This window comes from Pseudopipra pipra, chromosome 3, assembly GCF_036250125.1.
Source record: "Pseudopipra pipra isolate bDixPip1 chromosome 3, bDixPip1.hap1, whole genome shotgun sequence".
Classification (NCBI taxonomy): domain Eukaryota; kingdom Metazoa; phylum Chordata; class Aves; order Passeriformes; family Pipridae; genus Pseudopipra; species Pseudopipra pipra.
This window is the reverse complement of record NC_087551.1, coordinates 7,446,470-7,518,403: the sequence shown is the minus strand read 5'-3', so window position 1 is coordinate 7,518,403 and position 71,934 is coordinate 7,446,470. Positions and strand designations below refer to the sequence as shown.

The window sequence follows — 71,934 nt, the reverse complement described above, 5'->3', positions numbered from 1 at the left end:
TTTTTTTTTCTTCCTTCTCCTCCCTTTTTGGTTTTCCTCTGGGGGTTGAGTTACCGTAGTTCTTTATTTCCCCAGAGTTCCTAAATGCTATTATTATTCCTTGGATACATCTGACTCAGAGCCCTATAACTTGCTTCCTAGCAGGTTTCAGCCTAGTCTATCTGACATAGGACAAATTCTTATAGTCTAACTGACTTTAAGAGTTTTACATGTTGCATGGAAGGCTGATTTTTAGCTATGACCAGTTTTCCTTTATCAGTCTTCTTCCCTCAGATATATTTAGGATGTTACAAGGATTTTAGCAAGCTATTTGCCAGGCTTCTGTTGAATATTCTTTATGGCCATAGGTAGGGGCACGGGTCCTTACATAATAAGGAATAAACGCTCCTTGTGAGGTGGTGAACAAAGAGAATTTATTTCAAATTCGGCGCTGGTTTTATCCCTTAAAGCCATGTGACTTCTTTGAGCAATAAGGTTGTCTATGTCAGCGCATGCTTCCTTGGGCACTCTTGCCCTGGTACATCCCCTGTACCTTAAACACACACCCTACAGCCATAGAAGATTTATCTTCTGCCTATCTGTCTTGTGGTCATGAAACTAGCTCCCAGATAGTGTTTAAGTCAACTCCATCATGCATTTCTGCTGGTAACACAGCTGGATAATAGGACATTGGCATGTAGCAAAATCCAAGGTTAATAGTGCTTTTAACCCATAACATTACTACGCTGCTGCTTTATAGATGCCATTAGAGAGAAGTATTAGTCAGTGACATGGCACATCTGCTCACATTCCCTGTTCCCATCAGAGCCGTGGGCAGCAGAGTTCAAAGTCCTGCTCCTCCTCGGGAGGTTTGACCCCATGTCTCCCATCTCTTTGCAAATGTGCCACTCTGCAAGGCTTTACAGGTGGAGAAGGAAACCACAGGATATTCTCTAGGAGGACTTAGGCTGAGGTCCCTCACTCCCAGAAAAATACCCTGTGTGACCACCTTTCCTCCTCTGGAATACCAATTCAGATCTCTTAGGAACAAATGTCCAGTCCTACCTCTTCACTAACAGAGAATCAGTGCAGCAGTACCAAAATTGTGGCACACAGGTTCATTTACAAGATCAGACCATTCCATGAGTCCTCCTCTCTGCACAACAGGCAAGGGGAGTGACACAAAACACCATGGCCCTTCACTGTGTTCAGCTCATCCTACTCACATGCTCCATTACTGCAATGAAAAACCCATACTCCAGTGTGAAGATAATTGGCAAATACTGTGTTCTGGACTAATATAAGGCTTTAGATCACAGCTTTGAGTTCAGATGATAGGAGTGATTACTTCATCTCTGGGGGAAAAAAAAAAAAAAGAAAAAAAAAAAGAAATCAAAAACCTGACTTGAAAGAAATTCTACCAAAGAGAAAACAATGGCTGAATGCTTTCTTCTGTAAATGGCAGCAAGTCATAGGCTTCTTCATTTCCCATATCATTTACTTGGTCAATCTAGTGACTCTCCATTATGCTCAAGCATTATTTTACTTGTTACATCTCCTCAAAATAGAACAGTGCTAAATCCTCTTTTTCCTTTGGTGAGAGAACAGTGAGAATCTCTGAGGATAGGTATAACCATGCAATCTCTTTGAAAATCTGAGTGATCCAAATGTCCTTACAATTTTTTTGTGTTCACTGAGACTCACTCAATGTCACAGAACAAAGTATTGCCATGGCTTTCTTTTTCCAGACCCCTACTCTAAAGACTTTAAAGTACCAGCTTCAATATTTCTCTTTGTTACATCTAATAGCACAGTATTTTTTTGGCCTGTTGGTTTTCCTCCATGGAAAATTTATCCTGGTGTGGTTTTCTTAGCTATTGCAACTCCCCTTGAACTTACATCATTTGCATTCTTTTTTTTTTTTTCTAGATGATGACAAAACCCACCAAAGGTCTGTGGCAGGGCAAGTGTAACGCCAGACCCCAAGTTTTTTTGTTTGTCTAGATTTTCAATTCATGAAGTTTACTGAGAACTAAGGCACTTCCTCAAAATTATGCATTCTCTGGGATTCTATGGAAAAAGGAAATAACCTGCATATTGCTTCAGAATCTTTTTTTATATGTATTTGCCAATATGCTAAAGTAAACAAGTTGCACTGGGAAGACAGATGTTTGTGCAATGAAAAGGTCTCTCTCAAATCCCTTTCATCAGGAACCCAAGCCCCAAGGACAGCAAATTGTTTCTCCCTTCTCCCTGTTTCTTATGCAGCATTATCCTGGAAGAACACTCATATATTGGCCAGTAACGTCGCCCCTGGAGCTCAGGCACAGCATGTTCCCACTGCAGAGAACACCCTTCTCCTGACCCTGATGAATGATTACAGAGCAGCTCTGATTCAGCACTGACTTTCCTGCACTGCATCATTAAGCTGGAACACAATAAAACATTGTCCACAGCTCTCAGCATCTTCCACCCCAATAAAAACTAGTTTTCTGTTTCCTTATTAAAAACCATCTCTGCAGTTCATAACAGCAGCACATTGGGTGCTTTATTCTCCTCAGCAGATTCACCTTTACATAGTAACTTTATCTATGCCCAGACAAGGAAAGCCTTGGAGTTAAATATCCAGTCTCACAAGCTGTGTGCTTTTCCAGAACAGTTACTAACTTTGTTTCAAGGAGCAATGACTGAAGTTCCCATCGGAATCCCATCACACTCCAGAACAATGAAGTCACAGATGCTAAATACGGTTTTGTACCCTCACTACCATGAACCCATCTAAAACACAAGCTTTCTGAAAAAAATACTACAATGACATAATATACAATGTATAAGGGAGGTTAAACATCCTTTACTACACAGAAACAGTGAGCAATCATTACTCTCTTCCAGAATCTTCCCAAGGGCAGCCCATAAACAGTAGGATGCCTATTAAAGGAATACATGGGTCCTAAACTTCTGCACACGAACTCTCCAAATTTACCCCCAGAGCCCCACTTTTTAATAAAAATTCAACTAGAAGATTTCATAACAGTTTTCATGTAGATCACAGAAGGGTGCCAACAGACTAAATTATCTCACAGTCGTCACACCTCCCTCATTTACACCTACTCCGAGCTGGGAGAACTTCAAGACTTGTGTATTGGGGCTTATTGTAAATGTCACTCACCAAACTGCTCATCTCTGTTCCCAGTGCAATTCAAGTCCTGCAGAATTTATGGATTCTGGTCTCTTGTTTTCCCCATATCCTCCAATGCAACACACTAACTGCAACAGGTAATAAGGAGGCACACAAGGTCACAGAAAACCTACAGGATGGTTCAAAACTATTGCTGCATCATTAGCAATATTTGAAAGCAGCATTAGCATGAAGCAAACAGTAATTAGAAACATCTTTTCCTTATTCTGCCAAGAGGCTGACTGCCTCTAGTGGGATGAAAGAAAGCATGATGTCTCCATTTAATAAACACAGGTAGCAGAGATGAAGAAATACATACCATAAGGAGCCTAGAAGTTTCAAAGATCTGTAGATCCAGTATCAAGAATCAAAGTTTCTCCTGGAATTCCAGCTCATGGAGTCCAGTTCTTCGCTCAGACTCCCAGCTTTAATTTTCTCTACAGAATAAAAGTTTTTAAATGGGGAAGTCAAAGCTCAGTAAACATAGAAAGTAAAGTACAGTCACAACATTTAATCATGTTTTCAGTCCAATTTTTTGGTTAACCTGCGTCAGGTTAAAACAAAGGAGGTGTGTAACGATAGTAGAAAAGTGCAAGTATTATTCCAGCTTTGTATACAGAAACATTGATCTGGCCACTCTGATATTTTCTTTAACAGGAGGAGAAGTAAGAACTGACTTAAATCTCAACAAGAAAAAAAATGATCAATCATTTATAAAAGATCCAAAGATTCAGGAAAGCAAAATAAAAAGATACAACATAATACTGCGTAGGTAAAACTAACAAACCCCACAATAACAGAGACTTTTCTGGTACATTTATGAACAGACATCAGTTCATAAATGTACATCATCACCTTCCAGCACCTAGAAAATTAATAAAACACAAGGTGAAAATCTGACCAAAGAGCATAATATTAATCACTTGCACTTGAGTGTATGTGCCCTGTGTGACACCCAGTGTGAATTCAAGTCATCTCTCTTCCTTGTCACTCTGAGGTGGGGCACAGGTCCTCTCTACCCAACTCTATGCCGCACTGATTTGCTCTGTTGCAAGGCCTGGATATCTCCAAAAGGTATGTTTATGGCTTGCAACCCACCCAGAGGTGTCCAGTGCGTTCTTACACAAGCATACCACATGTTCTGTGTCCCAGAGCTGCAAAAAAAAAAAAAAAAAATCATTAAAACCTTTGCATAGATTTCTTTGACAAAGAAGTTAGCAACTGGATTACAAGTAGAAGTCGTGCCATGCAAACCATCATTGACCGCAGAGACACGGAAGGTGGTACTAAATGCCTCTTCCAGAGCATATGTAGCAACTTCAGGTGTTGTGCCCATTCTTTCATTAACTTAGAGAGGGTTTTATGGAGGATCTCATCATAAGTGTTGCTGACATTATCTTTTTGTACTTGTAAAAAAAAAAATCAAAATATCCATGCCATTTTACAGCTGGATAAATGAAGGCTCAACAAGGAACTCAGGTCCAGAGTTGAGAAAAAGATACAGATTCCTTTTCCCACATGGCTTGGCCATGCTTTCTTCCTCAGCAGGGATCAGAGCAGGTCTGACAAGGCACCACACTTGGTCCCTCTCACAGCAAACCATGAGAGCTTAGGTAGACTTTGATTAGACCACCCAGCTGTGGAGAGGGAAGCAGCCCTATTCAGGCAGTGCTGACTTCCTGCAGGCACAGCCCCAGGGACCTCTGAGGCACTTCTGCATCACAGATTTGAGATATGAGCTTGACTTCACAAGAGGTGAGCGTCCAACATAGCTCTGCACGCACACAGAGGGAAGGCGGTGGTTTCCATGGCAATGTTCATCTTAAAAGAGCTTTCAATTCACCCACCCTGCTCCTCTCTGCCCTGTATCCCAGGCACGCATCTCTCCCTGAGCATGCTCACTAAAGGAGTACTTCAACATGCAGGGCTTTCTGCTTTCCTTCTGCTTGCAGGATTCCCATGGGTACCTGGGAGGGCAGAGAAGCCCTTGGGGATGTGCCTGAATTTTTCAGACACAATGAACAATTAGATGATGAAAGCCCCAGTGGGTTTGAGAGGATGGAGATGTTTTAACAGCGAGCAGCTCTAACTTCATGTTCTATATTGCAATGAAAAAACACAATGGGCTTAATATGCAGACTAAAGTCCCACTCATATAGCAAAACTCAAAGATACAATCAGTGGTTTGACAATCTAAAAGCATATCTCCACATGCCATTTGTTCACTCATGTTAGTGTCCATATTCTCATTCCTCTTTTCCTGTACTAGTAGGAAGTTCTAGCCATTCAAAAGTTATATAGAAAAACCCTCCACTGTCTGGTTTTATGCAAAGTATCTGAAGCTGTTCCACATAGTACATGCTTCTCCATGTAGAACTGTGTGGAGAGGCAGAAGAGGATAGAGCTCTTCTGAGGTCCAACACGTCATGACACCTTTTGCAAGTTACTGATATGCAGCCATTACTGTTTCCAAAAACCAGATATGTAGGGGTGAAAAGAGTTGGTCTACCCCTCCTCTGCAAAGTACATTGAGACCTACAGAAGAAAATCATGCTAAATGTTATAAAGTTGATACCTTTCATCTTTCATACTTAGTAACTGTACAAAGCAATGTACACTTTCACATACGCAGCATGCATACCCCAAATAAGAATTGATGTCTTATTCATGGTACCCAAAGCTATCACATTTTACTGAAGCTGCAGTATATTTCTTAACTTGCCTTCATTTTGCTGCTGCTGAGTTGCAGGCAAGTGATGTTTATGTCAGAGTCACCTTTCCTCTGGTGACTCTACTTCCTTTAGTCCCTCACTTATCTTTTGTCAGAAATACCTTGTGGTTTGTTGCCTCCCAGTTTTCAACTCTCTAGCCATTTATTTCTAGTTATGTGAAGAATAAACAGGACCCTTCTTCAATACCTGTATTTTTATAGGAAGCAAAGTGCTTGGATGTGCAGGTGGCAGAGTGTAGACTGTGGAAAGGCAGTGATACTCCATCTCAGTCTGGTTCAGCGACTGATTACACAGCACAAGACAGTATCACATAGCATCCAGATAAGAGTTTGATCAGCAGCACCACAGAGAGGCATCTGCCACTGCCACCACTTGCTGCACTTCTGGAGGTGCCAGCACTCAACAGCAAAATAGTAAAGCCCAGCAAAGCTCATGCATCATGCAGGAACACCCCTGGAGAGGGCACAGCCATGTTCATAGTGAATTCACTTTCAACTCTGAATTTCCAGACTGGCAGAGTTGAGGTCTGAATACTGATGCTGCAGTGAGAGAGAAAGAAGGGGAAGGGAGTGTACTGTGCACATAAACACATGGCAATAAATATTTTCTTGAGAAGAAAACCCATAGTCTAACAGTATGACCAACAGCAAATCACAGCTGAAAGTAAATGTTAATATACTAATTATTTCCATAGCAAATCTGCTGGCTTTGCGTGCTCAGCTCAGAAGCAATGACTAGCAATAAAATCTCACCCCATCTTCCCGTAATACAGGACATTACAGAAGTTGCCTCAATCAGTACAGTCGAAGGCCACTGAAGACTTGCTTTGTCTCAAGAACTTGCCTTCTAAAATTAAAGCAATGTGTCTCCCAAGCACAAGCTGTACCCTAGGTGGCATAAACCTAGGGTGTCAGATTTTGATGTATAATAATCTATACTGATAGATAAAGCTGAATCATTTCACAATTAGCTACAAAGTTGGTGTTTTGAATGGGAAAAATGGGTATCTACTCCCAAATCAGCATATAAAACGTCAGTTTCTATAAATCATTAAAACCCCACAACATAAAATCTCTCCAATTTTACTTCTTCCTACTCATCTTATGGCACTACAGCTCCCATCTAGATTTGATCTTTCAGACAGCATAGCAGCAGCTATTCTGGAAAATGTCAAAAACATTTCATATCTCCTCAACTTTAGTGAGGATAATACAGCATTTGCATTCTGTGTCATAATGACCTGAGCTTAAAATCTTGCAAAAGAACAACCATAAACGGTGATTTGAATGCTATAAAGTTGAACCTTGTCTATAATTTGCCTTCAAGTAAAAGGAATATTTATTCCATTAATAAGTTTAAAAGGTCTTAGTTAAGGACTAGATGAACAAAGTGCCTGATCTATATTCACACAAATAAAAAAAGGAAAAGGAGCAGAAGCAGACTTTTGCTGAAGAGTATTTTTGTTGATACCTCAGATCTACCTTTTACTTTCCAAAAATTTTACTGTCCCCTTGAAAACTGAAGAGAAAAATGGACCAAAAATAGTTTCCATAAATAATGTTATCTATCCTTAATTCTGTATTTTGAGATTTAAGATTCCTCTGGAGATAATTACCCAGAGAAATTGAATGTTTTTATTGAACAGGAAGAAGTTTTCTAGACAACAAAAAAATCTATCCCTCAACTCCCTCCCACTCACAAACAGGTTTCCCAGCCAAAAAAAGCCTGGATGAATATCACAGGCTCTCATACACAGGCAAGCTTCAAGTAGGTTGCAGAAGAAAGCTGTATCTTGGCACTGAAGAATGAACTCCATCATGGAGCATTAGCTTTATAGGACAGGAATGGACAGAAATGATGCTCCTCATTACAAAACTTGTCACGGCACGACACGAAGTTTACAGAGAACAGAGCAGTATCTGTAAATGTTGTGTTCAGGAGAGAATCAAACACTTATCTACTCTCAATTTCTGCTCTGTAGCATAAAAAAGAGCCACTTACATGCAGTTTCACCACAAACAACTGTTTGCAAGATAAGAGCCCCACATAAGATGGGATATGAATTACAGGGGAGAAGGAGCAGCAAGAGCAGTACTCATAATCTGTGTAGGTTTGGTAACAGCACATTGTGTTATCCTGTTAATTTTATACTTGAGAACTGCTCTACCAATGCCCAGCATAGACCTTCCCAGAGCTGTAGATACTCTCCTAAGTCAACTTCCAGTCTGAGAACTCACTGTTTTTGGCAGTAGCTTGGATAACAAATTTGCAGTGTCCTCAATCACCTCCATGTTACAAATCCGCATTGCATTTTGCTAAACTAAGTTACATCGAGCTTGATGACTCTGGCACAAGAGCTCCTAATATCATACTAACAGAAGCTTTTTATATTAAGTCAGATTCTCCTGTGGTAAAAATTTGACACAGTTCACAGAGAAGGGCAGGGCAGGAGGTAAATCAATTTTCTTAGCAATGGACCAAGGTCAAACACTAGAACTGAAAGTAACTTTGGGTGCAAAATCTGTGGCCTCTAGTTTTCTCTTCTTCTTCTTCTTTACTAGCTTAGGTCTGAGGCAGTACTTTCTACGGGGGGGGGGGGGGGGGGGGGGGGGAGGAGGCAGAATTGCACTTCTTTTAGTTAAATTTGACTTTCCCCTTTCAGAAATTGCCATAATTGCTAATTATGACTGTGCACATATCAGCATGTTTTCCTAAGAATGTTTTTTGTGTAAAGAGATAAGCTAGCTCCCTATCTCATGCACTCATCTACACTCCAGCTCCATTATGAAAGCAAACACACATTTTTCAAAGCAGCTGACAAAAAAAAGTCTTGGGCCCCGTTCCCTGGCTGCCACACTTGATAGATTACCAAATCATCTAAGCTTCGTCCAATCTGTTTGCTTTACTGAAAATAGTTTAGTTTTACATTAGAGAAGAAAAAAATAAAATTAAAAAGTCTTATTAAATAAATGCAATCTAGAACTAGATTATTGACCCTAGGCAAAGGAAAAAAGAGTACAATATTTCAGTATTTAGGTTAGACGCATAACTCTTCATATAATTTTGACTGCTAACATTAAATTTTATGTCAGGATATGGGGGGGAAAAGAACTTCAGTACAGAAAACAAATATCCTCTTAAAACAGCTATTCTCTGCATCTATTCCCCATCTATTCCCTCTTGGAATTGCAAATTCCATTTATAGCAATGTCTTCCACATCTAAGCAAGGACAAAAGGGTACTTAATGTAAGGCTAAAAAAATCTGATAAAAATAACTAACTATGGTGGGGGAAGGGGGCAGGAGAAAACACCACAAATATTCAGTAAGGAGAGAAAATATCCAGAGGACAAATGCTGAGGGGAAAAAATTCAGAAAGCTCCAGTGTGAATACTATAGATATGTGCAACCACTTTTAACCTAAACTTTTCCTCTCACACTGATTCTACACTTGTACAGAAGGATATAAAAATATAAACTAATCACTGGAAAGGACACTTATAAATACAGGCCTGTGAGCAGAATATAGCTAGTAATTTAAAGTACGAGACTTCCTGAGTCAAATCAGAGGCAGAAAGGTGTATTTCCTTTTGCCTCAATGAGGGAAAGCTCACTGAAGTCCCAGGGAGCCCACCAATCTCATCGGGCACCAGGCTGACCATGATAACCATGGTAGTACAATATCTGCCATCACTGACAGGCATCATTTACTTCTAAAATTCAAATACATCTTCCACTTGGGAAGTGATGGCTATGTGACCTGCTGAAGCCAGCAGAAAAAAAACCAAACCAAAATTAACTAAACTGAAAGTCAGAGTCAAGTTTTGACCTCTACTGGAAAGTGTTTGCTTCTCTGCATGTACCTGAGCTCTCACTGGCAAACACTGCCACCTGACTTACTGGCAAACACAGACTTTTCAAGACATTGCCTTTATTTGCAGCCTTCAAAACAGCACTTAAGGGACTGACTCACAAGTTGTCTGGGCCATTTACACCTTCCCCCAACCCTGCATATAAGACTGTGTTCTTTGTGAGGCCTCTACTTCATATCTTTCCTCTGGAGCAACCAGAATGGATTGGCTGTGACATTCAGCTTTGAAATACTGTCACTCACTAGGTCTCTGTCAACACAAGGTCATGCCTTAGCAGCTCTCATTTTCTCTCCTATGTTTTCTTTTAATAGCAAAAACAGACACCAGCTAATACTTGCCACAACACCCACTTACCTGGAATTACCCCTTCCCCCAAACTACTGCCAAAGGGACCCATCTGACTAGATGCTTAGGAAAGGTACTAAAAAGCAGGGGCTTACATCTTGGAAAATGTGAGCAGCAGGTCACATTTCTTACGAGAAGAGCTAAGGATGTGTTCTCTCTTGGAGGCTTGCATGAAGCATAGCAGTGATAAAGACATACTTTTGTACTTGACCTTAAATAACTTTCAAATAAAATTGTGAAACAAAATTTAAAACGTCGCAGTCTACAAACAAGAATTGGCTCAGCTGCCCATGAAGCACTTGGATGACGCACGAACCTAAACCATGTATTTCATTCCGACTTCTAACAGCAATACTCAAGTTTCCAACAATTTTAAGACATGATACTTGGCGGACAATGCTGTTTATCAAGTCCTCAAAATGCTGGTTGAATAGAGAAATCCACTTATTTCGCTCCTCAAAAGGAGACTGGATTGCAGTATTTTTTACTAGATAAACACCCATTGCTGCAAAAGTCTGCACCTCTGCTCCACATAAGCTTGGTAAAGATGGGAAATAAATAGATAGATCAAAAAGTGCCTTGACTTCCAAGCTTCCCTAGGGAACTCTGTTTCACTGACTGTTTTTAGGGAGGAGAAAGAGCCTGTGGTTTTTTCCACTGGCTCATCTCAGTGCAATGAAGTAAAGTGGTATGCAAAGAGTGCATAGCCCAGCTAATTAACTTTCTCCAATTTCCAATGATGCATCAAATCCCTGAGCAAGAAAACAGCGTTGAGTCCCCATTCTCATTCTCATCTCTTCTCAGTATTATAAATCATGTCACTTGATTGGAGTAGGCTGAGAATAAGAAAGTGATTATGAGGGATGGGAGAAGAGCAGCTGAGGGCAGAAAGTAGAGAAGATGGAGCAGAAGGAGACTGACAGTGGTAAACCCATGGACAAGAGCAGAGTAAGGTGCACTGAGCTCTGGATTGATTTCAAACACTGCCTAGGGCAGCTGCAGCTGACACTGCAGGCTGTGCAGCACGGAGAAATCCTCCCACAGCCCAAGGTACTGCAACAGTTAGGAAATCTGCACCAGGTCATGCATCAAAGAGCAATCCTCCTTCCCACACATCTGGGCACAGAACCCCAGCTGGCAAAAACCAGCTTCTCAGACTCTGAAGGCAGCAGCCCAGGATGTGTGAATCCAGGTGTCCTAGTTAGGACAGCTGAGACCAGTTCAGCATGGTATGGGTGTAACCCAAAACTGTGTATTCTATAGCCTTCCATGCCCTTTCCCAGAAATTGTTAGCAGTAGAGGCCTGTAGATATTCCTGAGCATCCTCATACCCTTTTATGGAATTCCCTGCCCTGAGGGGAGGACTGAGCATTCCTGCCTGAACTGGAGAATATATAAACTTGGAGTTTTGGAACCTTTTTACCACTCGTGGGATCCAGAGGAAGACTGCAGCTCACCGCTCTCAACCAGACTGAGACCACCACCCTCAACTGGACTGCAATCACCACTTTTGACCAGACTGCAACAGCTCTCCCACCAGCAGGTTTTTCCCCTCTCCCTTTACTTTGGACTCGGGGGGGGGGCCAAGGAACACCACTTTGTTCATGCCCCAGGGTACTGGGTTATACATTTGGGTTTTGTGGGTTAAGACCAATTGTTTGTTTGTATAATTGTACTTATTGTATTATTTTATTAAATTGTTATTCTGATTTATAATCTCTCTTTTGAGTTGAGTTCATTTCCCCTGCTGGTTAACTTTTAAACCAGCACACCAGGGAATTAACCTGGCAGCCCAGGTGGGAAGACAGGAGGTAGAGAAGGAAAGGGAGAAAAATTCAGTTCATGATATTTCAATGGCTAGAGGCTGGCATAGTATTCTGTACTTCACTGCTTTCTTTCTAGAAGAAAAGCTATCTGTCTTTTGCTTGATAGCCTAATTCTCCCCTAATTCAATCCTGTTAAATCCTATGTTAAAATTCTACGTTAAAATTCTACTGAAGACATTTTTGGTATGGCAGTTGTGGGGAGAGGGGATGGTTTTGTTTTGACATGGAAAGAATAGACATATAACTTTTTTTTAAGCTACCATCACAGCAACTTGAGTAGATAAGTAGATTCTGTGCCTTAGTCTGCATTATTCTACAGTTCTCTTCGTAAGCTACTCAGATTTCTTAGTTCCTTTCTCCGGAGATATTAAAAATGCAGCTCTTTGGTCCATTATACCCCATTAAAAAATCCTTTACCTCGTCATCAAAGAAACTGTTAAACTATGACCTCCCTCAATGGTACTGTCTGATCTTCACTATCCCCATTGTGGTAGTAACTACCACAGGAATTCCCCAAGGGTTATAGGGTCTCTCCTGCATAGCATGAGTCAGAGGAGGCTCCAGGCACCCACTGGGAACATTTGGGGTCAGGTCTGGGAAGGTCAAGCACTAGAAGATTAGCTGGCTCATCCCAGCAGCTGCTCTGCAGAGGCCAAACATCACCCTTCAGCTAAAGGCACATTAAACAGCTCAGAACAGGCTACTCTTTCAAAACCCAAACAGAACCAATCAAAAATGCCCAACCCACACCATCTCACATAAAAGCAAACAAAAGCACCCACACAGACATCCCCTGGCACAGGACATACAGGCACCAGGTGATATGGCTGATGCTGGAGATTCCAAGGCTGTGAACAACTCACCAACGGGCAGATAAAAATAAATATAAAGCCAAGAACTCTGTAAAAATGGGCATCATCCATTTCGGGGGTAATAAACAAAGAACAGTTATCCAACAAATTAAATACACACCATTTATACAGCTAACTTAGACATAATGTGGACATGCAAGACAGTCAAGAAAAAGAAAGGTATGAATATTTGTCGAAAATGTTTTTAAAAATACACCATGGTCCTCCCAGGGATGATGATTTGACACCATCATAACCCACTGTGAACTCTTCACCTCAGCCTGAGACAACCTTAGGAGCCAGAGAGTCAGCAGAAGGCCAAACATCACAGCAGAGAAGGGGTAGGCACTAGGAAGCCTCAGTGAGTTGTTCCTAGCAGTCATTAAATCACACTACCACCAGTGTTCATGTGCTTCAATCTTGTTTTGAGAAAAGGCAACACAGCAGCCATCTATATATCATAGATTTTAAAGCTTCATTCCTCAACTAACATGCAGCAGAGATGAAAAAAATTCAATTGGCGAAAAAACTTTAGAAACTAGAAGGGGAAAAAAAAGCTGAAAGGAAGCTTTGAAAATAACTTTTTCTGGATGAAAATGACACCAACAATAAGATGTGATGAATGAAAGGACATAAGGTCAAGTGTTAAAGGAAACCTGCAGCCATTTCTCTCAGTCTAAGAGTTCACAAGAGAGGAAATCTGCTCAGACTGTAAACAAGCTGTCAAGTGCAAGGTTTTTTCATCCTTCTTAAAAGAAAATTAAAAAAGGACATCATGCTTTGAGTTAATGGGTAGCTATCTTCAGAAAAAAGGGGCTAACAGTTAAATGACTATTATAATAAATATCTTTTAAATTCTATATTGCCCTTTCACCATTTTATCCATGCCAATAAGCTGCTTTTACAGACTTAAGAAAGTTTTATACGCATTTTCTGCCAAACACCTTTGACAACTAGTAGTTTTACCACTTTGCAGCTCACACACCCATTTTATGGCTGTTATTACTTTATAAATTGACCATTGCTAGAGCATGAATATCTTAGCATCCTCTTTACAGAAAATGGCTTAATATCTGCAAGCAAAAACTTCAAGTGAAATGCCTATCTAGAATGGTATACATTTTAAAAAAATGTTACTATGTGAACAATCAGGTACTGAAAGGTCCCACAATAAAAAAAAGGCTCATCTTAGCATGCTTGAAAAACAGATACGGGTCCCATATGCCTCTTCTTTATATCCTAATATCTAATAAACCTTGGTGTGAATCCACTAGACTTCACTGAACCTCTACAAATCCTGGAAAGTGATGGACGTTCTAACTCATACTTCTCAAAGGAGGAGCAATTTAGGAAAGTTGAACAAAAATGAGGACCAACACATCTCCCTGGACGCACTTGATTTTTCACCAAACACAGTATTCTTCCACTCACAGAAGCATCTGTGATTTAGCTTAATCTTAGGGAATTTATAAATTGCCCGAATGAAATGAAATGACAATGCTTCTCTGTCAATTAGATCCCATTTTTCTGAGCACACTGATCAGAACAAATGGCCAGATGTTTACATGAGCCCCATCTGGTTTGGATTCAGCAGCCAGAGAGAACTAATGCAGGTAGAATAATATTTCCTTTCATTAACTATGAAGAGCATTATTCATCCAAAATACCTGCCTAACATTTCTCTCAATGTATTTTCTTCGTTTTGCTAAAATCATCTTATATTAGCTTGACATCAAATGGCCTGTCGTCACCACAGCTTTTACCATGGCAACCCATTATCCTACATAGTCACACGAACCAAAGCTGAATGTGGCACTGTCCCTATGCATATGAAGTTTTAATTTAGGTCAGTATTCAGTGCTGCCTGCTAACAAAGTGCAGTCTCAGGCTGCCTCTTTTATCTAGAACACAAGGAGATGTGCACAGTATGTACCAAGGCAACTTATGTAAGGAGGTGTTTTCGCAGTGCTCAGGGATGGAAAAAACATCAGTTATACATTTCAATTTAAACTTTTGATTACATTTTTTCTCAACTATTTTAATCACATTGCCATTAGTGATGGAAGCACTTCTGCACGAGCCTCATAGGGATGCCAAAGACTTCCATGTACGTACAACTGGAAGAGCACAGATCCTTCTCTAGTGATCTAAACAAAAGACCAAATGCAAACCCTTAAATTACACTCCTGAAAACCCAGATGTCTTATTCTTCTGCTCAAGGGAAGCAGACAATTTTTAGCCTAGAGGTCCAAACAAACTTGTATCTTGCACTGTAAAAATTAATCTCAGTTGTATAAACCCATTCCAAATTCTCAGAAAATCCAAATCCTGCAAATATCAGGAAACCTTTTGTTTTGCCTGGCACTTCTGTAAGATGTCATGAGCTGTCATATCTTTTCAAGACTGGTATGACAGGAACTGTGGGACAAAATAAGCTCAGTACCTGCAAGCTGCAGAAGTGAGAAGGCATTCACTCAAGCTCGGTACTGAGTGTTTCCAGTTGCCCCACAGTAGCTCATTATTTGTTCCTAGGTGGTTCACTGCACCATTGAAGGAAAACTGAGGAAGCATATTACTCAAAGGACAGTCACAAAACAGTGAACCTTTAGCCATGGAAGAGGATAAAGTAAAACATACTAAAAAAGACTGAATGACCAGTAAGTATTTGGAAATTGGAGTCATCACACAGAAACAAAGTTATACATCTTAAGGATTTTGATTTTCAGCACAGAAAACAAAACGAATTCTCAGAATTTCCAGAGGGTCATTTGAAGAATAAATATCAGAAGTCTAAAGTACATGATCCCTAGAGAGCAACTCACTTGACCTTCTATTTCTCCTCATGTCCAGGGTTAGCAAAATCTTTTACTTGTCTTTCCTATGTCCTCAAGAGGAAAGCAAAGCATTGATTCTGGTTTTTGGGCGAATTTTCAAAAAGCAGTCTCACACTAGAAAACTCTATAAATCCCCGTTGCTAGGGAAACCTATGGGCTTTTTGTTGTTGTTTTGTTTTTAAGCTTCATTTCCTTTCCAATTTCTCCTCTTGATCCTTTTAATCACAGTACAATCTACAATTATCAGAGTAGTGCAGATGAGTGCTCTCCATTTACAGAAGAAAACCCAACTCAAAACCTTCACTGAGATTTCCAATCCCCTGTCACACTGCCCTCTTACTCAGAGCACTCAGGGTGTGAAGTGAGCTTTAGCTGAACTCCAGATAAACTAGTAATATCCAGCTCAGAGCATAAGCACTGGGTAAAAGGGAAGATGTAAAACTTGAGACACTAGAAAAAGATTTTATCAGTATAACAATATCTAAGTGCAGCGTTAAGTTACACTATATGGGAGCAAAGTTAGGAACATGTCCATCTACTAAAAATTAATCTAAGTGAAGAAAAGCTGCCACAAAACATGCTATTTCTTCATTGCTGCATTGACCCACATGCCTCCAGTAGTCTCCAGGAAACTACAACTGATGCAGTTTGACTCATATTTTCTACTAAACTTTCTCCATGTACAGGTGGCCATATGTAGAAACACATATGGGGTTAATTTCTTTGTTTTATTCTCAGCTATTTTTGATACTAACCCTAATCAGATTCTCATCCAGCATTTCTTCTAAGTTACGTAGTCCTCATCTAAGATCTCAACTTCAATAGTGTCCATTTCTAGTTTTGCTTAAAATCTTTATCCAACAAATCTCAAGCTAGTTGCCAAGAAAACAAAAAACACACTCCTTAAAGGGTGTTTGTACCCTCCTCAGGCCTGCTGCTCATAGCACCAGGCCAGAAACTGCTAGTACTGAAACTCAAGATCAGACTTTCCAGTCCAAAGTGCTGAATGTCATCATAATTTTCTAAATGTGTCCTTGTAATGATGAAGAAATTATATTATTCTTTCTGTAGTTTACTACGGTGTAAGCAATATGCTGCATCTGGGATGTCATTTTTACATTAAAAAAATGTTTTTATATTAAAAAATGGCTGGTTAGCCATTTTTACAGAAATTACTATGTCAGGGTAATTCTTTATCAGAATGAGTGCTGAAAGTTCAACTTGAAAGCAGCTTTGACTAACGGGGACATCTCTCAGAGTAGCAAAGACAAGCCCTTTGAGCTCTTTTTAAGGGCTCACACATTGCCACAAATTTAATAAGAACAGATCAAAGCAGTCTTAATAAGCCATTGAATTTCAGCCCTCCTTGAAGCTCCTGAGAGCAAGGATACAGCTACAGAATTGCAGTGTTAAGGATTTAGACTCATCTCCACCAAATAGTAATTTGATCCCACCCAAAAGATAATTTTGCATTGTATCCATTTGTCTCAATGAAGTCACAAGGAAAAAGGAAAGCACAAGATAAAAAAACTTCAAGGAGGAGACACCTTTTGGTAAATAGAGAATATAATCAGTGAAAGAAACCTAAAAGCAGCAACACTGAATTGGTTTTTCCCTTGGCCACAGCTACGCAGTATTAATAGCTTCAAAAATCCAAAATAAAACTAAGCCTGTAATTATGGTACATTATCTTCCTGTTCTTGAGAAACACTACCAGTTTACTTTGGCACTCCTAAGGAGCATGAATCCAAACCTTTGTCTAACCAGAGTGCATTCGGAGTGCTAAACAAGGCATCAGGTGGTACTTTGGCCAAAATAAATGGATGGGTTTCACTTGGAGTTCCTAACTTAAGCAGACAGATACTCTCTATTACTCCCTACACTTTCTTATCCTCATGCAGACCATGCTGGAACAGCCAAGCCAGGAAGCTTTAGCACTGATGCTTCAGTGAAATGTTCATCAATAAGGAGGCAAACCAGAGGGACTTGATAGTCCATTATTCTAGTGATAATTGACAATCCATTTATTTTAACTCATCTTAGGAAGAGTTCTGTAGGACTGCATTTACAATCATGACTCCACTACAGCCACTTAGAAAGGCTACTAGAGATATTAAGCCCAGGATTTAATCTCCTTAATCAACTACTTCCTGACCACCAATGTTAGACTTCATAGGATCGTAGAATGGCCTGGGTTGGGAAGGAACCTTAAAGATCACCTGTTTTCAACCTGACTGCCATGGGCAGGGACACCTTCCACAGGATCAAGTTGATCAGAGCTGCATTCAACCTGGCCTAAAACACTTCCAAGGACGAGGCACCCACAGCTTCTCTGGGAAACCTGTTCAGTGCCTCATCATCCTCATAATAAAGAGGTTTTTTCTACTATCTAGTCTTTTAGTTTGAAGCCATTCCCCCTTGTCCTGTCACTACAAGATCCTGTATGAAGGCGAAAATAAAATAAAATGAAGTTCACTGAAAATATTTACTCTCCAGTTTTCTGACCCCTCTGTTTGGTTCACAAGAGGGCACCTTTGCTTCACAGTGCATCCAAATACTCATCTCTAAAATGATCTCGCAGCTTTCCCCAATAGTTTCCTTCATTTCTCTGAATTTGGTTTCTGAGTTTCTTTCTGTGTTTGGTACCTTTCTTAACTACAGAATGAAAGGCAACATCTAATCACAGAACAGAGCTACAGATTAAATACTAGTACCAGATTTTTGTTCTTATACAGTAAAGAAGAAACAAATCACAGTTTATTTTATCTACAGTATGTAATTTAAAACTTAGTAAGGGCCAGAAAATTGCCTACTAGAAGCACAAACTATTTCCTTTAGACTTGAATTTTTCTCCAATTTCCAAAATTACAATCAAATACAGAGAAATGTAGAGGACACATAATCAAGTTCCAATTTTTCTAGAAGTGACAGGCAACCTGACACTTGTGTATTGTGAGCTGAAATAAAACTTAACAAAAATCAGAAGGGGTGATCTCTAGTGGCTACCTCCAATGTTTGGTTTGGGGTTTGTTCCTCTCTCCTGCAAAATGGCAAGAGCTTCGGATTTGCAGTAGCACTTGATAAAGGATGAACTTGTAGCAAGATTAGCTGTGCAGACATCTGTTTTCATTGTTTCCTCATATATTTCTAAATTAGTCTGTACTCCCAAAAGTCAAAGCTACTATATTTGTATGAAACAAAATCCAAATCCTAACAACATATCTTGTATTAGAAATTTTTGTCCCCAGAACTCAATCCTTCAGCCTAGACTCCTTAGTGTGAGATCAAAATAGGAGGAGACAAAAGGCAAGAACTTCCATAGTTTGCTGACACCCAGAACTGTTAAGAGCCACTTTAGTCCCAGCACAAGGCTAAAGACCCCATCTGTTTTAAGATATCATCTGTTTTTCTACATTTAATCAACCACAGATGACCCTTAGTCCTTTCTTTCCTACAAGGGAAGACTTTACTCCTTGGAAGATCCTGAAGATGCTGAGCATCCAACAGATCTCCCTACCTGAAATTTTTGGCTGGCCAACAGTGTGGGTTGTTTGCTGGGTTTTGGGTTGAGTTTTCTTTGGGGAGAAGGGAACCTTGGGGTGGTGATATATTTATTTATTAAATGCAGACTTATTTGTACCAAGGGCATAGGTTACACAAACTGTTTTGTCAGCAGTGAAACCACTGTAAATTATCACCAACATCAGCTGATAGTTCTTTTTGCAAAATTGTCCTTATATCTTTCCAAGGGTTACCACACTGGCAGACCTGCCATCAGAAGTATATAGTAATTTTTAAACGATATAAACAAGAACATGGGTTTTTCTATGAACATATATGGCATATGCATGTGAAAAACAAAACCTAGTTGTTTGGGTAGCTTTTCTTTGGAGTAGGGGGAAGAACCTCTGTTTGGCTTGATTTTGATAATTTTAAAGCCTGATCACAGATTTTGTTTCAGGAAGGGGTCATATTTGAATCACTGTAAGCAAGAAAATGGCAACCTTTGTGAGGACAGAATGACTGACTAGCATTACTCAGATCTGTTGTAATCTGAGCAATCCCACCTAAACAAAGCTTTTTCCCCCCAGCTTCACAGCTCACACACACATATGTTGTTGAGCAAAGATAAGGTATTACTGCAGCAAGACACTGATGACAACACCATCATACATTTTCCATATTAATAAAAGTCACCAATAGACACCAGATAATATGAAAACATATTGTATTTTGGACATTTGGTTTTCCCCAGAGGTATACCTGAACACCTGGTGACTTGAATTACACACAGATACATGAAATGCATGTTCACCAATCTTGTAATAACATGGTTAAGATCACAGATAGAGATATAAAAATAAGATTTTCTCTGGATTTTTTTCAATGGTTTGTGAGCCCTTTAAAAATATTCTGTCAAAGTCCAGAAGTCAACAAGAAGAAGATATGGCAGTTTTATACAAGACAAATCTGCATTATCAGGAATGCCTGGTATATTACTACTTGAAATCCATGAGTAAATCATTCTTTCCATAGCTTGTGGGAACCAGCTCGCACAGAGGCCGGACACAAGTCTTAGTTGAGCACAGTGCAGAGCTCTGAAAATATTATGTACAAGTTTTTACATAAATCAAGTTATATACTGAAACTACCCATATGCCAGCCTACAATCTTCCACTTGGATTAACAGACAATTTCTACTTGGATTAACAGAAAATGGTTTCGTATTCCATCCGAAATTCAATGTATTTGACAATTTCTCCCTTTAGGAGTTGGATGTTTGACCAGAACTTTATTAAAAATAATCATCTTTCAGGAGCACTGGGAAAAGAGAGTGCAGGAGAGTCTGAACAGGATTAGCCCCTTCCATGTGCCATTTGCTTTGCCACTTGTACTAGCAACGAGTTCCCTATGCTGTTGCAGAGCTAAGTGCATAAAACAGCTATCATCTCCCAAACAGCAAAGATGTTACCTTGTTTTACAAAATACCACTTCAATGCAGACTGCAATGCTTGTTACAGAACGCAGTAGCTCTGGAAGAAAACAATTTTGTGTTTGAATTGTAAATGCCACAGGAAAGCTCCACTCAGAAAAGATGCTGTGTTACCTATTACAGGAGGGATGTTTTCTGTCCTAGAGTGGTGGTAGGGAAATAGAGCAGAGGTCTGTTCCTAAACGAAGGAAAGTCCTCTGTAGGAAACATGAGCCTGTCAACACTGACTCAAAAAGGAAGTGGTAGCAACTTCCACCCCCACACTCCTTCTTACCTTCACACTCCTTGACAGGTGATAATAGAAGGGTGTATGGCAGAACTAATCTCTACATTTTTAAAAGCTTGTAAAGACCTGATCTCCCAGCAACCGGTCAGGCCAAGAAGCATAAATCCTAGAAGAGATCTGATTGTATTCAATTTTGCTCTGGAAACTACTCTCTGCTTTTAACAGAGTATGGACAATCTCATGAAAATCCTCTAGACTTCACAGATCATGTTGGATCAAGCTGCTGTTACAGACAGCATTAAATAACACAGGATCAGAAATTTATACCATTAACTACAATAATGTGACAGGGAAAACCCTGCTAAATATCTTATCATCAGCCAAAATTACACGTCAAAGTAGAGCAGCTGAGCTAGACTCAGTATAGATTTAATGCCAAACCACTTATATATTCTCCCATAGAGATTTGCACAGGATTTTTTTTTTCCCAGTGGTAAGGACCAGTAGTGTCACTTCAATTACTCAGAAGACTACAATGTCTTTTTGGTTGTAAATGAAACAGCAGTGCTGAAGCCAGGCTTATCTTAGATCCTGCTGCAGGACTAACTCCCCCACCTTCTCATTAATGGAAGTATAACACAATCGTTGCACTCTCTAGACTTACCAGTTCTATTTTAAAAATAAAATAAGGCTCCCAGGAGATAGTTCCACCCTATATTTCTACTGACTGGGTTTTAACTGATGGCAAGCATAATATTGATCCTCAGTCTCTCTTTCCCTCTCTATTTACAATAACTAACCTCCAGTCAAATACCATGCTACCATTCAGAAGAGTGCTCACTCACATCCTCAGTGCCAGATCGTGTTCTCCAGGACATGGATATACCAGAGTGAGGCCAGTGGATTGCTACAAATAGGAGGCAGTTAGAGCATCAGATACATACAGAGAGGCTGGGAAAAGCTGGGCTTGTTCATCTTGGAGAAAAGAAGGCCCAGGGGGATCAGTGTATGTGTGAAAACAGAGCAGGAGGACAGCATTGTGAGTGAGGAGGGAGCCAGACACTTCTCAGTGGTGCCCAGTGGCTGGACAAGATGGCCATAAACTGAAATACAAGAAGTTCTGTATTAAACGAGAAACAGTAAAAAGGCTCTAAGGGTGACAGCAGAGTGGAACAGGTTGCCCAGTGGGGCTGTGAAATGTTCATCCTTGAAAACTGACAATACTCGACTGGACACAGACCTGAAAAAACCTCTAACTGATCTTGCTTGGAAGGAGAGGGTTGGACTAAGTGGTCTTTGGAGATGCCTTCCAACCTCAGCTATTCTGTGATTCCTCTTGTAATTGGTGGGGAGTTACAACTCCCATGCTCTGAGCCACCTTCTCCTTCAGCATCAGGAGCCTTAGCTTCCAGGTTGAATGACTATGCCTTTTTCCATCCTTTCCTTTAATAGCACAGAGAAAAACTACCTTCTTTAAAGTCCATTCTGCACTCCCACTTTACACAGTCAGATTTTCCTAATTAATGTTGCAGGTCTATGATTTTGGGATTTTATTTTTTTTCCCAGAAGAATAACTGATTCTCCATAATATCTTGTTTCCAAGAAACAGAGCAGCACAGCATGGTCTCACAAGCAGATTGAGAATAGATTTTTGTAAGTTACTGAGTTTCTTAATGCTCCATGTGTAATACCTTATATAAAATAGCAAACAAGGTAATCTGCATCACTGGAAGCACCTTGCCCACAACAGTAATTTTTCAGCTTTTAATCCAGTAGCAATCCAGAGATTGCTTAAAACTTCTGTGAAACTGCTGGTTGGGAACAACCAGCTCTTCCAGAGCTGCAGAGGAAAAAATTGGACTAATAATATTTTTCTTGCCACTGTCTTTTCCACATGGCCCTAATTTCTGTTTATCTTCTCTCATTCAACTCCACTTCTGCAAAGAGGTAGCACAAAAGCTACCCTGTTTTTAGATGTTAGACAACTTCTGGAGATAAGAATAATTATTGACCATTCTTATGCCCTACATACATATCCAAGATAGGAGTATCACCTGGGCTGCAAAAAACCCAAAAGACAAAAAATTATAAACCAAAAAAACAAAGGGAGAAGTAATAGGAGAGATTTCTGGAACTTATTAGGACCTTGTATACCTAAGGTAAAAAAGAGTTATTACAGAATTGTTTGCCATCTCTTCAGGGAAAACCTCTTCAGTTCCTTCCCTGTCTCCTAAATCCAGGGAGAACTGGCTCCCCCCAGACAGGCCCTGATTCCTGCTCACTTGCATCTAACATCTGCTAGTTATTTGCAACTGCATCTGTTCATTCTAGTTCACTGGAAAAAGTCTACTTTTCCAGCATGAAGTGCAAGGCAGAGTTATTATTAAGTCTGAATTAAGGGTCTGATGCACTTATCTAAGATATGTACGTAAACCACAAAGAGAACAGAAATAATATTTTCTATGACATCTGCTAGCTGCCCTCAGCAGCCAGCTCATGATAAGCACTCATCACAAACAAGTTTGCTTTCCTCCTGCAAATGTTCTGTATTTCTGCTCTATTGCTTTCTGATGGAAAACCAGCACCTCTAAGCAAGTTGTTGCTCACCAGCTTGCAAGGATATACCTGGAAATCTTCAACTTATTTACATCCTGATGTTGCATGATCTCCACAACTCTATTCGAATTTTAGACAGAGTACCTGTCTAAATCTGCTACAAAGGAGCAGATTTTTGAAGAGCTGTTTATTGTTGCATACTAAGCCATGAGACATTTTGTGCCATTTTAAATACTTGATCAAAAGATGACTTTAGGGAAATACTTAGGAAGACCATTCACATAGTTACGCTTTGTCTGGCCATGCTGAAAAGAAAGGTGAGATGACCCTTTCAAAAAAATTCTGACTTGAGACATCCAGACACAGCCCACCACACCTGCAAGCCTCCTAATATATCCAGGTACTCAGAGCAATATATTTCAGTGGAAATGTTCTTAGGAGAAAAGGAACAAGAGTTTAAATCATCTCATCCTCATTCTATCAGTGCACTTTGCTTCAAACACCCCTTCAAAGGTTTGTGCCAGTATGCAGTTGCCATTTTCTCCTCCAACCTGTGAAATCTTTATGTATTTGCTATCTCAGGATTTAACCAATTTGGCTATATATTAGGTCAGAGCTTTTTAAAAGTGAGCTGTTTGTAGTCCTCACAGAACTTACTCATACTCTCCAATTCAGTGACACTTCTCCCTGATGTTCTGCCAGGTTCAGTAAGCAGTTCATGTAAAGATTTTGTTTCGAAGAGGGCACCACATCACAAAAAGCAATAGAATAAAATCATGCCATTGAAAACACCTTGGGGGTCTCTGGGCTCCAACACTTCTTATTATGCTTATGGAAGAGTTATCCTTTTCATGAGACAAGCAGTTGAACCATGTCTTCTCACCTCCCCAGTCACTCAAATTCATCTGCCAGCTTCCACATGCTCTTGCCAAGCCGAGAATAGACAACCTCCTCCATTCCCAGGAGTTTCCTCTGAACTGGTTGCTGTTTGCATTTAGTAGAGGACCAGTTTTGTCACTGTTTCACTGAAACTGCTTTTGCTCTCCTTTAAATATGGCCTGTTTTGAAAAAATGAAAATATTTGTCCCAGGCAGGAGCTCCTGTAAAGTGTTGCACGTTCTTGGCCCTGGACTGGGCAGATATTTGTCTTCGAGTCCTCAGAGCAATCCAAGACCCCTTCCGTGACCTTTCTGTACTTCTCTGTAATGACACTTTTTGGTCTGCTTAACTTTGTCACTACAGATTTAATTTGTACAGTCTGTCTTCTTGCAGTATTTCTCCTACAGAAATACATTTCTTAAAACAATCAATAGTAAACAATTCTGAATTGTTTTCTCTTTCCTGGTTCTTTGTCTTCACTCCCCCCTCCACAAAGACTTGTTGTAATAATTTCCTATATTTCCTTTCTCATGTGACACTGTACAAATCAAAGTGACACCCAGACAAATGATAGTTTAATTCAAACACAAAAAGAAGTGTCAGTGTGTTCTGAAACAAACTCATTTTGGTAATGCAGATGATGTTTTTACCCCTATTTCCCATTCATGTGTCATTCTGCTCTCATATGCCCCAAATTCCACCTCAGCTGCACAAACCCACCAACTCATCTCTCATTGTGGCAGCAGCAGTGATGAGTTACTGACATTACTCACACACATATGCAGACTACATGTATCTGCCACATCAATGAACAAGCATTAAAAGTATAAAAAAAAATTGTCTTGTAAGATGAAATTTATAGAATAAAAGCTGCATATCATCCTTTTACACACTTTCCAAGCCCTCCCACATTCTGATCCAGGAAAAGTCAGCATTTTTTTCAAATTGAGCTGTTTATTTGTTGCCAAGATAAACACTAATCATTAACACTTCATTAACATTCCTGTTTACCATTTAGACAGAAGATGGCTTCAAACCATGCCCAAGGGAAATTGGATTTTTAAAAATTAGGATGTTTGTTTTAGCATCTAAATTAAGCTTTAGGTCACAAGAAAAATCTTGGCCAGGGAGAAAAAGATCTAAATCTACATGAGAATTTCAGAGAACATCTGGCCATGTCAGGAAATATGTATCCCTTAACAGGACCATCCTGCTGCTAACAGTCCATCTAGTGGGAAGTTTTTTGTTTGAAAGATGTCTTCAACATCTCTTTAATAAGCTGAGTGATACAGAGAGGGAGAAAGAGAAACAAGTATCTCAGAGCTGGCAGTGCAAGTGGAATAGGGCAGTTATCCTTTATCAAATCCAAGTATGGGCATCACTTTTACTAGGCTAGAAGTCAGGAACATGAAAGCAGATTTCCTCTTGCATTTCTCTCTGGAACTAAGGGTGAGCTGGGACCAAGTGGCAGGAATGTCATCCCACTTCCACAGCTGCAGCAACACCCCGAAGCAGAGCCATTCTTGCAGCACACACCAATACACTGGTATTCAGAAGGTATGCAGGGAAGAGGAAGAGAGGAATGAGTTAAGAGGCTGTAGCTCCGTGAAAAGCTCCATTTCCCTGCAAACAGCCTCAGGAAAATTGTTGGGAGAACGAGTAGTGGGGTCAGAGGCCAAACCGAACAATCTTCCTGCAAGATCAGACCAGTTACCACTATCTCAGGTGCAATTCTAAAGGGACCTTCCCTGACAAGTGAAGCTACCTTGAGCTTTTCAAAGATTTTTTTTGTTGTTGTTTCTTCTGCCCTCCCCAAACCGTGATCATATTGCAAGTGTATTTTCATTTGGTCTGTACCAATTTTAGTTACCTGTCTTCCTTTTCCTCATGGGCAGGGTTATCATTCTAACTCTTCTTAGCCTCCACAAATTCTTGTTGTCCCTTTGCATCCTGGCCTCTGAAACACTGCACCCTTTGTTGATCAGCCCTAAGGATCAGGGAAGAAGGGACATAATCCTATTTCTGAAGCAATCCTTAAGACAGAGAGATAAGGTCCTTCATCTGAAAAATATTTTAGCTCTCACTTTTGCCTGTAACATCAACAGTTTCTTCCCAGTATCCCCCATCAAACAGTAATAACTCAGTAACGAGAAAACCCACAACAGAACATCACTGCACCAGAAGTCAGTTGGATTCAAAAATCCTGCAGATTTCATCAGCAGAGATAAGGTTGAGAAATCATTGCTAGAGCACAGTTTGTTTGAGCTGCAACTCAGGAAAGGATGATTTTAAAATGTTTACACTCACAGCAATATTTGGATTGTAACTCAGTGGGGTAGGATTGTTTCCTACTCTTTATTCTCGGTGAAGGACTCCTGTTACAGAGTTGGAGTCGGTTTCACAGGGGGGTTTGTGTCATGACTCACACAAAGATAAGGATGACACCTTAGAGAACTAGTTTTGCCTCCTTCCCCCAGACTTTTTCATCCACTGCCTTACTGCATGATTCAACATCAAGTACAAATATAATAAGGAAAAATAGTTGTATTTCATAGCTGCCTTTAACGCTAAAAGGAAGTGGGAAAATCTGGACTGGTAATTAGGTTATTTACGTAGTTATACAGAAATTGAGCACAAATTTCTGTGTTTGTGACATTTGCAAGAGTCTGACCTGTAAAAACAAGTTCAACCCCAGCTCAGGCATGAAAACATGTTTTATTCATGTACTATATTCTTTCTATGCTCAGTGTTTCAGAGCTTAATCAGCACTGTTTGCTCTGAAAGAAATGGTAACAAGCATTGTCTTGAGAGAAGCCCAGTCTTTAGGCCCACTGATGATTGATTTGTGAATCTTGCCATTTATACCAGCTGGTGGGACTGTGAGTCAGCGTGCCAAGAAGCAAAAAACAGGGTCTTCACAGGCAGATCTGTCTTTATAGCACAACATAGGAGGATTCAAAGGAGGGGAGTAACAGCACAAGGGGTCAGCACACACTATTCACCTGGACTGTTTCCTGCAGCCTGCTCTGACCAACGTGGAGATAGTGCAGTGCTAATTCATTTAAAGCACTTGAGCATCCAGCCAGCTCCTGGTGAAAAGGGAGCACTGCAAGTTTTGCAGCATCTGCTGTTCGTAACACAATGCAGGAGTTCAACATGACTGAGCATTGTAATCTTGAAATCCAACCAAGAACAAGAGGCACTAAAAGAAAATAAATATAAAATTACAGAAAATGAAAGGCAGTGGTACATATGCCCATAATATAGTAAAGCAAGCAAAACAAGGCACTGTGAAAGAGAAGTACCTTTAAACAGCCTGACAGATTTTGGTCTAAAAGCCATCCACACACCTCTCAACTCCTAATGGGAAAAAAAAATAAAATAAAAAAATCAGTCACCTTGTTGTTCTCCCAGAAAAATTTGAACTTAAATCACCACTGAGGAACATTCACAGTTTGTTTTCCGGGTTGCTATTTCAAGCAAAACTCTGCATATACAAAGATATAACCCTTTGCTCTCTTTAGCATCTACACCTTCCTAGAAAGTTTCCTCTCCCAACAAGAGTTGCTGCAGCTCACAGAAAAGGATGGGAAGTCTCAGCTCAAAAGCACTGGAAGGTGCAGCCACACTTTGTTTAATGATGGGCTATGATGCAAACAAAAATGGCTTCCAGGAAATGGCTCTTCAAAGTGCATTTGCTATGCCACACGCTTCATTTCTTTGTATTATAGAAATATTCTTCAGCTAAGCTACAGAGAAGTGTCTTGTTTGCTTGAATCAGTACCAGTGACAGCCAGAGTACCCTGCATTAACATTCACCCTGTTTTTCCACTGCCTACCTTTTTCACACTCTTTCAGCCATTAGGGGTTTTTTTTAACCTTCCAAGATTAATTCTGTAAAATGATCAATGACATTTATAATGTTTAAACAAGAAAGAAAACGTGCCTAGATGCTTCTTTGTCTGTTTGCAATTTTGCAGCTTCAATGGAAAGTCTACAAGCTGGCTTTTGTTTGCTAATTGCTGTAATTTGCAGCTTGGACAGAAGAAGGTTTTGCGCATGGCAGATAAACTTTACTCTAAACATCAAAGGAATCACGTGGCAGAGGATCAGGCCCTAGGTGAATGATTTCCATGCTCTTTATGAATCAGGGAACAGTCTTGACCATAAATTACATTTCCAGAAGGAGGAATTTATGCAAGAAGCTCTATCTGCAAAGGAGAACACTGGCTCATTGACACTGTCCCTTGCTTGCTTAGAAAAACAGTTTACACCAGAAATAGTTTCAAAAAAGCAAAGTGAACAATTCTTTCCTAACAAACACCTTCTTGTTTTTCCAGTGACTTGTGCTGCCTGTGTTGCCCCTGCTATTTGATTTCTGTACACTGTCATCTAGGAATCTGTGTGGTCTTAAAAAGGTGTTATCCCTGCCAAACCTGCAAAGCCTGAAGTCTCCAAGCAGCTGTTGTTAACCAGCCTCATAGTGCCCATACTTCAGTTTTAGTCAATTAACAGTTCCTATTCTTCAATAGAGCGGAAAATTAGATTATTCATTGATAATATGAAGGGAATAAGGGGACTTTATTGCTGACATAATAACAAGCTGTCTGCTGCTCACCTACCAGATGCTGTTCTGGGATTTTTTATACTATAACAGCTGCATGTGTTCACAGAGGATGTGCTGAAAATGTTCACTCTAAGTTAAAGAGGCAACTTCAGTGCATCTCAAGAGAGGCATGTCAGGTGCTCCAGTCCACCCCATGGCACAGAGAGAGAGCAAGAGAATGGATGACACTGCTTCTCCACCAACATGTGGCACACACCCAAGTGCCCCCAGAGCTGCATCCACACACCTCACTCAGCTCCCTGCTCCATGGTGGGCAAGAACACCGAGAGTTAGGAATTTGCTGGCACTAGACCGAGGTGGAGACCTCCAGTAATGAGCTGCAGCATCTACTGCAGTACAAATAGCCCTCACTATAAATCAAGGAAAACCTAATTGGAATCAATCTAGCAAACTAAGCATGAAGTGAATGCAGAGCTGTTCCATCAAAGGAAACCCCACTGCAACTTGGAAAATTTATTTTTTGGAATTTTTTTTTTTAAGGATATAACCGTGAAGTGCCAACCTGACCATGTCACAGATAGTGAGGCAGTAGAGTTCAGAGTATGAGACTTCCACACACAACAGGAAGATAGGATTACACTAGTACCTCGTTGAAGAAAAATACCAGTATTTCCATTTGCAGTACATAACAGAAGGAAAAATAATCATACTTGTTTTTATTTCACCTTCCTTAAAACAGTCAATAATTTACCTTTAGGATAAGAAGCAAACAGAAAAAGAAGGATGAAGATTGAAGGCATATGCTGGTTTTCAATACACATGTTATTCGAAACCCACCCCATAACTGTGCATTAGATTATGCATTGGCTTCTCAATGTAATTCTAGTGTAATAATTCCAGCTGGCCTGCAGAATACTTCAGACTATTACTAGGTCTACAGGAATCTTCTCTTCTGCTTTCCTAGTGCCTGAAAAAGCCACTAGAAGATATCAGCGAGGTGTATATAATATTTGATCTCTTTCCCTGTCCTGAGCACAAACCCAGGCAGTGCCACTCACTGAGCCATCGCCTAGTTCAGTCTCCTCTGCCACCCCGTGGCTTCCTGCCCATCCTGCAGCCTTGGCCACACGGCTTCTCCTCAGGTAAAGCCTACAAAGTAAACATATTTTCTCTAGACACCAAGGTCAACTCGATGACAGCAGAAAGCCAAAGCCTGGTATTCTCAGCACACTTGCAGCAAAGCCAAAAAGCACTTTTGAGGGGATTATAATGTTCTTTTACCCGAAACAGAGCCCCAAAACCGATCAAGTTCTGGTGAACGCTCATCTCTTAATCAATACGAAAAGTCTAGTTAAAATCTTAGGGGATAAGAATAACCTTCAGCATAATCACCAAGACTATCATGTCCCTCCCTCTCTCCACGTGTTTTAATCCTGAAGGAAGCAAAGCAAGGACTTCAACTCTTTTTTCCCCAGTGTTGCAAGAGTCCTAAGTTACAGAAATGTTGAACATTTAAGTTTGTTGTTGATATTGTTTTGGGGGTTTTTGTAGTTTGTTTGTTTCGTTGGGTTTTATTTGAGTCTTTTCCCCATCAAAAGCATTAGAAGGTGTTACTTACATCCAGAAGCAACTTGAAGTCAATCACATTTTTGAGTTTTTGGTTTGCTTATCCACCAGAAAAATTCCCAGTTAGAAACTGAAGCAGCACCTTGTCCCAGATCTAACTTACAATGAATTCTGACCATCTTAAATAAGGCTGTTACAGATACACACCATATTAATTTTGTTTTAATTTGATTTGGTTTTATTCTCTCTGACCTCTCTCAGATCACAGCAGAGAATGCCTCTAATGTCATTAAAGTGCTTTTGCAGGTAGAAAAACTCCTGCTGTAAGTAACCAATTGTTAGGACCATCTGCACCGATGACTTTGACTGATGTAGCTGGTTTGGAAAGCATTCCTTGTGGCAGGAAACAGTAATCTGGCCTGTACATTTAACGTATATGTTCAGTGAGTTGTAAACTCAGCATTTTAAGACTGCTTTTTAAGTTCCATCCTTTTCTAGCCCCCCCACTCCAAATAAATCCTGAAATGTTATCAAGAAATCCTTGTATACTTGACCTTTCACATTGCATTCTGACTCTCTTGTGCTAAGTAGCTGCATTCATACAGATACAAACAGTTTAATAGACCTCCAGGGTCCTTGAAAATGGAAATGGGGAAAAAGGTTCCACTCTAAATTAGCATTTTGTAAATTGCCAGTAAAATTAAAATACATATGTAGTGCTGAAAATTAACTTACTGCTTCACGGATGAAGAGTCTATCTACCTAAAAAGTAATGAGTAGCAAAGAGACAGGGCAGAAATAAGGGCCCAGCAGTTTTGCTGAGCAAAAGCTACGGTGGCTCTTAAATCTGCAAGTAATATGAGGTGCTGCAATTCACAAATAATGAGGCAGAGAAGAAGAGCTGGCACATGAAGTCATCTGACACCATCTAATCCATATATGCATGAACTCCCAAGTTAGAAAAAAGTTTCACTACGTATTGGTGAATTTTGTAACTATGTATATAACAGCTGCTTTTCTACTGCAAACTTGGTTTCCTGAAGAGCCCACTGGGGGGAAAAAAGTCATCTCAGGTGCTCTACAATTTTCATGTGGCTTTTAAAGCCTGTACTTTCAAGGCAGATCTATGCTGCAGATATGTACAAGTTAGCATTAGTTAGATGTGCAAACAGGACAAGTTCCAATAGAAGAAATTTAGGTAGCACAAAGTAGCTATAATATACATAGCAACCCCATTAATGCCATATCTCTTTCAGAAGGTACGAGATACTGGCACTGAATAGAGTCAGCTTGGCTTCAGGAGCAACAATACTAAAGGCCAAGCTACCGTTGTGCTCCAAACACACACTGTTTAGGGGGGTGCTGTTTTAAGAAAATTACATTCTTGAACTTATGCAAGTACCAGAAAACTAAAATCACTGATGAAAAATTAGGATGTATTAGGGACTATATGAAGATAATGCTCTGTGTGTCAGAAGGCCTCAGTCTCTTCACCAAAATAAGTTTAATACTGTGAAATAAAGTTAGCTTAATTGCTTCTGCCATTACATTAGGCCTGTACCTAACCTTGCTCTACACTGGGATGAATACAGTAAAGCCAAGCTGTTCATCCAGTCTAATCAAATGAAACGTACAGCTTGTGATTTCTTTTACAGTGAGAATGGATTTGTTTCTGTGAACATTTTCATGGCCGCTGAACTAACACCAGATTTGTCAGTAAGAGAAACATTTTTGCAATAGGCCCCACTCTTTCATGTGGTTACCTTCTCATGGTGAGCGAACATAGCTTTATGTTACCCTTGATTAGCATCCACCTTCCCAGTGACAGAAGACCAAGATCCCTTTCTAACATCTCCAAAAACCTCCCCACTTCCCAGGTTGTGCCAGGGCTCCGTAGTTATCTCCCTATCTTCTCCAGGCCATGCCAGTGGCACACAGTAAGGATCTTTGCAGACTAGCAAGGAGAAGTCTCCCAGACATCTATGTTTTCTGATTCTAAAAAGGCTTTATATGTTCCCCCAATACCTGGTGACAGTATCAAAACCAGAAATCAAGTATACTCATTTAGACCACACAGAGCAATTTGTTTCTCATCTGTAACGTGTTAAAAGTAGTTCCTATAGAGACTGCATTGGCTAAATTCTATACATATAGTTCTGTTAAAACACAGTTTCCCCCACTTCTAATCCTGATGTGACCACCTCTATTTTTTAGCGTTTGTTGCTCTTACAGCCTATAATCCAGTAAGACCAACACTTAAGCCTTGCCTCACCAGCTAACACCTCTATTCCCTCTTCATGATAAACACAGATGTAACACACAATTGTCTCTGAATCCTCCTCATCCCTTAAATTTCACTCTGCATTTCAACCTGCCATCCCCACCACAAAGTCCAAACCAAATTAGTTCTTCACTCAGCTTCCAAATAACCATATCCCTCCCTGAAAAAACACGAACACACAAAACAACCAAACAAAAAATCCAACTACATACTGACTTGTTTCTGTAAATTTGCATTACCCTGGTCTTTGGATCCCTTCCACTGGCTTCCTTGTCCCCCCATTTTCAAATTCCCATTGATTTTATACATTGAAACATTGATTTTATTTATTTACTTTTTAATATTGGTTGAACTGCTTATATCTCCCCCAGGTCCACTGAGATGATGCAAATGGAAACCTACTTTGAAATTCTGAGTTTCAGTCTGGAAATGGCCAAGCCACTAGAAAACAGGTAGTTTTACTGACTGCAACTCTTCTTGAATAGCTGAAGAACCATCTTTGAAGCCTCTGGAAACCATTTGAATGAGACTCAGTGACCTGGTCTCTGGGCTCAGCCCTGTTCCCAGTCTACTTAAGTGGCACATACTGCATTTTGCCATGCCTTGCTTTGCCCTCTCAATTCTCGGCTGTGAAGTGTGGGCAGATACAAGGAGTCTTTCATCTCCCCTGAAGGTTGCTGATATACTATAGCATCATCTCCTCTTCTTCCAGTCAACTGAAAACTGTACCTTATACCCAATTTTAGGCATCATTCACAAAGTAACTTTCCATTTTCTCTATTCCCAACTGTTCAACTCATTGAACAGCTAAGCCAATGCTGCTTTAGGGTCTGTGACTACAGCTCCTAAGCAAGTGCATGCTTAGATGACAGGAAAAAAATTAAATCAATCCTGAAGTAAAAAGAACCAGCCCATTAACCAGGTTGTCAGGCAAGTAAGAAGTCTGTGTCTCATAATTACTACTTTAGCCTCTCTTGTTATGAACAGGGGACCACAGAACCATTCCCAGGAAAAGAATTCATGCAAGGAAACTTGTTTCAGGTTTCAGGAAAACTAAACTTCAGAAAAGCTGTACTGCGTTTCTTTCAGCTAGATCAATGAGCAGATTTTAATTGTCAGGTCTGTTTACATAAGACTGTACAAGCTGTCAAGACCCATCAGCACTGGATGGAAAGCAACTAGCCACCCACTCAGCTCCACATTGCTGACGAACTTGGCATTGCCTCCTCTAACAGTGCTTGACAGATCAAGAGGCAGGAGCCCTTTTTCCCCCCCTACACGCAACACATAGCTCAGAAAATGAAAATATAATCTCAGAACTAAGCAGGAGCAAGTTTCATCTCAACAGTTTCATGTTTTTGCTTGTGAGGACCATTTTGACCGTTTGTGTAGAAAATTAAACAGTCCACGCTGCCTTTACTTTCAAATTATGGAGCTTTATTCAGTACTGTTGACCTTGCTTGTTTTTAGACTCATATGGCTGGTGGAAAATTAAGTCTAAGATAAATCACTTTAAGTCTAAGATAAATCACTTTCAGCAAAGGTTTCTGGGCACATGGCTGAGGTATTTCAACACTGAAGGACAGCAGCTTGCAGTGTCCATGGAAAATATGAGCAGAGGAACAAGACAAAGAAGCTCTTCCAATACCACATCAGACAGTCTGCAGCTGCAAAAGAAACTTCTTCCCCCAGATACAATTACTTTATTTCAGCTGAGTCACTAGAGATGATCTTGAGTTTGTTACAGGCCGCCTCTCTCTAGTGCACTACTGACAAGTGATGAATTAGACTGAGCAAGCCGAGCTCTCCCCTGAAAGTGAGTCCAGCATTCTAGAAATACAGTAATTAATTGTGTCAAAGTCAACAGACAGCAGAGCCTTGTTAAGTCACCAGGGTTGGAGCAGGCAGTAACAAAGCACACACACAGCTCACACCCCAGGAACTCTCTCCCCACACAACACTGTGCACACTTCTGCACAGAAGAGAGGGGGACAGAGTCCAGCCTCTTTCTTCTCCTTCCCAAGTATTAGAGTGAGAGCCAGGAACTCAAATTCCTAAGCATTTACCTTATCCCCTTTTCTGCTACTCCCTTGACAACCTCAAGAAATTAAAGGGGGAGGAAGAAAGAGAAGGTGCAAATAAATCTTTTTCAAATGGAAAAATGAGGAAAAGGGCAGAAGGAAGCACTTCACACAGTGAGTACCACAGCCCTTCTATTCAAAGCACCTGCCTATTTACTCTTTTGACACCCAGTCCAGCTGCATCTCCACATTTTGGGTGAACCCAGAGGATTTTCATCCGTTAAAAGAAAGACCTGTTTATAGGAATATCTGCAGTCCACTCGTGGGAGAAAATGGAAACTGGTAACTTCACAAAAGAAAAGCTTTTAAAAGCACAGAGCAGAAAAAATAAAAGTCACTGTACCCAGTGTCCCTTCAATGGTGAACACACAACATGCTACACTCACACATTCACAGGAATATTTTTTGTCAAGTAAATCAAGCAAAACTTTTCCCAAAGGAGTCCCTAAAGGCAGTCAAGCAACAACAACAACAACAAAGCTGCAGGAATATTAGCTGTATCTCAGGCTTTGAGACAGAACAAAATAAGGATGAGAGGCAATGGAAAGCCTTGCAACATAGCAGTCATCCTTTCACCCTGTTTTGCTATCTACAAGTCATGCAGGGAGCACATAGACTGCCCATTGAAAAGCACAACGTGTAGCATGAGCACACAACAGCTGTTGCCACATGAAAACCAGTGCCTAACCACCACAGCTGCCAGGCCTTCGCAGTGCATATCAGGCAAAACAAGTCTAAAATCTAGCTTCAGATTAAAAAAAAAAAAAAAGCAAAACAAACCCAAAACCCCAAACCAACCAACAACAAAAAAAGAACGAAAAAACCCCCAAACTTTCACTCTATCCTAGAGCACATATTGTTAAATTTGCCCTCAAATACAATCAAAAATAAGTAAACAAAAGTCAACGTACTGCAAGCAAGTGTACTCCAGTAATCCAGTGTCAAAAAACCAGAAATGTGCCATTTTCACTCATACAATTAGTCTTCTATGCACAGGCCTTCCAACAGAATGGCTGTTCTTTTTGGAAATCATAATGCCATTAAGCTTGCGTTTAAGAGGGAGCAAGGCTGCCTAGGGATACTGCTACATAGTTTTAATAAGGAACATTAAAAAGGACATCTAGGGTTTTCTGCTGATTATTATTTAAATGATCATTTGCATTTTCTGGCACTCATAGCATGTGATGCATTGTGTGACTTCTCACAGTGGCACTGGAGACCTCAAGTACCAGGTCTGCCTGCAGTGATTCTTAAGCAGCTCAGGCTGCCCAGCAGCACAACTGTTTGTCAGTATATTGCCATAATCTGGCTGATATATTCTCAGAAAAGCAAGCATACAATCTACCAAAATCTATATTATTTCCCTTCAGTTAACTGTCAATATTTTGCACTAAGTAAAATAAAAAACCCAACCCTCTCAATAATGTGTTATTCCATCTCATAGCTTAGTTTACCAACAAACCTTAGAACTACAATGAAAGAAATACTGCCTGCTCTGCCTACGTTCATAGGGCTTTGACAACACAAAGATTAATCTGATTTTCTACAGAACCACAGTGCAGCTTTACTCCTCCAGATGTAATTGTTACGTACTTCGAAAAGCACAGCTTTAAATCCTGTTTGGGAATTTCAAACTCCAATCTTAAAAAAATCCCTCAAGCAACTATTAATGAATAACAAAAGCAAAGGGATGGCTTCTATTTTTAACTTTCTTTTCTTTATGGTACCTGTTATTTCAAAAGAAACTACTCCTTTTCCCTTTGTTGGTCTCCTTTTACAATCTTCAGTTTAGTTTCCTTACATTTCTCTGGTCCCATAAACTTTTTTCTATGTTTCCCTTTCACTGCATCTTCCTCTGATCCAGACTCAGTAATTGCTCTATCTTACAAGCCATTGCTTTTCCCTGGAACTAGTAAAAGAGAAGTTTTAATCAGCTATTCCCCTGGCTCAGTTTAAACAGGAAGGGCAGGTAGAGACACAACTCTCAATAATTGTAGCTGGCATACAATAATGCATTAAAATATTGGGGTTTTTAAAAATCTGAATACAAACTAACATAGGATTAAATGTATATAAGAGGATCTGTAAGTATAAACTGTCCTTTACTGAATTTTAAATTAGAGCCTTCTAGAAACAAAATGAGAGCAATTTGTAAAATTACTTCAGTGATTTTTCTTCATTCACTTGAGCTCCCCAGCATCTACAGACTGTCCCTTTGAGAAAACAATTTCCATTTTACTGACTTGTAACAGCAAAAAAAATAACATTGCCTGTGTATGCAGAATCTCAACAACTACAAATGGAATAGAGAAGGATTTTGATATATATATATGACTGCCAACTCTCAAATAGAAACCTCATCAAAAGAAAAAGTACTGGATAAAAACATGGCACAACAACTGCAGATCATTTGAAAGAACAATTTAATAGGACAGTGCCTACTATAAAAAAAATAATGAGCTGGCTTTTTATCCTCCAGTAATTTCTTGTTTTGCTAAATCAAATTCAAATAGCCCTTAACAACAGTTTCTTTAATCTCAATTAGTTATATGGACAGAGAGAAGAGTCTGGACTCGCTAAGCCAGAAGTTATAAAATTTCATGCATTTAGGGCAATAGAAACAAAATAAATACTTAAGACTTCACTCTAGCCTTACAAGACCAGAGTTCTTCATCAGAATTTACCAGTCTCCTGAACCCTGCCCAGCAGCACCCCAGCTGCCCCAACCAGTCAATGAAGTATTCACAGTTTTCAATCCCCTTTCCCAATTCCCTTTCACAGGAAAAAAAAAGAAAAACTGAGCAGCAAGGCTAATGTCCAGTTCTGTAATCTGCTGTTTTATGTCTAAACAGCTATTCCCTTGTCCTGAAGGGGCTCCAGGTCACAGAGGTCAAATCCCCATCAGTCCCACCCTTCCCCAGACAAGCCAGGAGAGGTGCTGAACAAGGCTGTCATGTGCAAGTTCACTGTTTTATGAAAGGGTGCACAAATGGATCCAGCTGTTATTTTACCATATCACCCAACTTCCTTCCTCTCTATCAGGTATTCAAGGGAAAGACTCTTAAGAGATCTTTTCATCTATAAAAAGCTTGTCAGCTTGTAATACTGCAGAGCCCAAGTTAATCTCCTTGAATTAAATCAATACTTCAGCCAAGACTGATGCTATGACATAATGGACAAAGGCTGAAAGGGAAGCACAGGCTGAAAAATTCACACAAATACAGACAGAATATAAAAGACAGTTGCCTATACCCCAGACCTAATTCCTTTAAACTGAAGATCTCCAGGCACACACCCCCATACCCTCCTATTATGGGGGAGGCAGCAGATCTATGAAGGAAATAGACTTTCAATTTTACAAGCAGTAAACTAGTGCATCAGATGCTAGTAATTATGGACCATTAACATTACAATAGCTTCTAAAGTGTATTTTTCTATCTTGAGCATCCAGAGGTTAAAACACTGCAGCTAAGAATCTTCAGCAATGTGCCTACTGTAAGAGTTAAAATACCCAAACCAAAGCACTTTCCCAGTAGGATGTTATGTTCAGAGAGATCTCGTCTCTGTTCTCAAATACGAGTTCCATTGTCTCAAAAGGCTCCAGCAACAGCCACTTCTGATTTCTCAGAGAAAACTTTCTCTTCAGTCTCACGAAATTTTACTGAACATAGACACCACATAGGCCTAGAGGGAAGCAAGTTATGGGGAAGACTCCAAGAAAAGATTTTAATCCACATATATGTCAACAAGCTCCTGCAAAATTCAGATGATCGCAGCTCTGTGATGCTGCTGCAGGCCTTTCTATGGCAGCTCCCACCAGTACATCTCCTGGTAGATGTGCAGTTACCCTTAACTCTGCCAACCTTTGACAAATCTTCAAAACAGGAATGCCAGACTAGTGGCAAGAATGATGAAGACAGAGATAATATTTAAGTGAGGAGGGTCTGGCCTTTTCTGATACAGAAAGATCAAAGGTGATCAGTTGCCCTGTATCTGCAGATTCCCAGTCTGCTATCAGGAATCCATGAGTCAACAATTCGAGTGGGCCACCAGTTGTGGCACAATCTCCTTCCCCATGCTTGGGCCATATTTACTCAAATTCATAAACTTTAGTTTCAAAGGTTGGTTTAATCAGCTCTGGCTCCTGAAGAATTTAAAATGGGAGTGCCTCAACACTGCAGCTCAGTCAGTAAAACATCACTTGGATTCGTGGAACAAAAGCAGTGTTCTGTCAGCATTTTCCAGAAGTATTCGAATCCATCACATAGACTTAGATGATAATTACTGTGCTACTACCTGAAGTAAATCTACAAGACTCAGATCTAATTGAGCATCAGGGAAGATACTTGAGCCTCTAAATTCAGCTACTCTAATTAGAGCTGATCTGATATCCAAAGGTGACCTCAAAACCTGCTATTACTCTGTAGAGGGCAGAGTGCAGGCAGCATGTCCAAATCTTTGGTTTATTTGAGCAAAATGAAGCACTATCTCTGTAGACAGGTAGCTTGTGACCGTGGGAAAACCAGAACATTCCTATGTTCTAGTACTCGAAGTGGGCTTTCACAAATTGTACAACAGCCTCTGCAGCCACCTACAGCAGCAGTGCAAGGCAGGAACTCATCAGCTGCAGATTAGGAGCCATAGAAATGAAAGAGAGCCCATAAAATGTATCTAAGACACATCACACACAATTCAGAGTAACACACAGCCTGTTTAATGGATGCGATGCTGCGGCACGCAGAGGACAATAACACCAGAGGTGCAAGACAGAACTTAATTAGTCTAACACCTAGTTCTGTGTGTTGAAGAATTCCTTAAGCTAGTTTACAGCTGGATAGCGGTGGCAGCACATGTCACAAAGCAGAGAGCAAGATTTTTTAATAATATAGTCATAAATTGACTTTCCCTCAACACTAAGGCCCCCAAAATAGCCCATTTTAGTCACCATCATTCAGAAAACTTCCTATTATTGTGTATTATTCACAACATTTCATGGTAACCGAGAGACTGAGTAGGAGGTTTGTACAGAATGGGGTCTCCACCATTTTCCTCCAAGGAGGTGAACAGTTGCCCAAGAGGCACAGCCTGTGCTCTATGTGTAGAGACTAAGGTTAAGTCTCTGAAGGACTGGTTTAAAAGCTCACACTGCAGTCTCAGTAAGAGGATCATGAGTGAGCTCTACCTCCACACAGGGGAACAACCTGTTCCACACCTTTCAGAGCTGATTTTCTAACTCTTCTGGTTCAGCTTGCTGACTGATTGATACACAGAAAACAGAGCCATTTAAAAATGGATGAAGAAGATGGTTTTGCTCTTGAAGGATTAATAGCTTTTATCTTCAAACAGTTCTTCCTCATTCATCCATTAAGATCAGAAACAAGAGAAAGAGCAATTTATTTAAAAAGGTGCCTGGCAAGATGGAAACAAAAGCATTCTCCTCAAAAATTAGAAGGACTGGCTGCCACTACCTGTCAAAGCTTGCTAACATTTGGGCTTGCAGCCAATTCTGCAAAGGCATTTAGTTTTCTGTTTAGTGGTACAATCACTTAGAATCTCTGCCCTGCATTGGTTTATGAGCAAAGTGGAAGGAGTCAGCTTATGTACATATCTGTGTTGGCACTTCTAGTTTGGAGAAAGTGCCAGCTGTAGAAAAAGTTAAATCTTTCACGGTTACATTCAGGGTTAGAAAACACGGTTGACTGTATTTCTGTAGGTTCTGCAGTCTGCAATCCTGTGGCATGGCAGTAGCACTTATGCAGACAAAGAAGTGGTTGATAGTTAAAGTATTCATGGTATGAGTGGAACAATCTATACCTTGAAGAAAACCATCCTTCATGTGGAAAAGGGCTGAGGAGGGTTCTATAAATCTCTGTGCTGCTTCAGTGAAGAAATAGCTGTGGGATATGACATGAGGACAACAACCTTTCCTCAGACAACATTCAAAGTGCTCTTAAAAACTAGTACAATAGGTGATTCGGTTACAGGTCTTTTTTTTTAACATTAGTGGAGAAGGACTGATGGTGGCTTCAAAGAAGATAAGAGGGGTATAATGTAAAGTCTTCAAAGCACAAGGTAGCAGAAATCAGAACTATTTAGGATTATTATTATGATAGTGTTTTAACATTCATGTTTTTTCCTACTAGAGACAGATAGCAACAGCTGTTTGTTCAGAGTGCATCACTGCTACCGCAACACAGGGGTGCAAGGTGCCAGGAGAGGGGCCCAGAACCAGCACACAGTGATTTTTGTTTCTTCGTTCCATAGGCCAACAACGGGTATGAATGGCTACATCTTTCTGATAAAAAAATTATCTGAAAACAAAGGAGACAAATTCAAAGCAGCTGACTTCAGAATAAAAAAGAACCAGTTGGTTTCATCATCCACTTGGAGACACAAACAAGGCTGGCTTATGAAGGGGAACCTAATGATGATCACACTGAGATGACCATGGTGTCATGTATTAAGTACACAGGACTCTGCTGCTTTAAGTGACATTGCAACACCAGCTGAGAACCAGAGCATTGAGCTCCATTACATCATGGAGACAACTATTCCTTGCTGCACTGTGCCTCCCACAAAAACAAATGCTTTAAAAGCTGCCAATCTTCCCAATCACACCAGCTGCTCTTCATACACAGCCAGCCATCAGCAGCTACCAAATTGAACAGAATGGGAAAGTCACTGCCTGCACTCTGGAGCCTTCATGCTGACAGATTAAGTTTCAGCACAGCTAGAACCAAAGTGCCACAATAGCTCAAGGTAGAACAAGGTAGAGCTGCAGAACTCACAGCATGGAAGAGTATTTCAAGAAACATCTTCATCACTTGTTTGTGCAACAAACATAGTTATGGTGGTATTTAGTTGACTGGCTGAGGGTGGAAAATAATATTTATGTTTGCATGAAGAGTCAAAATAAGCATTTTTTTACTACGCATTTTTCCCGCCCCATAAACTCTTCTGTTAAACTTAGTTTTTCTGAAAAACTGCACTTTTCTGATAATGCTCCAAACAGGCCTGCCAGACTCCCTGTGTTCACTGGTCACATTCAGGCAATTTGAAGCAACTCCAGAAAGCATCAACACCCACTAGTGTTTACTCAGAAATTGTATGAGCTTCCAAACAGCTCAATATTTTCCCAGTGCCCAAGTGTATCTAACACATACAAATGAAAACACAACCTAAATTGCTCGGCAGCACATTATGACTTCATACACATGTAGGCTGTAAATACCAAAGGATGACCTGGCTTAACAGCCTGAACCACAGACTTCATAATTTCCTGCCCATGGCTGTTCTGAGTATCCTTGAATAGCTACTTCCTCCTGCACTTGCTTCTCACCCTTAAAACAAAAGAAAAAAAGAATATACCAAACAAAAAAAAAACAGTGTTCAGGACAGAACTCTGTCTTCAACACAAAAAGTGGCAGTTCAAACCCTTAAGAACACGTAGCATTTGCTTACAAGTCTGCAGTACAAACAGATCACAAGCTAATGAAAGCATATTGAACTTGTTCCGGCAGAAACCCATGTCTCCCTCAGGGAAGGAGGTAGTAATGCCTTAGGGACAGAGACTTTGCTGTCTTCTCTCTATTGATTAAGTTTAATGACGTTTTTTTCTGTAGGTGCAGCTTTTCCTGTTGAAAAGACAGCACTTGGGCCATGACACTCTGACCTTTTCTCCCAAGTTAACTGAAAGTTCCAAAAGTCTGCCTACATCGCAAAAAGCAGCATAAGGAAGAGACCCTTGAGCTAGCTAGAAACAGGCTGCAAGCATTAGTTACAGCACTGTTGTGTGCTGCAAAAACTGTTTATTGAGTTGAAAGACGGGGCTAATTACGCCAGGGACAATATCACACTCACATGGCCAAGAAGCTTTCAGGAGCCACATCTATAGCTTGAAACAACATGATTTTGTGCTTTGCACACGTAACTGCGTCTGTTACACGTTGAGTATTCTTGCAACACAAAGTGGAACTAGTCAGGTATGCTAAGCTACAGTGTCTGGGATGAGCTTCACAAAGCAATGACACAAAGCTGTGAAAAAATTCTTCCAGGGATACTAAATGCAAAGACATCACCTCTGGTCCAGGGAGTGCAGGGATGAATCTGTCATCTAACACAGGATGGCTGTGTTCTTGAAAGCACAAGCTACATCATCTGTGCCTTGTTCCCGTTGTCTGGACCATCTTCCATGTCAGTTCTGCTTTTCTCGGGTCTTTTAAGGCTCCAGGCATCTTTCTGCACCAGTCTCCTACCCCATCTCCTACTGCTTCCTTTCAGTACACAGTTCTCTCACCCCCACTGGTATCATTTGAGCCAGGAAACTTTATCTGCTAGTACACTTCTACATTTACAATATTGTTCTTGCTTTGAGTCACAGCCCATTCAGTGTCTCCCATCACAAAACCCAGGCTAAAATACTAATTTTAGTAAGACGGGTTATATGTCAAGTGGAAAGAGTGTGCGGACACATTACAAAGATCCATTTCCATGTGAAGGAAATGGAGAGAAATTAAGGCTTTGGTTGGCACCATGATCAATACATGCTGTACAGTATATTAAACTAGACTGACTTTACATCAGACCAGTGCTAGCAGTTTTACCCTTTGTAGCATAAAGGGCTGGCAACTGCCTAAAGAACACCCCAGGTATCAAGCTAGCTGTATTTAGATTAAACAAAGCTGTGTTACTCTTTCCAAAGAGAAGAGCAGTTACAACATCTACAAGAAGCCATTCACTGGAACAACTGACCCATATTTCTCTCAAAGATTTTCAAAATCCACTAGAACTCTGAAGGAAGTAAGAGTGTTTCTCCTGGGAAACTTTTAATTGAGGAATTTCTCTGTTCTGCACCAGAACTGGGAACTATCCCCTTCTGTCACCAATAGCTGCCCCGGTAACCTCCAGAAGTGAGGACAAGTAGGATGCACTTAGCCAGAGTTACAATCACGAGCAATTAGAGTTAGAATTTCCCTGTATCATAGCTGAGAGCCTAGACCCATGGGTTATTACTCATGCAGAGGAATTTCTCCACCTCTGACTTCCAGAAAGTCTGCCTGGGACTTAAGCCATCTCCAGCCAACAAAACATCACTGAAACTGGTAGATTTATAATGGAATACTCACTGGTGTGGGCTATACTCCAACACAGCCACTAGCAGATGGACTGGCAGCTCTTCTCTTCCACACTGCTGTTCAAAGGGTATGCCACACAGGAGGAAAAAAAAATCTAATCTGAGTAGAGCTGGGTACTACACCTACAAACCCAGTCCACCCACTTAAACAATTTTACACACCCTTGTGGCAAAAATACAGCAGTGAAACCCAGTGTTCTTCTATGGGCATTTCCCCACCTGAAAAAAAAAAAAAAGTCTTTGCCCTCTAACAAATCTTAACACCACTGCCACTGATTGAGGGCCTAGCCAAAGGCAGTGCTTTGCTATAGAATGTATGAAAAAAGCATTACAGTACAGACAGGAGAGCTTTCTTTAAGCTGCATTCTGACCACACTATCACGTAAGACAAGCTTTACAGTTTGTGTACTTGCTCAAGGCTAAGTGTCCTTTTGCATTTTACGCTCTTCAGAGGAATTCACATCTTTATTTAAACAATGCTGAGAAACTCAAATATTACTCTACATATATATTCAATGATATTTACTTAATACTCATACAGTTTTACGCAATACTATATATTTTGAGCTTCAGCTTGTCATGGGCTGGCAGTGTAATTTCAGTCTGAGCAGGAAGAACAATCAGCCTCACACCAGCTCCTTGTGATTTGTAGTGACAACGCTATTCATCCATCCCAAAGCAGTTTTCATTACCCACCCCTGAAAAAAACAGCCATTTCTAAACCCAAAAGCCATTTTGCTTCATAAACCTATCAGTCACCTCTGGGGGCTGGTGACACAGCCATACTAGTTCAAGAAAACCAAATAGAAGTGGGAGGCTGTAAGGGAAAAAACCCTGCAGACAGGTCAGTGTCAGCCAACAGAAGATAAAGCATCTTTGCCAGAGAAGAGGAAAGAAAGACAAATTATCTTTCAGCTTAAATAAGGTATTTCCAGTAAATAAATATAAATGAGGAGTAGTTTAATAGCAAGCACTATTATGAGAATCAACAGAGGCCCCAACTTATTCTTTTCCTTACCTGGCTACTCCAGAGCAAGGAATCCTAAATTTCAAGGCCAAAAGAAGTCTCAGGTTCATATCAGACAGGTATTTTCTTGCAATAGCCAGCTCAAAAAAAGTACTCTGTGTTACAGAGAATAACAGAACACAAACCATCACATTTCACCCCCTCCTACATCTGCCCACCCTACCAGCCACTCTCCTTCCTCAATCTGTCTTTGCATCCCCCAATTTCACCCTCACCCTGCCCAGGTGGTGATTTTTTTACAGCACCTGTTGCTCATCCCCCCTTGATCTCAGTCAGGGCTGCAATCAGCCCTTCATTAGCTCTGGGCCAGGGCAGCTGGGGATGTTTCTCCTCCACCAAAACCCTCATGCTGCAGCCTGTGTGTGGAAAGGAACTTGGTACTTACCATCTGCCTACTGTTTTGTGTCACTAAAGCTTATTGTGCAGAGCTGGCTGACACACTGGTAACACCACTGCACCACTGTGGGTGCAGGCACCTTGAGCACTGTCTCATTGCCACAGGGCCAGCACACTTCAGGAACACGCAGTGCTCTTGTTGTCAGACTGCACTGGCATGACAAAGTTGTGGTGGCAAGAACATATTTTCTGTGGAAGAAACACGTTGCAGGAAAGCTCTGAGTGAACTCCTTGTCATCTGTCATAAGCCCTGAGGCATGTGTTTTGTTAGCAGAGTGGATAACAAGATGCTTACAGCACTGTATGTAATTAAAAAAAAAATCTACACTGTGAAATGTTAGCGTTGTCACAAGTGAGAATCAGATAAGCATGTGTGAATCCTTCTGAAACTCAGTCATCCTTCTTGTTACTAACACCACAAATCAGAAACCTGGCCTGCTGCTGCACAACTAGAGCATGTTCAGGAACAAGCTGGGCAGGGTCCACCAGCCCTGATGGGAGAAGCTGTGTAAGCTGCACTTCTCAAGCCTAGGGAAGAAACAGTTCCCCTTAAACTACAAGGGGCATATTCAGAAGATGGATCTGGGCTTTTACTTGAGGTTTTCTGTGGAGGAAAAGGGACAATGGACCTAAATTTAAAAAACAAACAAACAAAACAAAACAGCTCTCAGGTAAAGCAAGTAATTTTCACTATGACCTAAATTTAAAAAACAAACAAACAAACAAAACAAAACAGGTTTCAGATAAAGCGAGTAATTTTCACTATGAGAATAAATAAAGGAACGAGTCACCCAGCATCCTTGGAGGCTTTTAAGAGTGAGCAAATCTGTGAGCACTCTGATGTGGATTCGGTGTGATCCTGATTTTGGTAGGAGACCCCGAGGACCCTCCCAGCTTGGGTGTCCTTGTGATGCTACTAACCAGCCTTCGGAGTCCTTCCCAGAGCCAGGCAGAAGCCAGCCGCTGGATGTCACCCTGCGCTCACCGAACAGTGCTGCTCCCACCGGCAAACAAGGGATCAGATCCCATGGCAGCGGGAAGGCTCGCTCAGTTACAAGCTTCTGACTTAAGGTAATGACTTATGAGTATTACACTTCTTCAAAGACATCCTTGTTGAAAAGTACACAACAGGTTAGTTTAAAGGTTTCTGAATCCCTGCCTGAGGTTGAAAACTTAATACTGGCTTCAGACAATTAGATGCCATGAGTTAAGAGTGCATTTCGAGGCCACATTGAGAGTTCTACACAACCTTTTTTAAATGCAAACCTGACACACACCTCAAGCTGTGCATGTTTCCCCTATGCTGTGATAAAATGAACAGAAATAGACCTTGAGATCTTGTCAAGTGTACATATGACTGAAACAATAATGGTGAAACTGCTGTGATTTCCAAAGAGAAACTGCAAGGACAACAATCACTGTAGGGGAAAAAGAAAGATTGTAGAAAATCAAAAGCATCCTCCAATGCCCCCTAGCATAGTATTGATTCTCCCCTCCTCCTGAAAGTCAGCTCCTGTTTATTTCAGCCAGGTACGCTGCAGCATGAACACTGAGGGGTTTGAATGCCAAGCTGTGTTTTTCCAAAAAAGATTCACCTAAAAATGTGAAATGCAGGAAGCAGATCTGAGTTCAGTTTAATCCCATTCAATGCATATTCATACCAGAGAGACTTATAGCAATTCAAAGGCTATCAGCTTTATTAACAAGTAGCAAAGCACATGCAGGTAAAAAAATTTCTAAAGAACAAATCCTATGTGGGACTGGGTCCCTCTCCCAAATCACTCTCTTTAAATGAAAATTTTATTATTTTGGATAAAGATTACTTGTTCCACAAACACCTATTACAGGCAGAGCTCTGTGTCCAGGGAGGGTGCCCCGGTTTCCTCCCAGCGGCTTCCCTGGTAGCAGCCGAAAGATTGCCTGACTGCTTTCAGTGCTATTCACAGAAGAAATCAATGTCCTGAAAAAGAGAGTTAAAAGGAAAGATGTTTTGAGATTACTGAAGATTAACATTCCTTTATCAGCCCCCAAAGGTACATGAGTAAATGCAAACACAGAATACATTATAATATACGCAAAGTACACCATAATATATTCAAAGCATTCTGGAAAAGAAACAGGCCTTTTGTCTTTTGACTCCTTTGCATAGCTCAGATTTGTTCTGCCTTGAATTCTTAAAATTAATTAGACAATACCTCCTTCTCTCTTAATTTCAAACGATTCCTTTATCTCCCTTTTTTGTTTCGTGTTTCTACATCCACACCTGGATTCATTAGTCGTATGTAACCCCTTATCCCCAAACAATTCCTAATCCCACATGAAAAGGATGACTTAGACTGAGGCTGTGCAGTACAGTTGCTACGGAGAAATGCTGACTAGAAAACAAATGCCAATATTCTGTTTGAAAACTTCTGGCATGGAATAGACTTTCAGAGCATATTGCTTCCTTCCTGCTACTACCTTACATGCCTACACAGATCTTGATTCTGTTGCACGGAATTATCACACTGTGGTGCTCATTTCCATCCAGTGTATCCCAAATAGCTGCCCACTGCACGCAGGAAGACAGGGAGCTGTGGCAGAACAGCTGCTTACTGGTAATGAGAGTGCTCTCATCTTAGCCAGCAAATGGCCAATTTTAAGTGACAGAGGGAAGGCAGGCAATCCGACACCACTTTGTAGTACACATGGCCTGTTGTGCTCAGTCCATTGTACTCAATTTGATTCAATGGTTCAGAAGTAGCAGCACTGAGAAAAAAAAATCTCCTAAGATTTATTGCTCAAACAGCAACTGACAGGCATGGATTACCCAAGTGCTGCACAAAAGGAGGCTGAGAGAAGTTCACAGGCAGGTTTACTATAGCAAGATCTGCAGCTAATGGCATGCATTGACTCCAACAGTGAAAGTTACTTTTGGGGATGAAAAAAAAAAAAAATAAAAGGAGGGTCAGAGACACAGAGCCCCCCAGGCTGATGTTCTCTTTCAGGCTTCAGGTGCTCCCCACAATATTGTTCCCCACTGAGTTCCCTATCAGTCCTTTCTTCACACAGTGCCATCCAGTGCCATGGGTTTTGCCATCCAGTGCCTTGATCAGGGCAGATGCTGGATGCTGATTTATTGTTAAGCTTTGGGCATCACCAGATCTCCTTATATAAATATGAACCCCTTCCTAAGAGAGCACACCAATATTGGGCTTTGCAGGTGCAAGGCCAGGGAAAACATTGCAAACAAAGCAAAAACACTGAGAGAAGGTGTGGAGCTGTGAGCGAAAGACTGGCTCCCAACTTGCAGATGGAAAGCTGGTGGCATCTGTGGAGGTGTGCAACACTAGTTGTGTGTAGAACAGCTCCTTTAAGGGTTATTTCTGGAGCAGGTAGCATGTCCACAGATGGGTCAAGGTGTGCTATAGACTGTTTTAAATGTGAACAAAGAGTCAGATCCTGAAGGTCCTATTTGCAACATACAGCTGAGATCAGTAGGACATGAAGAACACCTCTGTATTGCCTCCTATTTTCCTCACAGTGTTCCTGCACAGCAAGAATGTGAAGGAAGGGTGAAAGGACTGGAAGTCTGTGTCAATAGTTTTGTGAAAGAAATGACTTGCCAATTAAAACTCAGTATTGCAGCCTGACAGGACTCCACTGTGGACCCTGAGTCAGGCTGCAGGCCAAGGCAGTGCTTCACCTACTCTGCTTCCAGTTCAGCTTGCCATGCAGCAGACTGGCCGTCATATCATTGAGAAAAGAGCTTAGGAACATACTTTAGTCATTTTTTCATGTTCTTTGACTAATTAATTACTGCAAAGCTTCTGGGACAAATTCGGAATAACCCGGTGTAGTGTCAAGAAAAGCAATCACTGGATAAACATTGGATAAAGATGTGCATTTCCTCAAATAAAACTTGTCTGACACATTGTAACACAGATCCTCTCAACTATTAACCTGAAACAAAATTCTTCCTTTCACTTATTTCCTCTGTGTTAATCAGACCCATCTAATAATCTGGACCTAGGATTAAAGACTCCAGATACAATTTCCAGGTTGACACACTAATTGTATTTTGCCATATGCTGCAAAACAGTGTATAGCTAAACATTCAGTATGGATGAAGGTAAGTACTGTAAGTCTACCACTCGATTTGGTTTTAAGCACAGAAATAAGCTACCAGTAAGCATTAGTTTTAAGCCAAACCATACCAGCCTCTGAAGAAAGGACCCTCCTCTTCCACTCCTCTGTGAAGTGCTTCAGATATTTAGTAAAAATACAAATTTTACGGTATAGGAAACCCTACTGTGCAGTATCAGGGACAACCATCCTTTCAGAAATGCAGCCCACTTACTCACAGAACACTATTGTGCTTCCAAAACCTTTTTAATTCAATTTTCTGGCATACCATTAACTTTGTAATGGAAAGCAAACATGCTCTCAGCAATCACAAGTCCTGTATGGCAGTGTCCATCTGTATGCACAATTAACAGAAGGCACACTTTTACACATTACTGAAGTTCACAGCACAATAGCCAGGCTCTAAAATAGAAAGCTTTGGGTAAAAGTTACATGGCCTTGAAGGAATACTATCCAAATCAACAGGAACTCTAATAGGATGAAGCCCTTATTCCAGCATTTGTAATGTCTGCAGTATGAAAGCTTATGTTAGGGATCTTATCAAGGCTATTTGCCTGTATAAAGATTGCATCCCTAAGCATCTGTAACATGCTACAATCAACTTCCACAATCAGCAAATTAGCATTACATAGCCAAGTATAATTATGTAGCCAGCTTGGCTTTTGCAAATTCCTTACCGTTGTAGGAACAGTCTTATTTGCTTCTTGATAGATATGTTGCTCTGAGACTAAACTGCTAGGGAAATAACCAACTGTCCCCATATGGTCTTCATACTGTTCTCCATAAACCTTCAAGCAAGGAGATGTATAATTAGGTACCTTAAAACAATCCTCATCTGGTTCGAGCTGGTTTATCATTTAGTCAAAAGGAGTCACCCAGTAGTGTTCTTACTCTGGTTTTACACTTCCTAGGTTCCAATCAGCTGGCATATGAAACAAACCAGGCATAAAGCTCGAGCAAACTGATACTGCTTGTAGTTTGTCTGGATCTTTTTTTTGTAAATGCAGTTAATATTTATCTTTGCTTCGCTTAAATTTAAGAGTTTTGTGACCAATTGTGATAAAAGCTTTCTCCTCCAAAGTTTCAGCAAATAGCCACAGAAAAGAACTGTTGAGCCCTTCTGTTAAGATTCAGTTCATAATTCTATATAGCTATTGAAGATATTTCATTTTAAAAAAGAAAAATATTACAGCCCTCAAGACTCCTCAACCAGTCTGTTTAAACTTTCACTTTTAAAACTAAGTTGTTGCTTTAAAGCCCACAATAGCTTAGCATTAGCATCCATTTTTTGACAGAAATGTGTGTTAATCTACTTCTAGTTTGTTCATATATACAAGAATCTCCTCTTACACTTCCAGCCCAGAATTCTCCAGAGTCTTTTTCTTTCACTAGTTTTGAGTAAACATAGATCAACTGCCCTTTTCTAATATTGATGAATCTGCAGTCTGAAGCATTATAATCCTCTTCTGCTCTGGCAAGGGAAATAGTGTCTAGGAAAGAAAAACACCAAAGGAATGAGATGGAGGTATTTAAATACATGGATAATTTTAGAGAAATACAAATACATGTGGGCTTTTATGCACATAGGTAAAACTATTTCCACAGATAAAAATAGGTTATCTTGAAAAGAATTTGCTCTGCTCATTTTGCTATTTTACAGTAAGCGAAGTAACAGCTTAAGATTGTGCCATTTCATCACAGTGAAAGTTACAATCCTTCTCTCTACACTTAATTTTCACTTAAAAGAAAAATGTCCTTTACAAACCCCACTTTGCAGTAAAATTATATGTGAAATTCCACATCACCCTCCCACTCTACTTTTAAAGCTGACAAGTCAATGCAAATGTAACATAGCTAAGTAAGCAGAGTAGTTTTCACCTCTCTCTAACACATCCGAACTCCACCGTTATTTTTGAGACTATTTTGTCCTCAAAATTAAAGCAGATTTACTTACAGACACAGTCATCATCAGCACACAGTTTCTTGCTGGAAAGCTTGTCCATAAAAACTCCAGTTGCAAGAGGACACATTAAGCTGAGACACAAAAGTAAAACCACCAAATAAACACGTTGTGTCATTTTTCTTTGCCGCAGCACTTGAGGAATGTGTGCCAGGTTCGATGATTCCAGGCTTTTATGGAAGAGGCAGACACCTGGACAAACACGCTGGGCCAATGGGAAGGGGCTGGGGTGACATTCCACCCCACCAAAGGAGCCGCAGGCAGGGGGAAGATCTCAGGGTCCACTCACAAAACTGAATCCCCTCCTAAAGCCATTCTGCATTAACATTTCAATCATCAACTGTATTATTTAAACAGGCTAAGCCTTCCTAGACTTGTCTACAGCCTTAATCTTACCTCAAGCAAAGTTTGAAAATGGAAATTAAGTCAGATCCTGCTAAGCAGCGAAGGAAATTACATCCTTCCAAATCCTCCTGTCCTTCATTTTTGCAACTGCTCACTGACAAGCATGATCTTTGCTGGACTGTAAACCCTCAGTGGCAGAGATTCCCATTTCCATCTACAGAAAGGACCTACTGGGACTCTAATAGACGGATGCAATGTAAGCAAACCATTAGGGAGTTTCAACGCAGGAAAAAGGCTTTGCAAGTCAGCGATTCGAATTTGAAATTTAAGAGTTCAAGCACCACATACTTGTGCAGGTAAGATCCCTCCCCCAGGGGGATGCAGTCACAGCAAAACACACAGGTCACACCAGGACAGCAACAATTTCCCCCTTTTTACAGAGTTTGCAGATGCCAGACACTAAATGGTGCCACAGACTGACTTAAAATGTCCTCTTTAAACCTTGGAGAGGACACCTGGAATTCATCTACCTTCCTCAAATCTTGTCCTAGCATACATGAAGCAAGACTTGTAGGGAGTATTTTAATTAAAACACATTCAGGCACACACACACAAAAAGAACACCCACCAGAACTGCTGTGGGTGCTGCCCTGTCAGCAATTCAGAGTACAGGCTGTCAGGCTACAGAAGGCTGGTCTGGATCAGTCCTTAGATGTGACAAAAAGCAAGTCTGGAAATTCCTAAACAGCACTCCAGAGAACCAGCGCTTCCCAATTCATGAGGAGGCCTGAAGAGCTGTTGGCTGTACCAGCTTTCAGCCCACAGGCAGAACAGCAGAACCTGTAAACTGTCATCAAATATCCCACACTCTCTTTTAAAGACGTTGCATCTTGCAACTTCTAGCATCACCTTCCCCTCACAGCTGATTTCACCACATTCTCCTCTAACCTTCCAGCCCATTACTCCTTCCTCCGAACTCCGATATGTAGTGTCCAACTTTCCTGGCAGACAGCACCAAACCCTTGGAAGTGAATAAATGTGAAAAGCAATGGCAGTCTCATGTACACAAACTAGTGGGATGCAATGACAGCATAATTAATACCCATAGAACTACGACTGCAAAAGGAAAATCAAAAGGTTCATGATGGATTAACTGTCATTTTTGCTCCCTTACGGGCACATGGAAACAATTTTAACTTACAAGTATTAGAACACTCACAAAAATCACTAAAAAGAATGAAAAAAACCTGTATATGAAGACAGGTCAGTAACTGAGATGATTGTGAAAGAGGTATCATCTTGCAATATATTCTGGGAGCAGATGAAATTTCAATTTTTTAGGTCTTGTGCAAAAAAAAGTGGCTTATGTTGCCACATACAAAACACTACAACTTTTTGAAGTGATTTTTTTACCAAAACATTTAGAGCAGTTACAATACTACATCTGATTATTTCACTGCATCCAGTGTTAATTACATAAGACCTGCACGGTTTTTAATAAATGAGAAAACATAAAGTAAAACAAACCTAACCAACCCAGAGGCATTAGGAATAGGTATTTTGCAAAAGAAACTTTTATGTTTCTTCTGGGGACTTGCTTCTACTGCCAGTCACCATGATAAAACCAAGTTGAACAACAGTGGTGTCAAACTGCAATTTCTACCCATAGCTGGGGAAAAAAACTCGCTAATGATAAGTCATTTTTCCTAAGTGACAAAATGTTCTTGTTGAAAAACAGCTGTCCCCTTGATAACGAGGCTGAAGGTTGAGTACTGTATTTATTCTGAATATGCTGGCATTTAGCATTCCTGATCACACTTTTTGCTTTGGAAGGACAGCTATTTTTCAGCACCTACTTCTGAGAAATGAGTGTCACCTTAAAAGTAGTTAAATTGAATAAAGCCCTGCAAGGCTAATCAATATTAAGACAGATCTGAGGAAAAAACATGGCTTGAAAACAGCATATTTATATTTTATTTTATAAAAATTAGTATTTCAACAGAAAAAGTTACTATCCAGTAGATCTCTGGAAATCCTACATCTGTCCTGGTCATTGTGGCAATTCTGCACGAGTCTTATGTTTTTTGCAGAGAACAGCAAACATGGCAGCTGATGAAAATATCATCATTTAAAAAAAAAAAAACCTATCCACAGAACTCCTTTACAGGAGCACCCAGCTATTTCTTTGCATAAGTGATTTTCATGGCATGAGATGGAGTGATCTTGAACCCCTGGAGAGCATCTCGAGCAGCTCCTGCTTGGTTCTCGTTTTCAAACTCCACGAATGCGATGTCGTGGCGCCCAGGCACTAAGCGAACTTCTTTGAATCCAGGAAACCTGTAAAATAAGGTGAGAGTCAAATCATGTTTCTTAGCTTGATAATATATCTCTCTTCAGTTGCAGTGAGACCTTTTCAGAAGCATCTACTAGTGCAATAGTTATTACTAATGAAAGATTTAAACTGAAGGGTTTTACATGTCCAGTCCCTTAGAACTATGCCTCAATTAAGGATCGTAAGGTGGAAGCAATTTAATCAGTCTTGTATTCATACAGGAGCAATCAAAGCTAGTTTTAAAACTGCTCCTGCAGTCCTAAAGTCTTTAAGATTACAGTCACCAGCTTAAACCCAGTGCAGATTGATAGCAGATAAATTACACAATCAAAACCAGCTATGAAAAAGATTGGATTTGCTTCCTGAATCAAGTCATCAGAACTGACATCTGCAACCTTGGCAGTAAGACAAAGAACTACCTTCAGAAGAAACTCTTATTTCTATAAAGTCAGCTTGCCAGCTGAGAAAGCACACACAGGTAACGGAAGAATTCAAAGGACAAGCCATCTCTATTCAAAACTTACTGATTGAATAACATGGACAGCATCATCTCATTTGTTTCCTCAGGCAAGTTATTAAGGAAAAGGATATAGTTTGGTGGGTTATCAGGCACCTGCAACAACAGAAGATCAAAGTTCAGAAGATTATACACAGTTACCCATTCTTCTGCATCTGTCTGCATGATTATTTGAACCAAGACACATGCCCTTAGCTTTGCTCATAACGTTCTAGCTGGGCTTCACAAGACCTTCAGACAGAGCTCATTGGCTTTTACAGTGATATATTAATTTGGAGAGGTTCTTATTTCCACAAAAATCACATTAACATGGTGTCTTAGATGTCACATCTTAACAAGTCAAGAGCTGACACTGCAGCACTCTCCACACCCAGGTGCTCAAGTAATGGCTGAAGTGCTGTCCAAGACACCCATGTGGCAGTGGAAGAACCTAGGAGACTCACGTCCTTCCAGAAGAGCAGTGGGAAGCCAAGATGAATACCCTGTTCATCCACAGTACTACCAAAATACTGAATATCTCTGGGCAACCCAAATCCACAAAACCCACATGGTTCTACTACAGTGCTCAATTCAAATTTATTAATTAGAAATCTCATTAGATTAAAAGCTTTAGTCTTTGACAGATTTGTCTGTTGATATGAATTTGAAGCCACCCACCAGACACAAGGCTGAGTAGTCATTTGCTGACACTGGAATCTCCAAGTCATCCAGTAAATTATAAGACACAACTTCAAGTCATCCTAATAATGGCGCCAAGTAATTTAAAGCCTCAGCAAAACAACCTCCTTCAACTGATGGAAATATTCCGGGCAGTGCCATTAGAAAATAAACTTTTGATGTTCAAACAAACACCCAGAGAGTGTTATGCTTCGATGTGAACTGATGTACACATATTGTGCCTGAAAACCCAGAGTGGGAGCAAGACTTTTCCCCTGTAGATGTATGCAATTCCCAATTACAGTACTCAAGAAAGAGATGCAGGGCAGGCAAATATAGTCTTCTATAGTATTTGCTCTCTTTAGTACCCTCATTTCTAACACGCATGAATCATTTAGAAGGTCACTGAGCAGACGAGATGAGTGAAGTGTTGGGAGCTGTTGCTGTATCTCCCCACAATCCTTTGGAAAATTAGACATTTATAAGAAAAAAGTAAGCAGAGGACCCCCAAACTCCTGAAAGGAAGCTTTTAGGCAGATATTCTGGCACCCTGTATTGTCTTCCTTCTCCTTATCTATTACTAGAACAAAATAAGTTAAAGGGACTTTATTAACAATGATACTAAACACAGTCCAAGTTTAAGAATCCAGTATGACTTGATAAAAGTGCTGTTTTCTGTATAATAACAAGAAATTGCAGATTCTCATTTCCTGTCAACCAGATACAGTAAAAGGGGGATTTCTTTTGTTTGTTTGCTGTGATTTAGTTGTAAAACAAATGTCTCACAGGCCAAAAAGAAAACTGTAGAATATACTCTCAAGTTTCCCTGTGTAACAAACCTATTATTCATAGAGAATAATTTTAAACATTAGTGCTTTTAGTTATAAAAATAAAAAAGCAATACCTGATTCTGTGGTGCAGTCCCTGGGGCATTAGCTGAATTTGGTGTTGCTCCCTAGCAAATAAATACAAAACAACTTTACAGAGGTGTTCTGTTAGAAATATATCAGCACACATCACCATGTTTCTATACAACTCACGACACTTGTTAAGGTTTTTTTAAGCTACAATCCAAGGAACATTTGTTGCTTATGAGATACTTCCCAAAGGGAACAAAGCATATGAATTTTGCTGACCTCCAAAACCAGGCAATCAAATTAATAAAACATCAGTAGTATCTGGTCTGACTAATGGCTGAGTCAACTATTTCTCCACATTACAAAATTCAGTTTAACAGTTAGGGAGGGAGGAAGCAGTTTTGAAAATGAAGGCCTAGGACTCCTGGTTTCAGTTGGGACAAAATTAATTTTCTTCTTAGTAGCTGGTACAGTGCTGTGTTTTGAATTTAGTACAAGAATAACACTGATAACACACTGGTGTTTTGGTTGTTGATAAGTAGTGCTTGTTCTAAATCAAGGACTTTTCAGTCTCCCATGCTCTGCCAGTGAAGAGGTGCACAAGAAGCCAGGAGGGAGCATGGCCAGGACAGCTGGCCCAAATTGGCCAAAGGGATATTCCACAGCACAGAACATCATGCCCAGTATATAAACTAGGAGGAGCTGGTCAGATGCCTTGATGTTTTCTGCTATACTTCAGCACAAAAATTACTAAATGTTGTTAGTGTAGGCCAGGCCAACCCTTAGTGGAGATACATTTCAAGCCAACTCCTTTTCACCTAACTATGAATTAATTCTCCTGTTCCCATTTACCATTCTTCAGTGCTTATAAGGCAATCAAGGCATTAAAACACTGAAGGAAAAGCTGGTTGAGCACTTGAAGCTGGCATTAAAGATAAGCACACATTCCTTCTCTTCCTTTTCTTAAAAGAGGTTAGTTTCTACTTTGGTTTATTGTACCTTTGCCCTACATCTTTATTTTCATCTGGTAATAGCAAAGGAGGAAAAAAAAAAGGAACAGCAAGGACTGTACAATCAGTCCACTCTCCTTCAACTTCTAGCAAGTGCTCAAGAGCACTGGATACCAACAGACCCCAATTTAGGAATTGAAAAGCACCAAAAGACAACACTTAAGTCTGAGAAAAAATATTTAAAACAGCTTTTGTGGGTTTTTTTTTATTTTTTTTAAACGGAGAAGCAGCTTACCTGGATAACCTTTTTATTGGGTGCATTTGCTGACTGCTCCAGAGTTTTGGCCTTCTTCTTTTCCTTCCTTTTTTCCTTATCAGCAAAAGTCCCGCGCATTTTAGAGATGATGTCAGAGTCTGTTTTTGCATACTGGATACGCTTTTTAAAAGAAAAAAGGACAACCCAGTACATTTTGCAGTTAATAACACAACATTTTGCACCCCTTCCATTAACCGTGTATTTATACATTTTTTGCAGGAACTTCTTACACTAAAAATATTGTTATAAATTGTAGGTATTCTTACGGAGATTCAATCCTCATAATTAGTTCTGAACGCAATTACAGAATGCTAAAAAAAACCCTAATATGGAAATTACTTATTTTAACTCATTGAAATCAGAACTCCATCTAACAGCATCTTTTTAACATCTGTCAAGGTAACATGTACACAGAGATACAAGGACATTTGACAAAATTGGCACTAGCTTCCATTAAAAAACCTGTTAGGGTTTTTAACTCCATTTTAAGGGGAACTAAAATTTGACAGTGATTTCTTGTATCTCTGCAGAGAAGTGACTGGTCAGGTTATGTGACCAATATGTCTGTTCTAGAGCAAGCAGCAGTCACAAGTATTGAGGCCATGTTGCTGAGAACACAGCTGCGTTGGGCAGGACACGTCTCAAGGATGAAGGAGCACCACCTCCCTAAGATCCTGCTTTGTGGTGAACTTGCCACCGGCTGCTGCAAGAAAGGAGCCCCGAAGGAAAGATACAAGGACTCCCTGAAACAACATCTCAGCCTTGGCCATATAACCATCATAACTGGTCTACTCCGGCCTCCTATCGGGAGGTCTGGAGACACACCATCTATAACGCTGCTGCTTCCTTTGAGAACGCACGCAGGATCACTCTTGAGGAGAAAAGACAACACAGAAAGAATTGTGTCTTGCAGAATATTCCACCTAAGGAGTACTTCTGCTGTGCCTTTTGCAGTCGGACGTGTCTATCTCGTGTTGGCCTTTTTAGCCACCAGTGTGCTTGTAACAAATGTGGGTAGAGCCCTTCCCAAATCTTCGTTCGCGAAGCCCAGCCATGATTGATTGCAGAGAAGTGACTTCAGCAAAACTCAGACATCTTAAATAGAAAGGCAAATACCCACCTTAATCCAAATAGGATTGCATAAATTGTGTCAGCAGCACAACAGTGCTGATTTTCTGACAAAGGCCCCCCAGTGCAGGAGGGTAAGCAGGTGCAAGTAGGACTATACGGGGTACAACATTATGTATGCACACAATCCTACTGTTTTCCGTATTAGAAGCTACCTCAATACAAACTACTTAGCAGCTGAAGATTCATTTTAATGCCTTTGTTTAGTGCCCAGATAGAGTATGCAGGCTGCAGGCAAAGCTCAAAGAGGGAAGTACACCTGAGAGCTTATGAAGCCTTAATCTTTTTATTTCTTATTGAATTTCACTGAGCACAAAACTCCTTAAGGATAAATAATGGCAGGACTGAGCTTGCACAATTCAGTGTAAGGATTTCATTAGAGAATCTGAAGTTGTTAGTGAAAATAGCTCAGCAGCATAACTCTCTGCTCTCTTCAGTGCTCAAAGCCACAAGCTGAAAGCCAGTAGTAATGCAGCCATCCATCATGTATTGCACCTTACCAATAGCTGCAGAATTAAGAGATGCCTAATTATCCAAGTATCCAACTACTATCAGTTGTAGTGCTATTTGGCATGTTATCGAGCACATTACTAAATCATATTTATCAACCAGCAGTGTATTTGCTTCACTGAAGTTACACTGAAGTGCAGTTACTTGGTTTGGTGGTCTACAATCAAGCAAAACTAGCCCTCAATGAAATATATTGAATCACTGAGCACATCTGGAAAGTAAAACTGTGGAGATCTTCACCCTCCTCAAAAAGGTTACCTCAAAAAGGGAGCATCATGTTCTAGATATTCATTATGAATCTAAAAGTAGTTAAGGTTACTCTACATGAAGTAACTGAAAGCACCTAATTTCAATAATATTACAGAAAAAATTTAACTGATTCAATGGAAGACATGATGAGGAAAATGGAAGTATTTAAGGTCAAAACTGTAATCCAGCAGAGAAAAACAAAAAGCCATCACTTAGGAAGCCTAAATGCTCAGTTCAACCTCTGTGTGTATTCTAACTGCAGTCTCTTCAGCATCTTTCTAGATACTCATCAGATACTCTAGATAACACCCAGGTACTCCTTAGGATGTGACATGACTGAGGAACCCTTCAGTAACAAAGCGCAAGTAATAGTTCACTCCCAAGGTGAAAGTACCAAAACACTGTATCACACTATCACGGGGTTTCTCTCTTTAAAAAGGTAACAAAATAACTTACCATTGGTTTCCCATAAAACGGAAAGCCTTGGAGCTGTCTCAAAGCATTGGTAGACGATCCAAGTTCCTTAAATATAACAAAAGCCTGTCCTCTCATCTTCATGGTCTTTAAAGCCACAATGTCGACCACATGACCAAACTGTGAGAATAAGGCATACAAGGACCTCTTCAGCTCTGGGGATGACAGGAGAGAACAAACTAGAACAGGTTACATGCAAATGTCCACTTCTACAGAGTCTGCTATCCTTCAGAGACAATGTTTTTTTACCAGCTTTAGCTCAGATAGTGATACTTTACATCCCTTTAGTCAAAACTGCTGTACAACTTTGTTTCCCCAGTTTTTGTAAGGTGGTGTGTAACATTTGGTTTCACACCTCAAGTATTCAGGTAGCGAAGAAGTTGTAGCACCATCCATTCTATCACTGCAAGGGAGTAACAGTTACACAGAGGTATGTAAATACATATTTTCATATATGTATATATACACACACCCCCATACACGCAGGTACCATGTATGACAGCCATCAAGATTGATCAGAAAATCAATACTGCAACAAGAAGCACTAAAGAGCTGGACTTAAAACAAGAATGCAGAAAAACAGTAATTACAAGGGTAATTAAATCTGGAAATTTTGGTTGTAACTGTTTAATCAATTCTCTCAATTTTAATCAATTTTTTCATATTCTGGATCTGAGTTGTTTTCCTATGGTCCTACTGCACCTTACAGCTGCAACGGATTTACTTTCATTCTTTAAAATCACCTGACTACACGCCAAATGAAACCCTAATCTTATCCAAATCAAGCCAAATAAATCCTCTGTATTGCATAATCATTCTAACTCACAAAACCTTATATTTTAAAGATTTCAGCAAGATAAGAGCACTGCCTCTTGTTTACTGCTGTTGAGGCTTCACAATATCAGCCCACTGTCACTTTTTCCACCTGCTCCTGACCAACCACACTGAAGTGGCTTTTTTTTATTATAAAAAGCTTTTTATCAAAAAACTTTCCTTAAAAATTACTTCAAAACCTGTATTAAAATAGGAAGATATTTGTAAGCTTTACAGACAATTATAAACCCTCCATTTGCCCTATGGGGTTTAACATGACCAAGTGCAAGGTGCTGCGCCTGGGTCAGGGCAACTCCCAATATCAGTCCAGGCTGAGGGATGAACAGGGAGAGCAGCCCTGGCAAGGACTTGGGAGTGCTGATGGATGAGAGGCTGGAAATGACCCAGCCACGTACACTGGCAGCTCAGAAAGCCAACCGTGTCCTTGGCTGCATCCAAAGCAGTGTGGGCAGCACAGCAAGGGAGGGGATTCTGTCCCTCTGCTCAGCTCAGGTGAGACCCCACCTGCAGTGCTGCCTCCAGCTCTGGGGTCACCAGCACAGGAAGGACATGGACCTGTTGGAGTGAGTCTAGAGGAGGCCACCAAGTTGATCAGAAGGATGGAGCACCTCTGCTATGGGGAAAGGCTGAGAGAACTGGAATTATTCAGCCTGGAAAAGAGAAGGCTTGAGGGTGAGCTGATTGTGGCCTTCCAGTACTGAAGGGAGCCAAGAAGAAAGATGGAGAGGGACTATTTACAAGGGCCTGGACAGACAGGACAAAGGGAAATGGCTTCAAACTGAGAGGGTAGGGTTAGATTAGATATTAGAAAAATATTCTTTACTTTGAGGGTGGTGAGGCCCTAGCACAGGTTGTCCAGAGAGGTTGCAGATGCCCCACCCCTGGAAGTGTCAAGGCCAGGCTGGATGGACCTCTGAACAACCTGGTCTAGTGGAATGTGTCCCTGGGGCTTGGAACTAGATGAGCTTTAAGATCCCTTTCAGCCCAAACCATTCTGTGATTCTATTTAAGAATTATAACCATGAAATTTCATAATGGGGACTTATTAGTTTATAGGGCACTTAACATGCTGCAAAGCCCCAAGTTAAATTTATTCACAGCAGAATCATCTTGACATGTCATTGAATAGTTCATCAGCAAAGCTGTTTTCACTTTTGGATGTCTCTCTGAAGCACCCTGAAGAAACATTTAAGTAGTGCTATTATGATCCACACACTCCTTTCACAAACCATCACTTATAAATTACCATGATCACTTTAGGTCACAAGTGGATGGTTTGATGCAGACATGAAATATGCAGCCAGGTAAGGGCAAGAGAGTTATTTTCAGCACACTTTGAGGAGCTAAAGTTCCTCAGCACACAGCCCTCTTCTCTCTGGTGTGGGCTGCAGGAACCCCAGGACAGTGTTTGTAACACAGTGACACAAAGCTGACCAGCTCATACCACGTTCACACCCTTAACAAGCGAGGAGCACGCTGAAGTTCCTACAATTCGGCAAGAGGGGGCTGCTGACCACCAGAACGTGTGCCAACACGCCTGTTATCATCCACTGACTATTCCCATTGCTCCTATACTAGTTACTCAGTGACAAGCAAATCTGCAGCCAAAGAACTGCTGTAGAGAGTCAGCGAGAAGCTTCCGTAGAACGAGGTTTCTACAAAAAGACTTAAAACTGATATATTTGCTGGCTTCAGCTGCTGTTTCATTAAGAGCAGGCGTTTGCGAGAGCTCGGCTCACGACCACACGGCCCGGCCCTTCAGAGATTCCCAGGAGTCTCGGATCCCGCCGGATCCGCCGGGGATCCCCCCAGGAGCCAAGTGACGCGTGAGAGAGCACGACTAGACCCCACGGGACAATCTCGGCTTCCAAGTGGCAGCCGCCCGTACCTTCCTTCTTGATCTTGTCGTTGATGTTGTTGATGTAGATTGTGTGGTTCGGCCTGATGTCCATCCTGAGGACCCGCCTGCGGGCAGAGCACACGGAGGGGACGCGTTAGCGGCTGCGAGCCCCGCGCCGGATACACCGCACAACCCCGGGCAGCGGCGCCGCGGGCCGGGGGGGCTAGGGGCTACCGGACTGTCTGTCTGCCTGTCCGCCCACCTAGATCCCGTATCCCGGCTCCCAGCCCCACTTCTCCCCTCGCGTCCCCCCTCACCTCTCCCTCCTCCCGCCAAGATGGCGGCGGACGCAGCGCAGGCGGCACAGCCGCTCCCGCAGCAGTCGATGCACCGAGCGCCGATGACGCCGATGGGCAGCAGGATAAAAAGGGGACAAAAGCGAGATGAGGATAAAAGGGATTAAGAGGGAGATGGGCGTAAAAGGGATAAAAGTTTGTTGCCGGCTCCAAGGAAGTCGCAGCGAGGCTAGGAATTGGCCCCGAAATGGACGTTTCTGCCCCGGGGTTTAGCTCCGTCCTGTGCTAAGAGTGATAAGCAAAGAGAAATGTGGGGGGGGGTTATCTCCTTCACAACCTAAAACAGCAGCTTTTGAAAGCATAAACTCATAGAATGGTTTGGGTTGGATGGGACCTCAAAGACCATCTCATTCCAACCCCACTGCCATGGGCAGGGACACCTTCCACTAGTCCAGGTTGCTCCAAGCCCCATCTAACCTGGCCTTAAACACTTCCAGGGATGGGGCATCAGCAGGTTCTCTGGGCAACCTGTGCCAGGGCCTCACCACCCTCACAATAAAGAATATTTTCCTGATATCTAATCTAAATCTACCCTCCTTCAGGTTAAAACCATTCCCCTTGTCCTGACACTACATGCCCTTGTAGATACTCTCTTTCTGTCTTTCTCGTAGCCCCTTCAGGTACCGAAAGGCCACAATTAGGTCACTCTGGAGCCTCCTCTTCTCCAGGCTGAACAATCCAAATTCTCCCAGCCTTTCCTCATAGTAAAGGTGCTTCATCCCTCTAATCACCTCTGAACTCACCCCACAAGTCCACATCCTTCCTCTGCTGGTGACCCCAGAGCTGGATGCAGCACTCCAGGAGGGGAGAAAGCAGCGACTTCAAAATGTCTGTAGACACTCATTAGTTAACTTTTGTTTCTAGCTTTGATATTGAAAAGGCAAGGTATCAGCGCAAGTAATTTCTCTGAGGTACTTCAAAAATCCCTGTGGTGGTGCTACCTCAGGATAAATAAACAGAGCAGAGATCGAGGTTGCAGCCCTTGAATTTTTGGAATAATTTTGCAGGCTGCATGCCTTCATTTCTATGAATAATTAGGCAGGCTTTTAGGGAAACAATTTTAAATTGCAAAGATTTAACCTGGTTACATATAAAAAAGAAGTTCTTGCAGTGGGGGATATAATCAGTAAGGTATTTCTCTTCTAACCATAAATTTTGTTTGGACAGGCCATCACTTTGTAAAGAGGCAAGAATATTAGGTAGAATTATTGTTTCAGTTATATTTTATGGAAAAAAAACCCCCAACATTACTCCAGATTCTGGAGTATTTAGGAAGCCTAGAAAGGAAAACATGGGTTAAAGGAATTGAATGTAAAAGACAAAGACAAAAAAGCTGTTGATTGAGGTGTTATTCACTAGTGGAAGAAAACAGTGTGTTCTGCAGTTGTTTACAGCAGGGCATGGTGTGGGAAATGGTGTGTTAGCTGATGCCTTATACAACGCATACATGCCACAAATTCAGAATATGGCAGGCAGCAGTTCTGGTCAAATTTTAGAGTCCTATTTATCTTTGTTTGGTTATTATCTTAGAGGTAGTTGATGACATAAAGTGTAACTCTGAAATCCAAGCATGAACAATACATTAAAATGCTTCTTCAGAAAGGCTGGCTGTGCTGTTTTGTGCCTTGATCAGCAGCACAATCCATGTACACTTATAATTTAGTAACAATGTTCAAAACTACTTATTCGTTATTGAGTCCCCATAGCCAAGGGAATTGGACTGGCAGAATCAAAAATCTTGATGTTTTGTAAATGATTTTTAAATAAAGTCCTTCAAGTGTCCATAGAGAAGAGACTCTAAAAAAAAAAAAATTACAAAAATTCCCTCAACTTATTGCAAAGCAGGGAAGAATTCATGGCTTCTGTAATTCATCCAGCACAGGCTGCCACACTTGTGCTTGCTCAGAGTCACTTTAAGCTCAGCTGATTTACTCCTGCAGAATTTGAATGCAATAAAGCAGAAAAAGTGTGTCTTTCCTGCTCCTCAGGTGGGATTTCACAGTCCGCCTGCCACTTCAATAGAAGTGACTTTCATTCCTCAGGCTGCCTTCCTCCTCCCTTCCCCAAGGTTCATTTGGATTACTTCTGTTTCCTCAATCCTCAAACAGAGGTATAGTGTTCTCACATTTACTAAAACAGTCATTTATTTAAAGGTCCCTGAATGCTTGAAGTATTGTAAAAATTATTTCAAGTTTCTTAGCAAGAATGCCTGTAGCATCTTAGTAAGCAGTGATTCATCACCGATATAACAGGCTGGGAACATGCTTTCAGCTTGGACAGGTACCTGTTTCATCAGAGGTTGTCAAACAGCACTGGATAAACAAAACAAAGGGCACACGGTTCTTGAAGATATCTTTGTAGCCACTTCTCTTCCCCCTTCCTGCCCTCTGCTTAAGGTCAAGGAAACCCAGCATTTCATTATTATTGTTGCTGTTTGTTATGAAACCTGTAATAAAAATCAGATTTTTTTTTTCCCCTTCATCTTCCTTTTCTAAATTCAATGAAATTCTCTGAGGTAAAAGGAACAATAACAAAGAGCTGTGCATGCTGGAAGTTCTGCAGCATCCTCGTGGCTGTGATTTGGGCCACAGAAAGGGATGCTTCACACTTCTCGTGGTTGTTATTTCCTGTATGAAGACTGTGGAATAAGCAAAGTTTCCTTAGTTTATCAGTACAGGAATATTTTCATCTTACCTGTGTGTGTGTAATCACAACCACACACTAGAAAGAAACACGAGTGGAAATGTTTTGTGATATGGATTTGTCTGCAGTATTTTTGTTCTGCCCTTTGAATGCCCACTTCTTCTGTGTCAAGGAGTAAGGTAATATACAATCATTAGATATTGGAGCATGGACAAAGACAGTGAGGGAAATGACAGGAAATAAGGAAATTCCCTAGCAAGTACAAGCAGTGGTGCTGTGAGCACTTGCAAAGTCAACATACGTGAAGCCTCACATTTAAGACAGAGAAGGTTCTTTGAAGGGTGAACAACTTTGGGATCTATATTCATGTGGAAGTTTTGAAAGGGAAGGAATTGCTCTCTACAAATCGGGTTGCTGAGCAGTCGGACCAGCTGCCTTTGCCCAAAGGACCAAGGAGTCTGCAGTGACTTACAGATCATTGTTTGCAGGCTCAGGATATGTGATCTCTGTAAACTAACAAACCAGAGAGAATGGACAACATGATGGCAGAACAAATTTAGTATTGACAAGTGCTTGGAAAAGCATTTGGAAAAGAATCGCTTGAACCACCTGAATTAACTGTAACCACACAGGAAAAGGACCTGGCTGACCCCCCTTTGGGGGACAATAAAACACCTAGTAGTAGGGAGAGAGGCAAACAAAAACACCATATGGAAGGGGGGAAATGTACTGCAGTTCCTTTAATAAGGCTGTTTCATAAAAAAACTAAAAAGATGCTTGAGTGTATTACTGCTTGATCTAAAATAAAAGAACCTCCACAAATTCATGTGACATTTATAATTGGCAGTTTGTGCTTTTAATTATTTAATACATTGCCTGACAGACAGTAATTTAGTCAAGGGGAAGAGTACACCATCACAACCAATTATTTATCACTGCTATTTCAGAGGAAAATCATTCCATCATGGTTAATCCAACCTTGATAGGTTACTTTGCTTGTTCTCTTGACCAAGTCACCCTTACCAAGGGAAACAATAGCATTGAATTTTATTTCTTTGGGCATACTTCTAGTTTATGGCAACAGAAAACAGTTGCAATGTTCAAAAGAAATAAGTTATCATTGTTAAGTGAACCAGAATTAAATTTTAGGTGCTTAATTAGTTATATCCAGCATAAACCAGGAAATTAGTATATTTCACTTTTTGTGTTTCATAAACATGCTCAAAAAAATAACATACACTTCTAGACTAGTCTTTCCTTTATGGGGAGCCTGTTCCCTCTCAGACCAATTTTTTGCTACTGCCAATTTCAGGGCCTTGTATCTCTTACATTACACTGCTGCCCCAGTCCCCTGGGGCAAAAGCTCATCTGAAACTGCAAGTTTCAAGTATTCAGCTTCTCATGTTTGCTATATTTATCATCATGGTGATTCCCAATTAGTTTTTGTGTGCTAATATACTGGAAAAGATGAAATGTGGGTAGCGCTCTTAATTTCATACAGATGGTTCCAATTTAGTTCAGGGTGCTGGAGTTGTCCTTTTATTAGCATTAATTGGTGACAGTGCCATTTGTCCACACTGTAACTCTGAGAAGAATAGCAGAGCTCTGGTTTGATTTATTGTTGTGCAAGAACACTTGCATTCCTTCCATTTTCTTTCAGTCTGGGTTAATTTATTTTTTTTTTTAGTTTAGCTGGAATCAACATATTAACACAGTGTAAATGGTGTGACTTACACTGAGCATTTGAATTCAATACTTTTGAATCCTCGTACATGTGTGATATTGCAGCATAATAAAACCAAGACTTACCTGCTTAGCTGTATGAAATTGCCTGGTTGTTTCCATCCTTTTTTTGTAAAAAAGTCTCACAAAGGCCAGTCCCCATTGTGAACATCCTCACCCACATTCATACAAACCAGTTTCAGCTGTGGCTCCTGCAGTATTTCCCTAGTTCCTGAATTTTCACTGGCCACCAGACAAGTCAGAAGCAGCAGGGCAGGTCTGAGACCAAGTGAACAGCCCTAGCTCTGTGAGTTACCTGGCCAGGCACTGTTGCAATGCAGCTCAGGTAAGGACCAGAGGTCATAAACTGAGCCTAAGCACAGCTCCCAAGCAGAGAGAAGCAGCCCTGGCAAAGCTTCTCACAGCCCTTATCACAGCAGCCTGAGTCAGTGTCACCACTACCCCACGTCTGCAGATGGGGAGGGAATAGAATATGTCCTGGATGGAAGAACAGGCCTGCCCTTGAAAACACAGATTGATAGGGAAACAGAGACAGATTTGCCCAGCAGGAGGATATCAAGAGCAGAGCTTTGATGACACCAGTGCTATGTGAGGAGGGAGGCCTACACAGCTGAGGGTTCCCACAGTGCTTACTGGCAGCTCACCATCAGCGTCAAATGTGGGGCTTTATGAACAATAAGAACCTATAAAGAATCTCTTAGATTTCCAAATGCCTCTTTCTCAAGCCAGCTCAGCCTTGAAATTGCTAAGACCCATGCCAGGAGCAAGCTCTGAAGCCATAAATAAGCTTGGTTTATTACTAGTCTTATGGTTAATAATTACTGCAGTTTGGGCAAACAGCAGTAGTAGGCCCCACTAACAAGTTCCGCCTGGCCTTGTGCTGAGTTTCTGCCAGTTCCCTCTACAGATACTAATAAAGCTCAGGAGATATTACGATTGTCTCATTCCTTCAAACATTTATTGATTTAAATCATTTAGTTCTCAGTTGCAGCAGACACTGGGGAGCTGATGGTAAATCATCCTAACTCTGGTACTTGAGTTGACTGTAAATTTACCACATCTGGTAGAACTGAGCTGGCTATAAATTCTTTTAGTGCTCCTAAAGCTTGGCTGGCTGTGGAAAAGACTGCAGGTGTTGTACTACCCTATATTTGAAGCCGTGCTGGGAGTCAGAGAGCCTTTCTGTGCTTATTTCTCATTTAGACTCAATGTGGCGGAGCCCCTTCCAAGCGTTAGGGTTCTCCTGTGCCATTCACTTTAAAAAAGCCCTACATCAACAAATGGTGCAGATCAAGATCAACATCAAACATGGCTTCAATCTCCTCTCCATCAGAATTCCATGCAGAGCAGCTCTGTAAGCGTTGGTTCCATTCTGACTATGATTTACACCACTGTGCCTTCAGGAATGTAAAAGTAAATCTCATCTCTGTGAAATGAAACCTTACCTCCAAATGCATAAATTTCCCACCTCTAGTGAGTGAAATGAGAACAGGTGCTTGGATAGATGAACATATGAAGCTGCTGGATTGAAATGAGGTGTGCAGGTGGATTAGGACAGTCCTTTCCACTGTGCTTCTGGGTCACAAAGTAGGTCTATACAATATTAAGCAGTCAACATCCTAAATCAAAAAAAAATTTCCTGGTTTCAGCCTGAAAGGCAATTATTTCACACACAGCTGGTCATAATTTTTCTAGAGAAAACTTTTCTCTTGAAAGATGACTAAAATTCTTTTGTTTAAAATTATTCTTATAAATTATACTGAATTTTTTGAAAAGGCTTTTGTTCTTCATAAAATGGTTAAAACACATGAATATTTTTCTAGCACTGAAAAATTTTGTTAAAAAAGGTTTTGTCTTTTCTGGCAAGACAGAGGAACTGTGAAGTCTCCCCCCCAATACGTCTTCTCCCTCATGAATTCTGTGTGAAGTGATAGTTTATCCTGGAGAATCCTATGCAACCGATACAACTTCATTACTTTGAGGTTAGTCATTTTTCAGATAAATGTGAAAATGTGATCTCACGGTTGCTACATGAAAGTGAGTCTACACTGCTGCCGAAGGTGTGATTTCCTGCACAGGGAAACATTCTTGCTCTACCAGTGAATTAGCTGCTTCGTGAAGCAGTAACATCGAGGTGACAAAGGCACAGAAGGATGACTTCTGTGAAGCCACTGGTGATCGCAGGTATTTGATGGCAGCTTTTCACTGCTTTTCTCTCCCCTGCTTGATTCAGACAGGTGTTGAAACCATCTGAGAATGCATGGAGAAGTGCAACCATAAAGCAGATGAGAAAAGTGATCTCCTCACCTCTCCTCCATCCAAGAACATGGGGCAGGACCAGCAGGGCTGAGCCAGCTTAAATGAGTTTCTCAGAGAAGATGCACCTATTGGGTAGCATTGCCTGAAAATACAGTGCTGCCTTCTAGACTCTCCTTTCCCAAACCTGCAGTGTTAGAAATATAACAATCTCTTGCTGTTTGCTGATTGCAAAATATTTTTGGAGTTTGAGGGTTTTTTGGTCTAGGTTTTAACAATTCTATTGGTCATTGAGCATATTTAGTCCTCCCTAACACCATGTTAGGATAAAAGCAGTGTTAACCATTCACAACTAATGACAAATTGAAATTTGGGGGTTGACAATGCATTTTCTGTGAAAGAGAAGAAATTTCTATGGCCTGTCTTATGCAACATTACAGTATCAAATAAAGACACAAATCTGATTCCATTCTCCTGTATTGGATTTGGGTGTTCCCTTTGCCTTGTTTTCTGTCCAAGCACCCACTGCTGATCTGCAGCCAGGCCTGCGAGGGACAGCCCATGGCTTCTCAGCTCTGGCAAATCAGCCTCTAATCTCCTAAAAACAGGAACTGTGGGTGGGAACTGGCATCCAAAACATGTCTGAGGGGGAGTCAACTAGTGGGTTGCATTTATTGATCACTATCACACTGCATCCATCTTTATAGCTAAGCAGCAAACAAGACTTGGGATTGTTATTGCCCCTTTGGACTCCAGCAAACTTTGAACTCTCAACTTCAGGTGATAATCAAAGGGAGAAATTCATATCCTGGGGAGGGAATAACATGTCCTTTAGCCCAAGTGGGTCTATCAATGAGGAGAGGACGAATAACATGTCTCAGGGCTTGGTGCTCATGTCTCTGGACCCTGAGTGACTTTCTCTAGTGGCTGTGATAGTGTCACCTCTTGTCTCTGCACACTGAGACCACAGCCATGGATTGTGCCATAGCTCCTATCTCAGGGGTTGTACTTCCCTTCTTCAATGAGCCCTTTGAAAATGTTAAATTTTTTGCGGAACATCTGTTTATATACAGGGAATGTCCATGTGCTGACTTTGTTAAGCAGCTGCAGCCTTTGAGAACTTTGGATGGGGATCCTGTCACCTGAAGAAATACTGTTCAGCAGCCAGATTATACACCATGAACCATTCCTTCAGGGAATTTATCTTAAACTCATTTTAGGCTAACACAGCCAGAGCCATATATTACAGCAAGGGGCAGCCAACCCTTTAGATCTGCTAAGTGTGATTGAAACACATTACTCACTTTCTCGCTGCCTGGACAGTTTTATCCAAGAAAACAATTGTTGGGGGGAAAACACTTGGTCATAGAGCAATGTTAATGATCCAAAAGGTCTCTTTGCCCTGACTTCAAACCGCAGCCAGCTGCCAGAGGAAAAATCTCAGAAAATTAACAGTTCTATGGTACGCTCAAATCTTTTTCAAGTAAAAAAAAACTTCCTTAGGACATTAAAGTATTAACTATATTGGCAACATCAGTACAAACACGGGTATTGACTCTCTGTTGATACAATGTTTTTTTCTTGATGATAAGACCATGCAATATATCTTCTCATGATGTGAAGCAGGCAGCATTTTGGGATGAGCAAGCCTACAGGGAAGGCAGACACAGTGCATAAGGGTCCATTCATTTGTTAAACACCTCAGTATTAACTAAAGACTCACCAGGGCTAGAGTGGGAGGTTGTGAGGAATGAGAGTCAAAGCTGTTGCTCAGAGGATGCAGATACCCTGCACAGTCTGATATAACCAGCATAATGGAATTTAAAGAGAGAAGAAGACTCCTGGTATCAGAATATTGGTGGGAGTTCTTGGTAACCAAGAACAGGGAATAATAATGTTTTCCTTTCTTTTTCCAAATACTTAAACAATGTCCTAATCTTAATTCATCAGAAGTATTTTTGATTATTTGGTTGTTTTTTTTTAATCAACCCATGTTTCCTCTAGACTGAAAGAGATGCTTCTCAGTGGGTACTGTGTAGGTGAGAAAAACTTCAGATTAACAGCAAATTTTCCTTTCCCTGGGGAAAAATCAGTAAGGACATGCTCTTGAAAGCAGCATTCCTCTTTCCTTGTGCATTCACAACAGTATAAGATACAAAAAGCATCTCCTTTTCCTACTTTTCTGCCATTAGTAACTTCTTAGTTACTAAACTACAGCAGTTCTGCCTTAGTTTAGTGCTAGGAAGGTTCAAGAGTCATATCTTTTAAATAGGAGATAGTATAACATCCTCATGATATGGCTCTTTGTCTTTTAGTCTAGATATTAATGAAACAATCACCTTAAAAATGGAGGCACTGTTTATATTCCTTTTTAAACTAATAATTAAAAAAATATGCCCAGTTTTAGATTTGTCACATTACCACACATTGATCCTGTAAACTGGAAAAAACCAGCCCAACTATCAAACTTCCCAATTGATAAAACCAAACTGATAAATCAGGCTTGTTCTATGCTATATGA

General features: G+C 40.7%; 2 protein-coding genes and 1 long non-coding RNA gene across 5 annotated transcripts; 1 reads left to right on the top strand and 2 right to left on the bottom strand.

Moving 5' to 3' along the window:
* Positions 1-46,991: 46,991 nt before the first annotated feature.
* Positions 46,992-53,579, bottom strand: OTOR (otoraplin). 2 transcript variants are annotated; one of them, XM_064647590.1, is made up of 4 exons: positions 51,401-53,579; positions 50,797-50,936; positions 50,124-50,234; positions 46,992-47,281 (listed from the first exon to the last, which is right to left on the bottom strand). In XM_064647590.1, the coding sequence occupies exons 1-4, from the start codon at positions 51,522-51,524 to the stop codon at positions 47,258-47,260; spliced, it is 399 nt and encodes a 132-aa protein (XP_064503660.1). In that variant the 5' UTR covers positions 51,525-53,579; the 3' UTR covers positions 46,992-47,257. The 2 variants fall into 2 exon arrangements, with proteins under 2 accessions (XP_064503660.1, XP_064503659.1); XM_064647589.1 differs by lacking the exon at positions 46,992-47,281 and having other exon boundaries at positions 49,674-50,234.
* Positions 53,580-53,702: 123 nt separating this feature from the next.
* On the bottom strand, positions 53,703-62,867 carry SNRPB2 (small nuclear ribonucleoprotein polypeptide B2). 2 transcript variants are annotated; one of them, XM_064647587.1, is made up of 7 exons: positions 62,733-62,867; positions 62,464-62,540; positions 59,724-59,896; positions 57,360-57,500; positions 56,162-56,212; positions 54,608-54,696; positions 53,703-54,088 (listed from the first exon to the last, which is right to left on the bottom strand). In XM_064647587.1, the coding sequence occupies exons 2-7, from the start codon at positions 62,525-62,527 to the stop codon at positions 53,929-53,931; spliced, it is 678 nt and encodes a 225-aa protein (XP_064503657.1). In that variant the 5' UTR covers positions 62,528-62,540; positions 62,733-62,867; the 3' UTR covers positions 53,703-53,928. The 2 variants fall into 2 exon arrangements, with proteins under 2 accessions (XP_064503657.1, XP_064503658.1); XM_064647588.1 differs by having other exon boundaries at positions 62,678-62,760.
* Positions 62,868-66,643: 3,776 nt separating this feature from the next.
* On the top strand, positions 66,644-69,877 carry LOC135410800 (uncharacterized). The gene is made up of 3 exons (XR_010428883.1): positions 66,644-67,482; positions 69,025-69,139; positions 69,391-69,877. It is a non-coding gene; the product is annotated as an uncharacterized LOC135410800 (long non-coding RNA).
* Positions 69,878-71,934: the final 2,057 nt, after the last annotated feature.

What these genes read in the sequence shown, in the direction of transcription:
- OTOR (XM_064647589.1), bottom strand. Translation starts at nt 51,524, where the DNA reads ATGACACAACGTGTTTATTTGGTGGTTTTACTTTTGTGTCTCAGCTTA. An exon ending in TGCTGATGATGACTGTGTCT is followed by an intron (nt 50,937 to 51,400) that starts GTAAGTAAATCT and finishes TTTCTTTCCTAG; the next exon opens with ACACTATTTCCCTTGCCAGA. An exon ending in GAGAATTCTGGGCTGGAAGT is followed by an intron (nt 50,235 to 50,796) that starts GTAAGAGGAGAT and finishes CCTTGCTTGAAG; the next exon opens with GTTTATGGAGAACAGTATGA.
- SNRPB2 (XM_064647587.1), bottom strand. Translation starts at nt 62,527, where the DNA reads ATGGACATCAGGCCGAACCACACAATCTACATCAACAACATCAACGAC. An exon ending in CGTTTTATGGGAAACCAATG is followed by an intron (nt 57,501 to 59,723) that starts GTAAGTTATTTT and finishes TCTTTTAAAAAG; the next exon opens with CGTATCCAGTATGCAAAAAC. An exon ending in CTGTCCATGTTATTCAATCA is followed by an intron (nt 54,089 to 54,607) that starts GTAAGTTTTGAA and finishes CTTATTTTACAG; the next exon opens with GTTTCCTGGATTCAAAGAAG.